Raw genomic sequence first — 72,089 nt, forward strand, 5'->3', positions numbered from 1 at the left:
TTATTTCAGCCCAATCATTTTGGGTGCTCTTGGCTTTTGTTCCCCTTTACTATAAATATAGCTCAAAACACACACACCAAACAACAGCAGGAAATACCAAGGCCATAAAATGCAAACTACTTTTCCCCTTCACGTGCACACCTGTGGAATGATAAATATGAGAACAGCCTGGGTTTCTGCTTTCTCTGCTTCCTAAAACATGCTTTGTATTAAAATCAAAGGTCAATCTTGGCTTTTTTTCTGAAAGTGAGAGTGCTGCAAACCTTAAAGCACTCCTCAGTTCCTTAAGTAACATGATTCACATATGAAGGGCTAATTCACACATTACAATTTCAGTGGATAGACCTAAAAATAGAAAGTGACAATGTGACAAGTGGGTGCTTTGAAAATAAGTATCCATACCAGAGGGAACCAGGATTTGGTTACGATTCACTGTTAAGGCAACCCCATGTCTGCTTCTATGTAATACGTGAAATGGTACTAAGATCTGAGCAGTAATGGCCGTTCTGGAACTATCAGAGGTTCCTCTGCTTCAAGGACAAGCAAATTTCTGACTTACTATGCCTGCTTTGCCTTTTGTTTTTTACTAGGACACGAAGATCCAGGCACCAAACATCAAATTAAAAAACAGGTTGCTAGGAGCACATATGGAACAAATTTGTTTATGGTTCCAATACTGAATAGGCAGTTCCTCCACATAAAAATGTGCTCCTGGTTACCATTTTTAACCTTTGGCACTTTAATTTATGGGGTGGGGGGAATCATTTTGTTGTTGCTATTGATAAAAAAAAATGAGACTCAGAAACCCTTTCTGGTGTACTGCACCCATCCAGAGATCAACCAGTATAGCAGATCTTAATCTGCCTTCAGCCCATCGGAGAGACCCTGTGATTTATACTACTGCCCCCTGGCGGTCACTGCAAACAACTGCTGTCCATCTGCTACCCTCCAACCAATGCCATCTGACCAAACATGCAAGGCCAACGTAACAGATGTTCAGGGGTTATAGCCAGATGGAACAGTCCTTAATATTAGGGGAGTGGTGGTGAGTGTTGGGCCTGTGGGATCTGGGTTCTAGTCCTTACTAGGCCATGAAGCTGACTGGGTGACTTTGGGCCAATCGCAGACTTAGTCCAAACTACCTCACAGGATTGCTATTGTGAGGATAAAATGCAGCTATGTAAGCCACTTTGGGTTCCTCAAAAGAGGGGAAAAGGTGGGCTATAAATGCAGAGGAAGAGAAGCAGGAGAAATTTCTAGAAGACCGGGAAGAGAGGGAACTTTCCCTCCTCTTCTTATCGATGAAGAGATTCAAATTCTACGCCACAAAGCTGTTCTGTAGTTGCAGTGCGTTTTGCATTCCAGTATGTAAAATTGATGATATCCCATCACAATAGGAGGCAGCAAGTGAAGACAATTGGAGAAGGCAGAGCTCACCAACGCATTAGCATAATATATGCACTGTGTAACTTCAACAGAGGCACAGAATGTGGCAGCCAGTTCTGAATCCAGGGTCCTGAGAACCTCAGCTTTCATGCAAACAGCAATGAGAACTATATCCTACTGCTCCTGGCTGCAAAGATAGGCATCTCTGTATGTGAGCGATGAGTCTGCTGGGTCTCAGAAGCTGGGGGTGGAACTTCAGTGTTTTTGCCTTCATATTTTTGCCAGACCTAGTAGGTATCCAAGGTCATTCTGAATTGGAGAATTATGCCCAAAGAAGTTAAATATGTTTATATAATGAATTATTTCTCTTAGTAGAGATTTGAATTTTCTGAGCAAAGAATTTTATTTCTAGATCTACAGCTTATTCCTTTGTGCCACAACCGCAAGGTGGAAGCCCAATACTGTTGTTGTGGTTTGTGCTGTCATCTCCAACTAATGGCAACCCTATCAGTGAAAGCCCTCCCAAATGGCCAGTCTGTGACACCTCTGTCCAGTTCTTCCATGTTCAAGACTGTGGCTTCCTTTATGGATTCAATCCATCTCATATTTGGTCCTCCATTCCATCTTCTGCCTTTCACTTTCCCTAACATGATTATCTTCTCCAGTGAGTCTTGCCTTCTTATAATGCGCCCGAAGTATGAAGCCTCAGTGTCATCATTTTTGCTTCCAGGGAAAGCTCTGGCTGATCTGATGTAGGACCACTTGTTTGTCTTTCTGTCCATCCAGGGTAATGACAAAGTTTTCCTCCAGCATCATGTTTTGAACACATCAATTTTCTGTCACTTTTCACACCCATATACTGTGATTAGGAATACAAGTGTCTGTGATCCTGACCTTGATCTCTAGTGAAATGTCCTTAACACAAAAGAAACATCCTCTTTTCTAGTTCCTTCATTGCTGCCCTTCCAAGTCCCAGTTGTCTTCATATTTCTTGGCTGTAGTCTCCCTTTGAATTGATGACTGAGCCAAGATATGTGAAATCTTTCACAATTTTAATTTCTTCGTTATTAACAGTAAAGTTCAGTAATTCTTCTATGGGCAAAATTCTTGTTTTCTTAATATTCAACTGCAGTCCTACTTTTGTACTTTCTTTCACTTTTATCACCAGTTATGTGATCTTCAGCTACTGGATAATGTAAAAAAGTGGGACGTTTCATTGTCTAGCAATCAGGCTTAAATGGAGCAGGCCATTCAGACTAGGGGCAGTGCCATCACTTTATCCCACAATGGTGTTGGTACGTTTCCTGTTTATGGTCTCTTACTCTGAAAATCTGCAGAACATTTTCCTTAATCACATGCATTTCCTTATATGCTCACCCTACCCTCTTGCAAAATACACGACAGGATACACCATCTGCTTTTCCCAATTCTGAGAAATGCAAATCTGTATTAGTACACTCTGCACTGTTCTCCCATTCAGGCTGTTTGGCTTGCCGAGCAAATGCTTCAAACAGTGGCTAGTTTCTCTCATATCCACCACTGTAGCCTTCATTTACCTACTTAGGTGTTGCCACACTGGCTGGTTTCAAACAACACAATAACCTTCATTCAAGGATTGAGTATGGAATCTTGCTGAACCATGAGTTGTTGTGAAAATGTGGGTTCTCAAGTTGTCTGAATCCAGCTGTGCTAATAAGCCATTGTTTGTTAACCATTAAAAACCATGAAGGGAATTTGACTTGCTGCTGAATCATGAACTGTGGGTTGTTCTCCATGGTTTATTAACCTGCCTGGGTTTAAGCAACACAATAACCCATGTTTCTAACAACAGCCCGCACTCAATCTTTTAGAGTCTGTCTGCACTGCAGCAGGGTAATTCCTCTGGACAAGAATTCAGTGTGAGGCATCAAAGGGCATAAAGCAGTCTGCTCTTCCTATAGCAGTGGTGGCAAACCTATGGCACATGTGCCACAGCAGGCACGCAGAGCCCTTTCTGTTGGCACGTGAGCCAAATCGCCCCAGCATTACCCCAGCAGCAGAGCATCAGATAACAGTGCACATAGGGGCTATGTGCATGCTTGGAAAGGAGTGGTGGTGCCAAGCAATGACATCACAAACCACGACACATTCGCTGTGACTCATCCGAGCTTTTGCATGGCTGGTCAGTCAGTTGCTTGGACTGGCTGTTTTCAGGTTTTATTGCAGTGTTGGCACTTTGTGATAAATAAGTGGGTTTTGGGTTGCAGTTTGACCACTCGGTCTCTAAAAGGTTCGCCATCACTGTCCTATAGGTTTCAGTGCATGGCTGCTCTTAGCTGAAACTAGGCGACTTGTGGCTGTTGAATACCTTAAGACATAAGTAGGCCAAGGAATGCCGTAAAGCAGGACTTAACTAAGAGGGATGAACCAGTTTAAAGGGTCGGGTTCGGGTTAGCACAGCCTGCCAGTCTGATCCAGCACAGTCTGCCAGGATTAAGTGTTAAGAGTGTCTTCTAGTGGTGGGAGGGCAGCTACTTTGGTTTTTTGTGGAAGTATATTCTACACTTTGCATTGCCATTGGGAAGCAGTACAGCTGGTCTACAATACCGCTAGGAGCTACAGACAGATCTAAGCAGAACACTCTTACCCCATTAATAATAGCTCGGTGCTGAACTAATTTTTACATAATCTCTGCACAATTATCATCTGTGATTTTTCTGCAAGAAAAATTTTGTTGCCATCTTTGCTTGCCTCCAAGAACTCTGTCACTGAGTGTTTACATATTGTATCTTTAGCTGACATGCACTGATGATTTAAAATCCAAATACTTTTAAACCCATTTCCCTGCCCTAGCTGTGTTATTTCTTTAGATTCTTGCCAAATGTCAACTGACCATTCCTTAAATTATAACCTTCCTTCCATTTGTTATTTATAACTAACTTGTTCTTATGGAGCTGTATCTTTTCACTCCAAATCTCCAATAGTCCATCAATCAGTTACCACCAACATTATTAGAAAATATCAAAATATTATTTTGGAAAATGAAATGGAAACCTTAGGCTCATAGGGAAAGAACCATAGCAGGCTACATTACTTTGCAGAAGAATATAAATTATATTATTTAGAATTTCACTTCTGTGCTGGAATCTGGGGACTCCTGGAGCACCAGCCTTTCTCCCATTCAACATACTGGAATAAATTATTGCTTGCTTCCAATCACCAAGCAACATTTAAACACTTTTTTCCTATTATCTTGTCAGATGAGTGATTGGCTCCGGTTAATTCAGCAGCAGCAATTTCATGATTATTTCAATTTTCACAACTTTTCTGGAAAGAGGAAACAGCCACAACAGTTCTCTCACCATGATGCTCTGTAGCTGTCAGCCTCTAGGATGACATTCAGTGGGTGCAAAAATATCTGGTCAAAATCACACTGTGCAAGGAAAACTTTGGTTTGTGTCTAATGTTTTGCCTACTGTCTCTGGTTTTTTTCTGCACAGCACATATGGCCGCTCAGACAGGAACATCCTTCTATAAGAGGTGCTTTCAAGCAACAAGCATAACTCTGTGTTCAAACTGAGCTAGCCACTTCAGCAAGGAGCTGTGAAGCTTAGGTCTCCTCTCCCAGAACAGAGTCCAAATCCCTCTGAGTGCCCCCACGACACATGCACCTAGGTAAAGACCTTGTTTATCTCTGGGAGAGAAGCAGTCACATGAGCTGCCAGAGGACCCAAGGGAAAGGAACAGGTGGGAGAAGCTATGTCATTTCCAATTTCACCTGGGATTTTTCAGGTACCCACAGCTGCCTCAGGTTATAGCCTGGCATTGTTCAATGTGAACGCAAAGGGTCTCGGTGCTACTGCTCCAGGGGGCACACATGAAATCCTCAACATCTCCCCGTGAAGTATCCAGAGGTATGGGGCACATCAATCCATTTCATACATGCTTGTGTTTGGGAACCCATTCCCACTCGGGAGGGATAGATGTTGCTTCCAAGAATCTGCACCTGTGAGGAGTGTGAGGAGCTGTTAAGAGAGGCAAACCAGGACTACTGGTACCACAGGCAACCTGATCAACACCACAGGCTCACGCAGGACAAGTACTTGTGACTGCTATTTGCACTCATTCATTTTAGGGGAGAGAAAAAAAAAACAGACGGCAAATGCAGCATTTTTTTATCAAATAGGTTCTACTTTTGATTCGGTTCCAACTGGGGGCAGGAGGGGCACAAAGGGCTTTCCTTCATTGTGGATCTCCACGTCTGCCTTGCTGGGCTCTCTCAAATTCCCCAGTTAATGCACGTGACAGGAAATGATCTGGCCCCAAACCAAGGACAAAGATGTCCAGCCAGGAGCAGGGTCAAGAACACAAGACTGGACTCAGTAATAAAAAGTATCAGTTGTTTTTCCTTGAGGCTAGTGCAATCCCACCAATCTTTTGACTTCAAGATACACAGGTGCTGCGAGTTCTTTGGCTTTTTCTGCTCCAGTCTGTAGCACCTTCTCCAGGTAAGATCTGTCTTCTTTTAGTCTCTTGAATTCACTCCTGATTGGTGCAAGTTTTTCGATTACTGCCTCCGCTACCACCGCTTTGTAATGAGCAGTATCAAGGCCAATACTCTGGTGAACCACTTCCTCTTTGCTGAGCCCTGCTATGGCAGAGTGAATGGCCACGAGATTGGAGACACCAGGGCGGTGGTCTGGCTCATAGGTCACCTCAGAGGTAAAGTCAGTGACTGCCTTGCGAAATTTCAGCTTTATCTCATCAGGGCTGTCTGTTATGGCCACTGTGGCTAATCTCTGAGGATCTGATTTTGACATCTTGGATGAAGGATCTCTGAGGGACTTCACCTTCTTCGCTGGAGCTAAAATCAAGACAGAAGGGTCCACAGGTGAGCTGTGCAATGCAGTGGCTGGCTAGCAGGAAGGCTGTGCTTCATATCTTATCTCTACCTTGAATTCATTAGGTGGCCTTAGGCAAGCCACTCTCTCAGCCTCAAGTTCAGCCACACCCTGCAATCCAGGGACAGTACTGATTAGTACTGACCCTCTTTACAGGGTTGCTCTAAGGATTATAAGGAACTGTGTAAAATTTATGTTAACATAATTTTGATATAAATAACGCATACAATAAAAGCAATACTGTATTACCTAAAACAAAGAGTAAGGTATCCCTTCTCTGCATGTCTAGAGTAAAGTATATATGTTTTTGTTACGCATATATGTATTATGTGTTTCACATGCAAAACCCAAAACATACTTAATAATTCTTCCACATATTCTGTCTGTCTGTGTGTGTGTGTGAGAGAGGGAGAGAAAGCGAGTATAATAACTAAATCAGGTTACTGAAAAACAAAATGGCATATTTTATACATTGTTTTACTTCTGCAAATAATTTTTAATAAAGCATGCCAATTTTTTCCCAACTGAATCCCCTTTTTGCTTTTTTCTTGCTTTTTAGTATGTGTTAATTTTGCCATAACAACAAAATCCCATTATTTTATTCAGCTATTAATCTCTCAAAAGTTTTATTTGCACTCTCCACTTCTTTTTGTATTAAGCATTCTTGCTCCAGCCATCATATAACATGCCAATTCCTTATTTTTCTTGAATAACAAATCCATTTCTAAAATTAAGATGAAGAAAGGCATCTAACAGGATTTCACAGCCTTGTATTTTCTCCTTGGTTATACTAATCATCCTCCTATGCACACACACTGCTAAAGAACTTTCCCACCAATAAAAAGTCATTTAATTGCTGAAAATGCCAGAAATAATAAATTTTATTATTTTACCTAACATTGTATTACCACTGTGTCTTCTACTCAGTCCAGACTTTCTCTGACTGGGGTGTTTAATGAAAAGTGGTGACTTCTTTAAGGGTCTCTTTTTTCATTTCATTTCATTTCATTTCATTTCATTTCATTTCAATATCACCCCAGAGCTGAAGCTCTCTAGGTGGTTAGTCTTTCAAAGTATTCTTTAGCAAGACATTATTCCTTCAATAGCTGAAAAGTATAAAAGCCACAAATACTCATTGTACTATTAGAATTGTTCACCTAAGGTACCACAAGACTATTCAATGTTTTTGAAAATTTTCTCTACTACTTTAGGTCAGATTTTTAAGCAACAGATTTTACAAGGACGTATGTTCTGAGCCTACTTTTGGACATTAAGAAAATGAACAATAACATTGTTTTCCCACCAGTAAAAAGTATACAGTATTTTTACTGGTAGGGGAGTTTTTATATAAGTATCAAGGATCTTATATGGCCTTCTACAACTGGCCCAGTGGGATGCACAGTATTCTTGAGAGTGGTGAGGGCTGCTGAAATGTCTCAAAGACAGCAGAAGAACAAGGGGCCTGCCTTTAATACTAGAACTGTAGGCACCAGAAATGTGGAATGGTTAACCCCACTCCCAAACTCAATTTCTCAACATCAACCTCCCCTTTTATTTGTGTACATTTTTATTCTGCTCTTTCTTATATAGATGCTCTCCAAGCAGAACCACCTTCCCCAACTTTCAGCCATTTGTGGCAGGTTTTACTTTTCTTACTCACTCAAAATGGCTTTGGGAACCGGAAAGAATTCCCCGTATTTCTTGTTGAAGCGCCGGGCAGTATCTTGGGTCAGCTCCAAGTGAAGGACTTGGTCCTCTCCCACAGGTACATGCGTTGACCTTCCAATAAAGAACACACATGGGTGTGTATTGTTTTCGCTCAAGCTATTTCATTAGGACTGATGAACTAAATGTTAAAGTGACAATTATATCATCACTAAGCAGGCTTCCATTCCCAGTTACTTGGCTATTCATTCCCTTTTTATGTATCAAAGCAACTTTATCTGCAAGCAAATGACATATGTATTCTTACTTGTAAAGAAGAATATCAGCAGCCTGAAGGACAGGATAGGTGAACAGGCCAACTGTTCCTTCATTCATTTGGTTGGCATTCTTTATCTATTTGCATAGGAAAAGAAAACATAATATCTTTATGACAATAATTTTGCACACACTAAACTGTTCTTTCATAAACTTAAGATGTAAAATATTGCTTAGTAAGTTAAGCGTAGTCCAGGAAAGTAGTTAAAACATTATTTGCAGCACCTTCCTTTTAAAAAAGATACAGCATCCAACTAAGGCTCAGTTCTGAGTATATATCTCCTTGGAAGCTGAGGTCATCTTCAGGGGTCTGTCTGTGGAAGACCCTTCCAAGGAAGCAAGGTAGGTGGCTACTAGGGGGAGGGCTTTTTCATTTGTGGCACCCCGAGTTTGAAATGAGCTTCCCAAAGGGAGCTCATGTGCTTGGTGCCTACTTATTTATTTTATTTATTTATTTAGGGGACTTCTATGCCGCCCCATTCGCCGAAGCCTATTTCAGCTTCATACTGGTGTTACATCAACAGTCAGAGTGGTAAATAAGGGGCCACTCATTAGGACACACCCTACTATGACGGGGAAACTGGAAACTTAGTTGGGTTGCATTTCTGCTTCCTCATTTTTACAGAAGCACCTTTTCAGCCTCCTGGGTTGAAGTGGGGGAGGTGGAGGTCAGAGATTTCAGAGTGTGCCATGGCCCTGTTATCACAGAAGCAGCAAACTGCCTGTAGTCCTCTGAAAGTATCAGGAAACGGTGATTTGGAATTTTTTTTGCTGTGAGAAAAGATGAGGTGCAATCTAGTCCTGCAGGTGGAACAGTTCATGATTCAGTGAAGTCCTGTTCTTCCATGTATCTATCTGTGCACATAAAGGCCTCCCAAGAAGTACAACAGGCCACTGGGGGCAAGGGGACATGTAGTTCCATCTAGCCCCCTTTGCCCTCTGCTTGATGGAAGTCACTCATGTTCCTGTCATTGTAACTTGTCCAGAACAGAGAGGAATGGCTAGACGGGAATATGAGAGAGACTTCCCTGGCCAGTTTAGCCTTACCTTCCACTGGGGAAAGTGCTGCAGACGTGGAATGCTGGTGAAACACCCCAGAATCCAGCTGAGCTCTGCATGTTCAGGCACCTGAAATAAATATGAAATCATGTACAGTGTGTTTTCGCACAAGCACAGTATTAGTAGAGAGCCCCACCTCCAGACAAGGCAAACAAGTGTATAAACACACCAAGTTACCTTACTGACCTAGTCTGACAGTTAGGCACATGCCAAGAGCTCCACTTCCTGGTTTGTAGTCATCGTAATTTGCCTGACTCACCCATTTATTTATTTATTTATTTAAAAAATTTCTATGCCGCCCCCATCACAACAAAGCCTCAGGGCGGTTCACAGCATAATTAAAACATATAAATAACAATTTATACAATTAAAGATTAAAAAGCCCGGTAACATCTCGGTTTAAAAATTTAAAATCCTATAAATACATAAGTTAACAATTAAAATAAGTTTTAAATAAAAAGGTCTTAGCCTGGCGCCGAAAAACAAATAACGATGGTGCCAGGCGGGCCTCTCTGGGGAGCACATTCCATAGGTGGGGTGCCACTGCAGAGAAGGCCCTTCTCCGGGTACTCATCCTCCTAATATCATTCACGGAGGGTTCCCGGAGAAGGGCATCTGTTGCCGATCTCAAGGGGTGGGAGGGCATATATGGACACAAGCGTTCCTTTAGATAACCAGGTCCCAAGCTGTTGAGGACTTTATAGGTCATAACCAACACCTTGAATTGGGTCCAGACTTCAATCGGGAGCCAGTGAAGCTGACGGAGAACTGGGGTTATATGAGAACAACGCCCAGTCCCCGTCAGCAGCCTGGCAGCTCTATTTACTTAATTCAGGCAGCACTTTCAACCAAGGTATCAATTGCTGAAGCACAAACCCAGTGTCAACAAAGCAAGTTTCAGATATGACAGAAGCCAAGACAAGCAGATAAAAGAGCCAAGCAGTTCTACAAAAAGACAAGAGCAAAACTAACGTGTTCACAAGAAGGGCCAAAACAAAAGCAAGGATCACACACCCCCTTTTCCTCTTGACATTCTGTACAGGCCCAGGACTGTTTGTTTAATTTCTATACCTTCTAACAGCTGAAGCTCTCTGGGAAGTTCACAAAGCAGCACTGTTGAAATAATCCATTCATGACTAGATGGTCTTTCAATGAGATGCATCATTAAAGACCAGTGTAGCACTCTTTTATACCTAAAGATCCTCCAAGCAGTGGAAAGTGAGATACAAGACAATGACTTGCACATTCCAGTACTATAAAGTCAGCCTTTCATTTGTTTTTCTCTAATCATTGCCTGCCTCAGTACTGCAGAAGTGCTTTGTCCCTTTCCCTTAGGAAAGGCAAAGGACACGTTTGCAGCCTTAAAAGCATCTGTGAAATTGCACTCTAGTCTACCAGACTAGATGAGTTCAAATGCACCAGATTCAAATCTGAGTGGAACAACGGCATCGTTCTCTCTTCCAGAACAAACACACCTCCAATATTTCATCAGACTATCCAGCACCACTCCTCAACACATAATCTCCACCCAAAAGACTTCTAGCATCGTCCTTTGTTAGAAGCACTGAATGCCACTTGCTGATAGCTGGCCCATGTGAAAGGTACAACTGAAACGGCAGCAATTTACCAAGCCAGTGAAAGAGGCCAATTGAACAGATGCTTCACCTTTATTAAGGGCCTGCATTAGTGCTGGAGACTGCCTATTCCAGACAGTTGAAGACAGTGGAGTGAATGTGCATTGCCCTCTGCAGTGCGTGATCATTCAATTCTTGTATCTGTTCAGACATTTCTCAGGTTCTTTGTTTCAGGTTCTTCAGAGCTTTAAATACGTGTAAATTCTGTTTGACCAGAACAGCCATGGAACAAAGTGAAAATGTTTTATTATACCATGTTTAAATTAAAAGATTAAATGGATTAAAACCATTATCAGTCTCCAACATGTGATGCCAAGAAACAGCTGGATGCATCTATGTTTTGGTTGCTGCAGGAAATCTAACTAAGCTAAAGAAGAGGGGATTGTAGATGAGCTACTTGAATGCACCAATGACCTGTCAAAAAACAACAGCTATAGATAAACTTTCTGTCCTCATGGTTCTGTGTATCACACATAAGGGCAGCTAGCAAGTGTTGGGTAGGTTCCTCAAACATGGATCAAAGAAAAAATGCCTCACCAAAGGAAATGTCAGTTCATGTTCTGATGCCTAATATTTGATGAGGGAAAGCGGTGGGTTGCAGCCACATAGTAGTATGGTATAGGTCCAGAGTCAGCATGCCTCTCAAGGAAGTTACTGATGCTGACAACATTTGAGCAGAATGTGCTGTAACAGGTCCAGTAATAAAGCATCTATGGGTCAAGTAACTTCCATCACCCATGCAGAGAAGGGTTGAGAAGAAACTGGAAATCATTATGCTATCTTTCTTATGGTAAGTGCGATCTCCAGGATTTCAAAAATCCCCCATCACAGGTCATGTGAAACACAAATGTTCATCTAACTTTGAGGCAGTGGAAAGCCAATTCCAAGAGAGTTGTTCGATCTGGAGAAAGGGCTAGCAAAGGTCCTGACTGGGGTTGAACACAAATACCATCTTGGACAGGAAGAGTATGTCCAGTCATAGTGCAACCCTGTCTAAAGGAAAGATACGGTGGTCCATGCGATGAACACAGAGCTCGCTAATTAATAAGCCAAGGTAATGGCTACTAAAAATGTCATCTTCAGGTCAGAAAGTGAAGATCACTGAAAACTCAAAAGTTCTAGGCATTAATGCCTTCAGCACCATGGAGAGGTTATATGCTGGGTGTTGGATAAGCTGAAAAGTCTCTTGAAAAACTGCTTGATCAAAGACATTGAGAACAACAGGACCTCTGCAACTACTGTAGGGCTTGCTGAAATCACAGTCAAATAAAATTGAAGGAAAAAACTAACTTTTCAAATGGAAGGAAAAAAGACACTGTAACACATGGTGCAACGGGCATAAAAATGGATTGATGCCCTGGTTACAGGCATAACCAGAAGAAAAAAAACATTGTAGGATTTGTGGAATGCAGGTTTTCAGGATGCTTACAGAGTTCAATTTACTTCTGGTGGCATGGTAGCCACATGTAATTACCTGAGTAATCAGAGAGAAAGGTGGAAAGATGTAAAGGAGTATCGCATCCCATTACTAAACAAATCTATTTCCCCGCAATTCCACATATGATCCAGCCTTGCCACAAATCTTGTGACATTAGCTGTACAGCACCATAGCAAATACATTCAACTGTGGGTGCCTGCAGGACAGGCAGCGGAGAAAAGGGAGTGGCAAGTGGAAGTGGCAGCCACAGCAGTGGCTACCATCTATGCAGGTATCTTCTGGACACTGGCAGTGGGGCCTCCTTTTGCTGTGACATGTGCTTGGCCAATGCAAGCAAGCGATCGGATGCTAAGCACGCCAATCAGTGTTCCAATCCCAAATGACCACAATGAACTGGATCCGTCAGGCTGGTATCAAGTGCAGCTTGTCTAGTCTGACCAACAGAGCTAGCGTATCAAGAAGTTGCAGTGCCAGAGCAAGGGACTGGGTGAGCATGCCAAGAGCGGTATCATTGGGGCCTAGCTGTCAATGTATGAGGCTGACAACATTCATTGGGATGAACAAGGAGCTGAGATAAACAGTATGCATTCGATGAATTCTTGGGGTACAGTAGTGAGGAATTCAGAATTGTGGTTAATATTTATGTTGACTCATGTCACCAAGTAAGATTTCTTTGTAATGCCAAGTAATTTCATGATGTTCTTTCCCTGAAGGCATAAGTGTCTCCCTTCTTCAACAATGTCTGAATCTCATCCTGCAAAGGAGTTGAGGGAAATATTTAAATAATGCCTACGCAGGAGTGGAGAGGAACCCTGTAGATAATAATAGGCAAAACCCAAATGTCCAATCTTACTTGCAAAGATATGAGACAATGGAACAATTAGGGCCCAAATTGAAGGTGGCCAGTCTGGGATTCAGAAGACATGAAAACAGTTTTTTAAAAATGCTACTTAGAGAGCTCACCCAACTTCTTGCAGCTGGTGAGATGGCTGCTGGAAGTATTCAGCCCCAGAAGACCAAAGGTGTGAGGATATGCAGTGTTTGCTTTTACTAACTCAGCATGTTAGTAAATATACTGGAGTCCTCTTTTGAAAGTGGTCCATGTTCTCTTCCATCTTTAGCGTTGACAAGATCTTCACCATCAAAAGGAAGGTTCCCCCCCCTACTTTTTTTTTTTTTTTTTTTGCACAATCTGGTTTTCTGCAGGATTACAGAGAGGATCTTTACACAGAGGGTTTTTTTTTAAGTTCTGTGTTAATGGGCTTTCAGCAAGAAAATCCAAAGCACTCCCCCTGTTCTTCCGGGGCTGGGCAGCTGAACACACTAGGGTACATCAGAAGACTCATCTTGATTGGTGGAAGCTTATCAATTATTCTTCTTTGAAAGGAACCCTTGTAAAGAAATGGTCTACCACAAGAAAAACACATCCCCCTTCCAGGTCCATAACAGAGTCACAGTTCACCATATAAGGGGAGTATTGATTTGCTTCTTGAGGAGTGTAGTGGCTTTCACCTGAAACATGCTGGCCAGCTCAGTATTATATTTGGCAAGGTGTTTCAAATAATGTGCCATTTTTTCCAACAGAAAAAGCTTGTACCAGGCCCTATACAGCTAGTAATTGGAAACCCTTAACTTGAGTGCTGCTGAGAACACAGTTTACAAAGTGTTTGGTTTCCTGCCCTCCTCTACTGTAGCTTTATGGGCCTTTTACAACTTTTCTTCGGAAAGCTGGAGACAGGATGCAGGAACAGAAAACCATACTCTTCCTCCTTTTGCACTTGGCAGAACTGAATGAAAATTGCAGGACTAGTTGCCTCATATGTAGGGATCAAGACTGCCAAATTTCAGAGTGATAGCTGCGGGAATTTTACTGCAAAAACTTAACATATAATGCCTCCAAAAGAGGATGTATTTATCCCTTGCGGGCCATTGTTCTGAAAACAGACAGACTGGAGGTATACATCTGTAAGAAACCTGTAAAGTTTCAGAAAGAAAGGTGCAATGGTTCACATGACAAGGCAGCACTCAACTTTTGGAAGGGTTAGTATTTGATTAACCTTCTGTGTGCATTTTTGGGGACAATTTGTATGAAAGTAGCATATGTTACATAGGAGTGGCCAGGCAAGATATCTACCAACTTTCAGAAGGAGAGGTGCATAAGCTAGGGAGTTGGGATGTCTGATCAACCATTTAAAACCATTTTATATAGTGACACTGAAAAGATGGACATCTCATAATCCCATCCCCAAAAGGACAGCAATTAGACCTCTTAGGTACCCTGTAAAATGGATAGAAGGTGGATCTACCAGTCACTCAATTGCCTACCCTCTCCCCACACAGCATTTTAGATAAATTAAAGAAACTATGTTTGAAGGAGAATCTTTAAAACACCTCTGCCTCTTGTATCTCATGAGTTACTGTGGCTTCAGTACTGCTGGCTCTGGAGGAAAGCTGCTTCATCTCAGGAAAGAACAGAGGTGCTCTGATTCTGCTTAGGCTTTGGCCTCCTGCCTAAACCAGCACTTATCCCTGTTGGTCAACCTTTCCAACAGAATGGAGACATAGGCACAGCACACAAATCTGCACAGCAACAGTAGCAAAAGAGAAGGATTAACTGTACAAGGCCATTTTTGTACCTTACTACTATTCTGAAGTGACAAATCAGGCTGCATACACGCAGTTCTAACGAGAGCCACTAAACAAGCAATGGATAGTAGACTGGCTTTCCCCACTTGATAAAACATTTGCTTTAATAAGAATTTCTAATGACCTGTGGGGGTTTCCTTTATTGAATAATAAGCCGCCAAGAACAGAAGACAAAACAATCTCAAGTCAGGCTTACAGACCACAGAGCAAAGTATTATTTAAGGCATACTGACCCCAGAGCAAGGTATTATTTAAACTTGAATTCTTTACAAAGGTATCACGCTGCGCTTAAATCAGTATCTTAAATCACTGCCAAGTTCAAAGACAAGACATAAAACTAGGGCAATTCAAACACCGAAAGCAAAATTGTGAAAAATTAATGTTTTAAAAATAGCTGGCACTGACTGATGGCAGAGGGCAATCCCTACAAAAGACTGAAAAGATTGTGCACACAGCATACACGTATGATAAAACCCCTGAAGGAAAACAAGGTGAACAAGAGCTAGGGATCAACAAAGGATGTGAAGAGTCAGCCAGAATCAAGCACGCTTGCCCTTGCTGGACTTCTTTCCTCTGTTCAGTCCCGACCCATAAGTGACCTAAGCCAAGATTACATCTGGGAATGCTAGCAGACCCCTTCTTTGTGCAAAGTGAGTGGAGTACACAGATCTTTGCACAAAAGGTATCTTTGTGTAAAGCATGCGAAGCTTGCAAGTCACATGTCCCAAAGCTGATCTCCACTTGCATGGCAGATACATGGGTGGTGTGTGCATGAGCCAACCTTGCGGACCCACTTGAACTCTCCCCCTGTCAGAGACCCACACAAACGCTTGGCATGAGGTGGACTCTGGGCAGAGACAACACAAACCTGAGTCCAGGGAGCCAAGCCTAGGAAATCCAACAGATTTCCGCCCCTAAGCCAGATTCTTCATACATCACTAGCACGCAATTTATTTTTTTCCTCAAATATTTCAGGTCAGATATTTGTAGTGCATTGATTCATTCAAAAAATAAACATGGAGTGATTTTTGTTTTGCTGTTTTCTAAATACAAACAAAATAAACATGTTAAATTCATTTATTCCATGGGTTCTCAAACTACGACCTGTGGGATGGATCCAGCCCGCCATGCCCATTTATCCAGCCTGCGCTGCTGCCCGCTGCCCACGCTCACTGCCGCCTCGCCACATGGGCGGGAGGTGGTGGCTTGCTTGCTTGGAGATGGTTTTGAACTTGCTGGGAGATCTCTGAGCAAGCAAGCCGCCTCACGGTCCTGCACCAGTCGCAGCTGCCTTTCAACTGGCCCCCTATTGAAGAAGTCGGAGGACCCCTGCTCTAGATGTTTTTTCCCCCAAAACAGGCATGGGAATAGTGATCTGAAGATGACTGACTCTGAATCAGTCTCTTTGTCATGGTCAGCTAGCTGCTGCTGAGATTTAGAATAACAATGCCTTTTCTCCTCTGTAGCAGAAGCTGATGGATCCAGACAGTTTCCAGAGGGTTCTTGTGTTTTTTCCAGCTGATATAGCTGGCATGTTTCTGTCCATATTCTTATATTTAGACTACAATCCTATAGCTGTCTGACAGTAAGCCCCACTGAACTAAGTGTCCTGGTGCATAAGACATGACAATCCATCATGGGCAGTCAACCACCCACAGTACTCCCACCCTGCCTGAACAAGTGATCCTAAGAACCCATGGGCTATTCTAGGGGTTGTGTTATACCTATGGGGGATTGTCATGTAGTCTGAACCTGTATGACTGATCCCACCATGGATCCCCTTTTCTACTCCCCCCCGAATCTGCCCTGGCCACCATAAATGCCAGCTGCCCCAGAAGACAATATGGGAAAAACTTGGTCCCCGTAAAGAATCACCAGAGGGAAATGGAGTGGAAAGTTAACAAATGTTGGGCTCATTATGGACTGTTCTCAGAAGGGCTGTTCTTCTGTATTGCCAGGGTGGTTTGGCATGCCATGCAAGCCTGCCTACTGGAATTTATTTCTGTGTAAGTATGTATAAGATTGCTTTGTTAACCCCAGGCTTTCACTGCTACTGGTCATAAGAATATGCCTTAAAAATATTTTCTATATAGCTGGGGTGGCCAAACTGAGGCTCCTGAACTGCATGCGGCTCTTTGAGTTTATTTTGTGGTTCGCCGCTTGCTGCTACAGGTGCCTGTGGGTGCCCACTTGCTGCTTGCCACCCCCACTGCCACTCCCCTTAAGGGCCCGCTTGCCACTCGCCACCCGCTGCTGCCGCCCATGGGCACCCCCTTGTAGCTCTGACATTTACCAAACATCTGATGTTTACCATATGTGGCTCTTCCACTGAACAAGCTGGGTCACCTCTGCTATATCGGTGTGTGTGTGTGTGTGTGTGTGTGTGTGTGTGTAAAATATATATAGGGCAAAGAAATCTGCATGTAGTAATGAAACAGTATAAACACTACTCTATTTAGCTATAAATTAACATGGTTTAGTGGTCAGCAGGAAATATATCAAAAACTTTCAGTAAGAAACCTGATCTAAATCAGCCTTTTGCCTACTGATTTAAGTTAATCTAGCAGTCTGAGGTAAGCCCCACTGCTGTCCATGGGATGTACTTCTGAGTAGCCATATAAGGTTGCACTGTAAAATATGCTGCTGATAACTAAACAATCTCTTTGCTAAAGCAAACTCTTTGCTAGAAGCCTGACCAGGGCAGTAATCTAATGTGTAGCTGCTCAAAATCTTTCATGTCTCTTGATGGAAGAGCCTGTTTTCTGTACTGATATTATCTTCCTCTGAAAATATTTCCTGCAGCATAGCTAAAAATACTTGGAAGATCACCAGCATTACAAATACCACTATTTATTGTTTCCGATAGGAAGCTAGCTATGTCCATTAGCTGATCACATTTCTCCAAAGATGTAAGCATTCAATATGCTGCATCTCCCTACTGGTTTCCAGAGCTCTTACTGGGCACCAGTTCAATATCTATTGCTCAAATTTAGAAGTTCAATCTAGTTTCTCCTATTCAAGGCAGTCTCTTTTTTATAACCACTTTATTCAGCTATTCAAAAAATTTCCTACTTTTATTTTGCCAAAATATTGGGCTGACCAGACTCCTGACGGAACTACTATTGCATAAAATCACACAGTCAATCAATCTCGTAGCACATGCCCACTCTGTGACTCAACCCCTACTCTTAGGTTCTCATATCATCCAAAACTATTGAAACTGGGCTGTTGCAATGCTTAAAAACACCCTGGATTTGGTGTGGTTTGTTACCAGGTTTGATGACACAAGAACATGTATGCAGCAAGCCATCATGCAAACCTAGCCATCATTTCTTAATGACTGGTGACTTTCTAATAACCAAACATTTCTCCTTTCACACAGGTGTAATGTTTCCCAAATATTATCTCTAATCTTAAGATTCAGAAATTAGGGGCGTTTTGTTCTATTACATGTATTTGTTTCGTTTTTCTTTCTTGTTTATTGTAATCTATCTTGCAATCCATCTATAGAAAAGGAGATACATTTTTTTAAATTAGTAAAATATACTGAAGCCTCAATGAGTTCCACATGTGCGTTCCAACCTCCCTCCAAGGAGTTCAAGAAGATTTGTGACTACAAGTTTGTGAAATCTTTTCAGTAATTTGCAACATGATTCCAACAAGTTTAACTGAATCCTTGTTTGCAATCTGTTGCTCTTGCCAAAGGAAGAGCTTGGTTAAAGTCTGGTAATTCTGATTCAGGAATATTTTCTTCATCATTAAATAATGCTTACATTACAGTGATTCTCAAGCCTGGCAAGAATCATATTATACTATTAACCTATTTTGTTAATTAATGTAGATACTCAATTATTGACTCCAGTTCTGGCCAATAGATTGCAACCAGTTATCACAACACTAGCTTGAACAGTTATCAGGTATTTCTTGTTTGGTTATGGTAATCCATGGGCAGTGGTCCTACAAAAATGGAGATACATTTTTAAAATCTACAATATATAGTATACGGAAACGTGTGTGTCCCAAACTTCTTCCAAGGATCTTAGGAAACGATACATGGACTTCCCCATTTGAACCTAAGAACAAATTTGACCACTAAGCTTCACAGCCCAGTAGGGATCTAAGAGAGGTGGCAGAAAGATTTAAATAGAAGGTTTTGTTAGCAGCTGTAATATTCCAGCTATGATTTTTCTTTATCAAGCCAACTGCTTGCTAATCATCAGAGATATTAGTTGGTATTTTTCAACTGCAGCAAAACAGCAAAAAGTGCCTTACACATTTCTAGATGGCCCTTGCATGATGAAATCCATTAGCCAGAGGGTGAAATGAAATAAGAAATTTGTGCCAGTTTTGCAATTTGTATCTGGACTCAGAGAGATAATTTGGCTGGAGTTAAAGCAGACATACCACTTTTGGGTATGCTGGAAAAGTGTTGCTCTGGAAAACAGATGCAGGACCTGTTGTTGTGCTGCTACTCTATGGTGGAAATGTGGAAACTGAGCAGAAACACTGTAACTGAGTTCAGACTGCAAAACAAGTCAGAAATGCAGAAACTTTACATTATACCACATTACGGAAGCTGGCAGTGAACTACTGGACTGAAGTCAATGTGCTGGCACTAAATGACTCAGGACCGAAGTACCTGAAGGATGATCTTCCCCAGTCCCAAAAATTAATGAACTTGAGCACTGAAAACTGGGTTTGACTTCTAAACTACATATACAGATAAAAGCAAAAAGAGCTACATTTTGCCCCAGTGAGAGATGTGGGCATCAGAAAAGGGCTTAGTAAATCAGAGGCATACTGACCTGAGATTGCTGAAAAAGGAAGCACTGCTGTGGATTTATGCCGCAGGCAAGGAGAGCTGCAGTGATATCTAGGATGTTTGTGCGTAAAACGGTCGGTTCTCTCGGTGTCGTGAGGGAGTGGAGGTCTACAATGCTGTATAGCACGGAGCTGCATTCTTCTTGTAGCTTCACCCAATTTGTGATAGCACCAAGGTAATTTCCCAGATGAGGGATCCCAGTTGGTTGAATACCTGAGAAAATCCTTTTCAGGCCTTTATTCTGTAACCAAAACCATAATTCAATATAATTTGTATAATGATCAAGCTCCAGAGCACACACCCGGGCCCTTCTGAGCACCTGAGTATGTAACAAATACTGTTGACTATAAATCATCATACTGCACTAAAGGCATCTACTCGTTATTAAGGCATTTTACTTTGAATACTCACAGGCTCTTACTCATTTCAACTTGACAACTTCCTACAGGATTGTGCCTTCATAGCTACTCTTCCACAACTCGACTGAGTTCTGATATATTGTTTAAAGGTCTAAGTGAATCCTTAGTGAAGTTCCACACTTTCACATGATGACGTGAGAAAACACCAGTATGATGAGCATCAAGCATGGACAACACAGCTGCTTCCTTAAACAGACATGTATATTCTCCTACGAATATAACTGGATCTTCTTTTAAAATGGGTACCCAAAGATGCAGGTACATTATGCATCATCATCATCATCTATTTGCATCCTACTTTTCCATGATAAAATCATATTCAGATAGTTTACAGCAACAGAGTAATTTAACATAGTAAAATACTTATTAAATTTCCAGTTAATTTTCTTAAAAGTTACAAGGTTCAAATAGCCACATACATGGGCTAATAAAAATATCTCAATTAAGAAATATGCACTGATTAAACCAATAATCAGTTTAAGCAGAAGGGAAGAGAATGGCCCACTACATCAACTCCTAAGCGGGCCAATTCAGTTACACATTAGATGAAAGCAATACCCCATCCACAAAAGCCACATCCCAATACTCATTTCAGAAATACTGCCTATTCCAAAAAATGACCTGAAACTCCATTTTCCAAGAAAACCAAATGTACCAGCCAGATATAACTGTATGGGAGGGATGCCATCAGCCAGAACCCTTCCACAGAAAACATGATTTGCTATTTATTCCAGGCAATGCACGTTTCCAAGTAAGTCATGCCAAGAAATTCACCACAACTGTATGGAAGAGAGAGTGGCATGCTACGTAACTTCCGCATAAACCACATTCTGGTACTTGTCCAGGCAATAAATGGAATCTGAGGAAAAGGTCCAGAACACTAAATGAGTGAGTCAAATCAACCTGGTCGTGTGCATATTTGGTTTAGACTCACCTGGAAGTAGCTATTCTGAGCCACTTTCCAGAATATGGAGAAATGGGACTAGAATGTAACTTCTATGGATGTTTTGTAGTTGACTGTATCCCTTCCATAGAAGTATGTATATGGAGTAGATCTGGTTTGTCTCATTCTGAAGCTGGCATTCCAGACCATTTTCCTTAGATATAGTTTACTGCCTGGAAATGGCACTTACACATAGTTTACATGGATGTATTGTGGCTTGACGACATCATTCCCAGCTAGTCATTTGCATATGGGGGATTTGGTTGGTATGCCTCACCTGGTAGATGGCATTCTGTGTCATTTTCTGGATGGACAAATGCCAGTAATAGGTACTGAAGCATGGCTTTCTATGGCTGTATTGTGACTTATTGCATCATTCCCATCTAATGCATTACTAGCAAATTTAATGCTAGTAATGGATCAGTAGTGAATTTGATGAATTTTGGTTATGGAGGGTTGTATTTGTTTGGGAGAGAGCAGTGCAAGCTAAGACAGTCAGACTAGCAGCCAGCCAGTCATGTCTGGGGTTGGGGGCAAGGAGAGAGATTCTCTGCAGAACTTGACCTGCGGCAGATAGTCACTGGGTGAGAGTTAAACTATACACTACATTAAATGTGTAGTGTGCTATTGATCATAACTTTTTATTTTACTTTTGTATAAGTGCACAGGGTCCCACTCCAGAATGGGACCACCAAGTAAAGTTGGTGGTAGATGACCTTCTGACTCAGCTATAATTTCCTTTAAAATCACATTATCCCTGCTGCAGCAGATTAGGAAATAAAGAAAGGAAAAGTCATTTGATGCCAATGAAGCAGGAGGTATGCTTTCTAATGCTTTCTTCTTTTAATTATCAGATCAGCTAAGACATTGCTCCTTCTTCCCCACTTTTCTCCCTCCTACCCACTTCCCCACCAGGTTCTGCTCTTCCTCCATTTCTTCTTTCCAATTAATTTTCCTGCTCCAAATTTTTGGAATCCCGCCCCACAAGCAGGCAAAGCAAGTTTAGTGAGTGTGAGGGGATGGGGTAGAAGATAGTCAGAGCTATCCTGGGTAACTGTTTAAACTAAGTCCCATTAAATATGGAAGCTGAAGGAAGGAAATAAAAAAGGCAGGAATTGGATTAACAGTATTAATCAGAAAATCCTGATGGCCTTACACTACAGAAGGAAAAAAAGCCCTCAGAGGAAGCCAGCCCACAGTGTGGCAGGAACAACCGGCTTATTAAAGTGAAGCTTATCCAACACGTTTAAGACTTTTTCAGTCTCGAACTATTCTGCAAAATGTTGATGTACCTAATCATTCTCAGGGCTGGCCTACAGGGATGTGCCTTGCATCTTTTAAGAGCCTAGAAACACCCTTGGGGATTTGGATTTTAGTTTAAAGAGACACCGCTTCTTGGCTACTTTCCCCCATTTGCTGTGTTCCACTCTGCCCCCAGCCTTAAGTACTTGCTTAAAGGGCTTACAACAGGGCACTTCAAGTGATACAGCATTTTGAATAGTAACGGACAATAGTGCTGGGGGGGGGGGCGCTTCTTAAGAATGGGTTGCACAGAGGTGCAAAATCACATTTCAGACTTTTATCTCTTCACATACATTATAGGAGACATGCACTTTTAAGACTTAATTGTAGTGCAGGAGTGTATCCATTTTGCCTTTTTGCATTTTTAATGCCATGGGTGGGGTTTCTACTGAAAAATGTAGGCCCAAAAAGAGTACTCTGGTATTGTTGTGTGGATCTCCCCCCTCCCACCCACCCCCGCTTTGCAGAATTAAACCGCATGCCTGAGTTTGTCCTTTCTGCTCAATAGCTTCCTTCTGAGAGCAGATACCTTGCAGCACCCAGTTGGCCCACACGGCCCCAAAGGGCATCAGCTGCCACTGTTGCCTGAAACTCTTTCCCAGAAAATCTGCGCAAGGAAAATCAATGTAATAGTGTCTTCCAGTACTTACAGACAGAGGGACAAATGGGAAAGGAAAAAGAATCATAAATTTTATGATAATGCCACCTCAACCAGTCCCGGTCCCTGACAAAGGCACTGAAACAGGAAGGAGCCAACATACTGCAGAATATATTACTTGTAAAACCTAAGTTCTACAGAAACTTGGGCGTACTCAAGTATTTGATTTGCTCACACATACACATACACACATAATATGAAAGGGGCATAGGAGAGCACAATGAATAAATACCTATTACTACAATACAGATGCACATGTAACAGGCTAAATTTGCTTCTTAATGTCATAATGAAACTGGACAATGTCCATAAGATCCACAAAGGAGCAAAATATTTTCTAAAAGATGTAAAAGATACTGCAGCTGTAGTCTTCAAGAAGCAGCAAGAAGGAAAAGTACAGAAACACTGACACTGGAGGTCCATAGCAGGAGTGACCAAACCAAGGTTCAGGATTGGTATGTTGCTCTTTGAGTTCATTTTGAGGCTCGCTGCTTGCTGCTGCAGGTGCCCACAGGGGCCTGCTCGCTGCTCACCCCCCCTGCTCCCCCCCCCCCCCCCAAGTGCCTGCTTGCCATGTGCACCTGCTTTGTAGCTCTCCAACGTCTGACATTTCCTGTATGTGGCTCTTCCATCTGGCCACCCCGGTCTATAGTAAAACTCAGAGCTAAAGACTCAAGTTTTTGAAAACTGACATTAAAAAATCAAGCTGCTCAAGAAACAATAATAGTTGAGGATGTTTAAGTACCCAGAAAGGTAAGGAACACTGTAGTTGATTATGTCTCATGGGTTCAGCTGCAGAACTCCTGGAGGAGTCTAAAGCTGATTTCAGCAACCACTACATCTGAATCAGACAACACACTTGTATCAGAAATCCCTTACTACATAGTCAAGATAACTGTTTCTGAGAATCTGTGTATGTCCACTCAAACATACAAAAGAAAACAAAAGATTTTGTAAAAATTACAAAACAGAAAGAATTGGGTTGCTATCCAATTCATGCTGCTGTAAATGAGCAGGATCCAAGATTCAAAGGCAAAAATTTAAGTGATGATAGTTCTGCTGCTGCATTTGACTAAATTAAAAAGCAAGCGCAGCACAGTTGGAGCTTGGTGTCAGAAACATACTTTCAAATGTTGCTGATTAGGAAATATCTTCAGGAATTTTAACTCAGGAATGCAGTATGAGATTCTGCAAAACTATCCCTCCTGCAACATGATGGCAAGGCCTTTGCAAAACAAGGCACATGATAGCAAGGCCTCTGACTCCTCTTGCTTCCTACTGGCAGGATCTGCAGAAGAAAGCAGCTCCCTCCCTAGCCAGATGGAGAAGGTAGAAATAGCACCAGATCTGTAGCTACCTGCAGGATTAGGGCAAGTGTAGCTATGCAGTTCAGCTGAGAGCCACTGAGGCTCTATCAAATGTTTCTTAGTACTACACACCCTGGTCACAACAGTGTTACTCTCCATGGTGGGTTCTTCGTGTTCTTAATTTAACTTCTGCCTCCAATCCTACAACATCTTCATTTTCACCAGTTCCTGACTGCCACACTTTACCAGGTACCTGACTCTTGCTTGTTCTGATTTTGCTTTTGTCTCCGGTCCTACTACATCTTGCTAGACTCTCCACCACCCTCACCCTTGGTCACTGTGCTTCATTCACAGACACCTGCCACTGGCCTCCTGGGCTTAATACTCACCTACTGCAGATTCCTTCTTTTTCAACATGAGAAAGAAACTGGTCTATTATTGAAAATTCTCCCATCAAATCAAGAAATAAACTGATATGTAAAAGGGGAGAAGGTTGTTTCAATCCAGGCAAAATCTTACTCTTTAGAAATTCATGATAACTATGATGAAGCCAAGGTAACGAAGTAGCAGTACTAGGAAGGGAAACTGATAGCAATAGCTCAGAAAAAATGAGACTGTCATTGAGTCTTGGGTAAAGCTCCCCTACTCCTTTTTCTCTCTTCAGTTCCTTTTCTGAGAATGAGGCTTTATGTCTGCTTGACACTGTGGAGGAAAGGCCTAGAAGAGACAGTTTTCTTTGTTTGAATATTAATGGTTTCCTGTTTCTATTGGTTTGTGTGTGCTTTTCATAAGCTGAGGTTTTGGCCAAAAAAGTCCTGTAGGACCAGGGATTCCTTACAATTCAGGACACAAGCAGAACAAAACAAGTACAAATTTAATGGAGCAAATTCAATTTGTAATCATATGAATTAACTTTTAATATTTTAATGGAATTATTTTATGCCAACCCAAGTTCTACATAATATATTTTACAGTCCTAAATTAACAAGTGACTTTCAGTTTATAAAGGGTGCTAATATTGCATCCCCCCCCATTTTTCTGAAAATTTTCTTTTCCAAAAATGGAAAAAAATCCCTACAGCTTCAAAATGTTAAAAATGTCACATGTCCAATTATAATACTTAAAAATGTATGGAAAAATGTCCTTAGTCTTCTCTATAAGGTGGCAATTTGTGGATTTCTTTAAAACTACCACCAGCAGAGAATGAGAACATAATCCCAAGGCTTCATTTAAAAAAATGTAGCCATTCATATTTCTGAATGGTACATTTTGGAAGTACCATAATATACTAGATACATACTGCTGTTCAAAGACAGCAAACCAAAACATGGTTACTTGTGTGTAAATACTACTGATGACAGTACAACCTTCTTTTAAGCAAATATGCACAGTTTCAGACTGTTACGTCTCAAAAGTACCTGAAGAGGTTATTTAGACAAAACCTTCAGAGAAAATAAGGTTAAAGATCAAGAGAGAATGTTATAAGGTCTTCAACAAACTATAAATATGGGTAGCATCACTATTTCCACCTCTGGTTATTTCATTTTGTTTTACTAAACCTTTCATTCTCTGGTTGCCAGAATGTTTTTCAGACATTAACCCCCACTCCCCTTATTCCCATGAGACACAAGTATTCCTGTTGATACAAGAAGCAAACCCTGAAGTATGGTTGTCCAAATAGGGCTGGAATATTTTAAAAAACAAAAAGCTCAGATATAACCTGGCATTAGGCATTTTTAAAATATCAGCTTAAATCATCAATCATAAGTGACCTTTGACAGTTTCATCTCTAAAGATACAGGCAACTTTCTGGGTGGCTCCTTTAACTTCACACTCCGCATCAAATTGTTAACCAAATCTCACATTCAAAGGAAACATTTTTTCTGCTAAAAGCATTTCTGAAAAAAAAAATGTTATTAAAATCCAGGAATATCTATTTCTCGCTGTAACTGCTGGAAACCAAGGCCAAATTTACATATTCCCAGAAAACAAAGAGCTGCTGCCAAGAAATTCATCACAGTGTCATATTCAACTACTTGTTAACTGATTCTAAGAAAGTACACCATTGTCCTCTTGTACCTGTGGTTGTCAATTATACAGAATGGGAACAGGGATCTACGCACATTGTGACATTGAGATGCAGGGAAGAACTCAACCTGGAGAGGACCTTTTCAATGTGAGTCCCTACACCATGAAATGATCTGCTGGAAGAAATGCATCAGCTATCCCAGATTGTGAACTTCAACAGAGAGCTAGAGATGTATCTTTTCTGACAGGCCTTCCCAGAATAATGTTATTTAGTATGTTCTTAATCTAAAATTAATCTTAATCTAAATTTGAATTATGGTTGGTTTTAATATCTTATAAACTGTCCAATGCAGAAACGGGGTGGTATAGAAAAATCAGGAATAAGAATTCTGGCATTAGCCCTGGGTTTTTCTGAGCATTTAGGTTCTGCCCTTAAAGTGCACTCTAGGGCTTTCAAAGACTGGATAGAATTTATTTTCCTTTTTAAAAACAGACCACAAAATGCTTTGGCATGCCCCTTAATTTCAAAAGTGGCTTGCTATGTTGCACAGTGAATTCTTGTTAAAAGGACCATGATTCAGTAACAAAGCCCACACTTTGCACCCAGAAAATTCAGTCCCAAGAATTTCCAATTAAAAGGCTCACAAGTATCAGAGCTCGGAAAATCCACTTTATGATTGAGATTCTAGGTTAGCCCCTGCTAGTCAGATGAGATAGCACTAACCTAGATGGATCAACAGGCCTGTCTTAGTTAACACATGAAGGTGCCTTATACTCACAAGTGTATCATTTTTCCTACCAAAAATATTGTTAATCGTATTTATTTGCATATTGCAATTTCACAAAATATTATGCTTAAAGTAATTCTCAAAACAAATACAATAACAATACAACATTAGTTCAAATATCATTCAGGTAAAATTCATCAAAATTTAAGTAAGTGCAAATGTTTTAACAGAAAACTGAGCTCCAGTTTTTAAAAAACGATTACATTAATTATGTACAACAGTTACATTGGAGTAATTTGTTAACTAAAGTGCAGCGTGACATCAAGGTTTTTTTTCATAAGTTCAAGAAGTGAACACATTAAGTGCATTACACTTAAAATATTGTGAGTCATTATGGTACCTCAACAATAAAAATATATTGACTGTTTGAAGAGAGTTCAGAGAGAAACAACTGAAGTGATTAAATGCTTGGGTACAACTAGCTTGTGAGAGGAAAGATTTTTTTTTTTTTTTAAATACATGTGTATAGCTTAGCTAAATTACAACATCTTGGAAAGTTTTCTTTCTTCCCTCCCAGCCTCTCAGGCTAACCAGTCTCTCAGCAACTTAGCCTGTCAGGGTTTGATCTATTACACTTCAAACATTCCCAGAGAGCCTGAAATCAACTGGAAATATTTTTATTTTAAATATTTTCCACGTGCCAAAGTTTAAGGCTGCAAAGAGACAATTCTTTTTTCCTGGTAATCTCCAAATTACAATTATTATCTCAGTCCCATTCATCTGAGAAACAATTTATCCTCCCACTTAAGACTGTGGCAGAAAAGCTTCATGAGTACAAGCAGTTACAGTGTAAGCAAAATTATGAGTAATATTTCCCATACATCTGCGGCAAAGGTGTCCTTTCTCCCCACCCCACTATTATTTGTAAAAATAGTGAGTTCAAACTGGATATGGATGAAGGAAACTTCCTATGTCCCAACACAGCACCACTGAAAGTCTGGCTCCTTAACTATTTAAAGATAAGAGAAAATATGAGGAAGAAATTATTTCTGTCTTAAGCACAAATGAGTAACAAAATATTGTGTCAGTAATGAGGAACCAGCCATCAAATGGGAGGCAAGAGATTGAATGACATAGTCACTGCAACAGTGCAATCCTACAAATGTCCATACCGTATATATAAGTCTGCAACCTAAAAAGTCCAACAGGAATGGAGTTTAATAAAAGTACTAGAATATAAATTTCAAAATAGCAGTTACACATCAAGTCCTAATGGGCATTAGCTAGTGATAACAAATGAATGGAATTGGATGTAAAGCTTATTTACCAAGAGAAAACTATCAAAATAAAAAATGTGGAACCCTCTTTCTGTGTATTAAAGTACTTAAAACTGGCACACACAGTTCCAGGACAGAATAAAGAGCACTTCCAGTACTTCCAAGTAGTAACAAAGGAATAGTAATCTCAGATTAAACAGTTAAGGTGATATGATGATATACTGGATGTCCATGTTTTAAATTATGAATAGTTTTGGTAAACTGATGGGATGACGATTGAAATGAAGTTTCCCCTTGTGTTGGCTGCTTTTAGCTATTTTTCTGAGTGGCTCATCATTATGTTTGTTTATTTTTTGTGTTTTTGATATTGTGTTGATTAAAAAATCAGTAGCAGGAATAATTTTCTTAAATTGACAATCTTAAAATATACATGGGCATTCTGAAATCAAAGTACTGAAAGCCACACATAGAAAGCTGGGCTTCTATGAACATTGCTCACTGTTTATTCATCCTGCAAGAGTCAGAAGGCAGCATAGCAGGGAGTTCAGCCTGATGTCATGAAATCATGGGGCTGGAATGTGCCTCAGTGAAATTTTGAGGTCAGGACATCAGAGCTGAATGCTCAAAAGATCTGGAGTTGGTAAAGAAACAGTGAAGAGCTCCCAATGGGGAGAAATATAAGTCACAAGAGGTGCAACCTCAGACCATTGCTGCACAAGACTTAACAGGTTTTGTCTAGTGAATACGTCTTAGGGATTCTAGAATCCCGTACAATGTTCTTTTTAAAGCTGGGCCCTCCATCTCTGCTACAAATAATACAATAAAAATATGGGCTTACTAGAAAACTGCAACAAATTCCATAAGCTAATTCTGTAGTGAGAATAGAGAATGAGAATAGGCACAATATGGTCATCCTCACACTAAACCTGCTGTGAGGCAGGAGAAGCCAGCACCTTTCCTAAACACACCAAGTAAGCTTCAAGTCTGAGGAAATGCTTGGACATTCATAGCTCTTTCATAAGGCTTCCAACTTAACTGCCCTTGTGCCTCTGCTTTCAAATCTCTAATGTGGAAAACTGGAAGCTTGAAGTCCCCCCCTCCAGTCTTATCTCCATTCCATGAAGGTTTTGCCAATTATATTTGTGCCAGAATACACGTAAACATAAGAACAGGGACATTAAAACTAAACAGGTGTCAATTCCATTCATGTTTTTACCATTCTCCTTTATTCACCTCATCTAGCACACAAAAACTATTGCTGATGGAAAATGTAACTGGAAATCCAAGGGGGGGACTTTAAGAACATTAGTATTACTAAGAAGACATAACAGCATACAACATTATCTGCTTTTCTGTAAACAAATTTGAATATTTTCAAAATTGAATGTGGTGTATGCCATTTTAATCTTGGCTAACTTGGTCAAAATAATGTTTTAAGTACAAATCATGGCATTTTGACAGTTACTCTGTGATTTTGTGGGGGCAAGTTTATCAAAATTCTGTGTACCACTGAATTGGTTGGTGTTTTGGAATAAAAAGCTCCAGCTTGCACATATTTTTCTGGAACAGAGCAGGTGAGGAAATGACAAGGTCAGTAAAGCTAATTCCAAATACAGGTGGTATGTGCATGTGTGCGCGCATATATGTGTACAAGTGAGTGAACACAGGAAGAGAGGAGCGAATCACTGCTGACATGTGTGACAAGGAAGATTGATGGTTTCCCTCTCTAGTTTTCCCTACTGTGAAGGCAGCTAGGGGGTGGGGAAAGGGACGAAGAAGCTGCTGTGCCAGCGACAAAGCAAGCTGCTGCCTATATACCATGTGAACACTGATTAATGAGGCTGCAGCAACTCAGGAAATGGAGACAGATCATGCTTAGACTGCCTCCTTATTTTTACTTAATTATCATTCAATTCATAGAATTCCACATTGTTTCAGTTATTAGCTAGTTATGATTTTTAAACTCATACAACAAAGAGATGCTGCTAAAACAGAAAAGAACAGAAAGAACTATTTACAAGATCTTACTTCAAACTGAAGAATGTGAAGCCTAAACCTGTTACCACATACAGTTCAAATCAATCAAGCACACAACCATTGAAAATTCAATGTCTTTCACATTTGCTACTCTGACAGAGACTGAAGACTCTTAGCATTAAATCAACCAGTTCAATATACAAGTACCCTGCTTTTTCTGTCTTTTTATCAGTTTGTGTACTCTACATCACATACTGGTTTTAATCTCTCCTAAACTACCCAAAGCCTATGGGAATGGGGCCATATATAAACATCAAAATAAATAAAATACTGCATCTTTCAGGAAAATGCCATCAGACCCATAAATTGGAAGAATTTAACCTGACCATTCTGCTAGAATTTGACTGAAGAAACCATTCCACATGAAAAATTCATTCGCTTACCCCCCCCCCCGCATCAACTTAGCACATTTTTCAAATGTTGTGTTTTACATAGATAAGAAATAGTGCCATCGGTACTGATGAATGTATTTTCACATAAGGCCATTTCAAATTTCTACACTGTAAGACTTATGCCCACTTGCCTGGGAGTAAGCCCTGTAATTTAGTGTTCACTGCTTCACTCCTGTGATATGCAGCAGGACGTACAATTATAAATGAATAAATAAATCAGACAAAGACCTGATTCATACAATAAGCCACTGGCGTTAGCTTGCCACAATGGTTTGGTGTGTTGTTCAAACCTAGACTGCTTCCTACAAGGTGGCTTATTTTTCAGGAATAAGTTACCCTGGCAACTCATAGTTTGTTCTAGAGGTTGTCATGTTGCCCAAATCTACAAGAACAATTTCCTCAGGAGTTGAAAAGAAGAGGGTGAACTGCTCAGCCAGAGTGGCAACCCCAGGCCCACTGCTGTTCTTCACACTCTTACACCTTTGCCACTGCTAATGACAGCCCCTCCACTGATGTCCAAGTGGCTCTTTAGAATAACCATCACTGGTTTGCTACAGTTTAAAATATTATTAAAGGGGCAAGGGGTGGCATAGAAATGTTCTAATAATAATAATAGTTCTAATTTAATTATTTTAACTATTTTAATTATCCCAGAAAATTGCAGATAAGTAAAGTCTATTTTTTAAAGTCTATTCTCTTATACACTATTTTACCTTCAATATATATAGTCTTGACTGGTCACTTTCCTTATCTTTCACAAATATTTCGAGACCTGATTTTAACACCTGATTATATGAGCTCACTCTGTTCCAGCAGATTTCTCCCCACCTTCTCTCCCTGTACTTGTAATTGTAAGCTGCCCTGAATAAATAAATAAATAAAATTAATTAATTGTAATTAATGTATTTTCACATTGTTTGCTGGTTATAGAGCACTGTCGAGCTATTCAGTAGCATATAAATTAGAAAATAAATAAAGGCTTATTTTCACACAGTTGCCAGGGGTTGTTAACTGAAAAACTTCAGTAAAGGAGACAAAAAGCAGCACAAGAAAGTGTATGGGAGGGCAATATCTCCCCTTTGATAAGGTGATACTTTCAATTTCATACATTGAACCAACACTTCTCAGTGCTTCCCCTTTTTCAGTGCTCCCCCACGTCTCCATCTAGAGAACAAGGGGGAGAACAACCCACAATAAGCCCACCTGTAAGCAACAATAAGACTGAGAGTAGAGTGGCACTAGACAAATCACTCTGAACATATTCAGGCTTAAGACTCACCCGAATAGGTCTGGACCTACAACATGAGGTTGTGTCAATTTTTTTAAAGCATATGTCCACACACCTCTTTCTTCTTTCCTCTCACAGTACTTCCCACCTTCCTTTCCTATCTGTTTCTTCTTTTTAATTCTTTTTGTCCACCTCTCTTGAACAGTATAACTAAAGAAAGGGAAAAATAGTGATGGTGCTGCAGGTCAACCTCACTATAGGCAGGACTGTTAGAACATTTTGACTCACCAACTAAAAAGAAATGCACTAAACAGAAGTCCTTCACAGAAGATCCCTTAAAACAGAAAAACAGAATGGCATGTGCATTAAAAGTTGCAAACCATTTAAAATTATATAGTAAGAAGAGAACGTAGAGTTCCAGTCACATGTCAACATTTCTACAACAAATGCTAATGTTCTTACTTTTTCTCAGCAGGATTAATGTCTCTGCGCATTCACAAGCTGCACAAGTACATTAAAATTAAAGTAATCCAAATTGCACATGGGCAGACTTATGTGCAAGATTAAATTAGCACAAGCCTAGAAACTGAGAACAGGCAAAATGGCAGAAAATTAATCTGCACATTCCTTTTTAGTGTGAGTCTTGGTCCATACTGTGGTTGGGAAATGCAATTCATTAATTAGGTAGGTAGGTAGGTAGGTATTAAAAGAGTTTCTATCCCGCCACCTACAGAACATCTTAGGATGGCTTATAATATGACCCACAGCAAATCTGGAAATTGCCTCAGCAGCTGATCATGCCAGTGCAATCATGGAAACTGCCACCAGCTGGGTGCATGACTGAGCATGGTTGTGACAGTTCCTGCACAGGAAAGCTTTGGTATGAACCAGATCTTAGAATGATGAACATTTTGGAGATCAAGCTTTTACTTCTCACCTTGAGGAACAGTCTTGTGATCACATTTACATGATTTGTATGCTGGCATTTATTGGTTTATAAAGTTACATTCTGAAATCTTGTTATACTAACAGTGAGATGTATTAAGGCATACAAACAATTCATATAAAGATCAGGTAGTAGTTCAGGTACATAAGAATTATCATTAACTCATGAAAACAATTTGTCACATGACCAAGTATAAAATAGTTGTTCGAAATTTTGGAGCAGCTGTTACCCTACTGATGGTAGAATGAATCTGCATCTTGACTGCCAGTTTACAAGAAGCAAGCAAGCATCTGTCACATTCTAAATTTTATGTTTACATTATGATTAATTACCCAAATGCCCATGCCTGCTCATCAGAATTAAGGTGTCTAGATCCAGCTTACATGCATCAAACTGTTCTACATGAAAGAGTACTGGCTGCTTGTGCAGAAGTCCCAAGTTAAAGCTTTTATTCTTGACCTATTATGGTGAGACAGGAATGAAGTGAGTAAGAGAGACTAGAGAATAAGGACCCTTGTAGCCAAAAAGATGTAGGGGACAGAATGGGAGCTTGGCCAAATCTCAACCCACCTCTGAATGAATCTTACTAAGTTGTGCTGGTTATTCTGCCCAGAATGAGCCTGAATGGGAAGCAAATGCCACATCACTTTTTCCAACATGTTCTACAGATGTGGGGTACAATTCAGGTGTCACACAGCACTCATTTTCCTTAGGAAATGCCCGATAGCTCAGTGAATACTGCTTCCTGGGATCTACTCTCCCCATAAGGGCTTAAGAATGCAACTAAGCTTTCTGGACAAGAGTGATTCTTTCACAGTTTTCACACATTTGTCTGCTGACATGCAGGCATACCAGCATGTCTCCCTCAGAATCAAGTCACCCTTAGGAGGAAATTCAAGTGCTATGTGTACACTTCCTATTTTGAGATGTATACAGCAGGCACATGACATAGTAGTGTGCCCCAGCATGGAATTTGGAATCACTAATCTAACAACTGGGCTGATGGAGGTTTCCAGTAGTTCATGTTCAGGCCAGCTACTTAAATTCAAGAATTTACTAAATTTAACTAAGATAACTAATAAACTCAGAACAAAGATAACTGGGGTTCCATGGCAAACAACTCCAATGAGAAAAGGAGACGAAGATGGGCAGACATTTAAAAAAGGACATTCTAGGGGCACAACTAACAATTCTATCAAGAATAAAAGATAGAAGACAACAGAAGAAGCCAACGTGGCTTCACAAGAAACTAAAACCCTGAAAACAAAAAAGAACACAAACAGGAAGGAGAAGGAAGGCAGACTACAAAGGAAAAATACAGACACATAGCATGGAATTATAAGAACGGTATCGGAAAGGCTAAAGCTAAGAACATGCTGAGGTTAGTAAGGCATGCTAAAGGCAACAATTCTTCAAATATATGCATAGTAAAAGACAGAAAAAACTGTGGTTCAGATATTCAAAGAGGATGACAATATGATAGCAGATGACAAAGAAATGACAGACATGCTCAATTCCTGCTTTGGCTGAGTCTTCTTCTAAAAAGTGGTCTGTCACCTCCCCGGCAAAAGTGACATACAAGCTGAAAGGGCAAGAATGCAGCTTGAGATTCATAGGCAAATGGTCAAGGAACACCTAATTACTTTTATCAAGTTAACCACTAAGGCCCAGTGAGCTGCATCCTAGAGTAATAAACTGACAAGAATTCCCAGAACCACTGTCTAATCTCTGAGAACACATGGAGGATGGGTGAAGTACCTGACAATTGCAGGAGGACTAATTTTGTTCCTAACTTCAAAAAAGGGGAAAAGGAAGAACCTGGAAACTACAAATGAGTTAGTCTGACATCGATCCCAGGGAAAATTCTGGAGCAAATTATGAAGCAGTCAATCTGCAAACACCTTGAAAACAATGCAGTGATTACCAATATGGATTTGTCAAGTATATATCCTGCCAGATTAATCTGATCTCATTTTTCATTGGGTAATCTCAGCTATTTGGTAGTATAAAAATGAAATAAATAAACCTCCCAGGTGGACCATAGGAACGCTGTGGACATAATATATCTTGAATTCAGTAAAGCTTTTGATAAGGTGCCCCATAATCTCCAGATGAGGAAGCTAGTTCAAAGTAGGCTAGATGGAACAACTCCCACATAGATCCACAACTGGCTAGATAATCAGATTCGCAGACTGCTTATCAACAGCACCTTCAACATTTTTGTTAATGATTGAATAAGTTGTGGGGAATGCTGATCAAATTTGCAGATGACACTAAATTGTGTGGAATAGCTAATACCATGAAAGATAAAAATAAAATTCAAAGCAATCTCGATAGGCTGGAGTGATGAATGAGATTTAACAAGCACAAATACCAAGTTCTGCACTTGGGAAAAATAAGCCATAGTTACAAGACGTGAGGTGCTTGGCTCAACAATAGTACAAGTGAGAAGGATCTTGGAATTCTTTTAAATCACAACCTGAATTTGAGTCCACAATGTGATGCAGCTGCAAAAAAGGCAAATGATATTTTGGGCTGCATTAATAGAAGCATCACTGCCAAATAACATGAAGTACTAGTTCTCCTCTACTCAGCACTGATTAGGTCTCCTCTTGAGTTCTGTGTTCAGTTCTAGGTCCCATCATTTAAGAAAGATGACAACAAACTGGAAAAGATTCACTGCTAAGCAACAAAGATGATCAGGGGACTGGAAACAAATCCTGCAAGGAGCAACTGAAAGAACTGGGCATGTTTAACCTGGAGAAGACTGAGAGAAAATATGATACCGGTCTTGAAGTACTTCAGGTTGTCACACGGAAGAGGATTTGGATCTCTTCTCAATTCTCCCAGAGCGCAGGGCACAGAATAACAGGTTCTAGTTCATGGGTCTCAAACTACGGCCCATGGGCCGGATCTGGGCTGCCATGCACATCTATCTGGCCCGCCATAGAGGTTTTGGACGCGCCACGTGCGTGCGCAAGCACGTGGCAAGGCGCCAGCTTGCTCGCAAGGAGATCCTTTTCTCTGAGCGAGTCCAAAACAATTTCCTTGCGATCTCCAATACCACTTTTATTTCATGCCCCTATCGGACAAATCGTGTGAGAAGACGAGGACGTCCACCAGGAAGGCAGGCAGGGCGCCGCCGCGACATCAGCCGCCATCCCCGCGTAAGGTGCCCCCGCTGTGCTTACGCTCCTCCACCCCACCAGGTAAGGGAAAGAAACTGCCAGCCAACACGCCTTTCCCCCTCCTCGAGCGGGACGCATCTCGCTCATCCCCACTTAGAGCCTCCAAGGACGGGGCTACCTTTGTGAGGTGAAGCGTCCGAATGGAAGAGCTGGGCGCAGCCATGTTGGAAAGGACGGGCGAGTGACGCCGCGCCTGCGCACTACCGTCCACAGTGGCGAGCGAGGGCCAGAGGTTCCGTGTAAGCCTTGGCCGGCCATCCTCCCCGCCGTACACTGTAAGCGGACGGGCTAGGAAGCCGGAGCGGAAATGACGCCATCAAGAAGGTTATTTCCGGAGTAGCCCTTACAGTGCTGCGGTGGAGCGCTGGGCTTGCTTAGCTCGAATTGTGCAGTGCTTGTTGTAATTATTATACAGAATAGTAATAATAAATGGCACCTGCAGGAAAATATTGCAGTGTGGAATGCTCTGTTCCACCAGTCACGCTTGTTTGCTAGATACTCCATTCTCTATTCTGCCACTTTTTCAAACGTTTGTCAGCATATATTTAGTGTTTAGTGAACACGCTGTGCCTATATCTGCCTGCTTTTGGTGTCCCCGCCCAGGGTTTTTCACCGAGTATGTGCTTTTCTTTTCCTCTTCTTTTTAATTCTGCAAACTTGAAGCTTTCCTTTAGAGTACTGATAGGCTGCATTGACTGTGCGGTACTGTTCTGGCTACAGTAGGAAATATGCTCAAAAGAAAGTATTAATATATAGGATGTAGTACTAGGTGCTGTACAGTTTTAAAGCAAAGGGTTATTGCAGTTCTTACTGAAATAATGTATACAACGCATTCTGAGTGCCCCAAAAGTTCCATGCATAAAATAATAGCAAGACTAGTAATACTGTTGTTAAAAATATAAATTGAAATGAGATGATAAACCCATATTTCAGATGAGAGGATTTGAGGGTCAGAGACACTTGGTTTTTTAAAAAAATGATAATTCACACTCAAAGGTTGTTGCTGAAAAAATAGGTTATTTTGTTTTCTGAATCCAGCTGTATTAACCACAAACAACCCATGAAAAAAAACTATGTTTTGTTGTTGGTTTGTGAACTGTGGGTTGTTCATGGTTTGTTTTTGTTGTTGGATTGCAATGACAAAATAATACAAAGTTATCATGGTGTTCAACAGCAACTCACAATCAACCCCTGAAATGGATTATGGATTAATTGACACATTAGTGCTATAACCTTTGAGCATTGGCACTTATTTATTGATAAAGCCTTTCCTAATAAAACTTTTTGAGGATTTATGGATATATTTGAGAAGCAGTAGGCTTCTCTGTGACCATCTCACTGCCACCAATAGCTGCAGAAGAGTATTAGATGAACCAAAGGTTAAATCTTGTCTTTGTGTTAATGTGTGTGAGTGAGTGGCATGTCCTGATTTATCCTGTACAAGTAGGACAATAAAGCAGAATTATCTGCATTAAGTTCACCGTGGCCTCTGACTCAATACTAATTGTATTTCCCTCAGTCAGTATTATTTTAATATGTAGACTCAAGAAGTCTTCCACATAATTTGAAAGCTTGCATACAAACTGAACAGTGAACTAAGGTTGTCCCTAATAAACGCATTGATTGTATTTGGACAAATCTAGTCCACACAGATTGAAGCACAGGTGCACCTGCCTTTCCTACTTATAAGGTGACAGCCTGTCTGAAGTTATTCTAAGGACAGAGGTCACCTTGAGTTTCATTTTCTTTGTGGAAAGGCAAAGTACAAATCCAATAAATGAAATTTGTATAGGCTTCAATTGCATTGTGCATTCCCCATAAAATATCTGGAGAATTGCTGCAGCAATGGAAAGAGCTGCATCTTTAGGAATTGCCACTGCTATAGCAAACATGAAGACAACAGGAAGGCCAAGTGCCACACGGAGTTACCAGGAATCTCACTTTCTAGGAGCCTAAGGAACTGCCATCTCTCAATAGCCCAAAGTTCACAAATGAATAGCCACATCCCTGGCCTCATGATCAACATATACTACAATTGCTAAGTCTCTTTGCAAACTTTTATGCTGGAAGAGAATCTGAAATCCTCTACAGGTTCTACAGTCTGCTTCTGGCTGTCTTTTTTCGTTGTAGAATCAGCTGCAGTCTCCTTTTCCTCAGCAGTCTCTGGTGCTCTTTTTCACACAAGTGTAATAGATCCATTTTGATCATCCATCAACCTTCACAACAGAGGAAATAATCAGCAACACTTGCAATGGTTCTACCCACTTCTCCTTCAAGGGTTTCTGTGCCCAGTTCTTCACCAGAATCTCATCTCCAGGCTGAAAGGGGTATATTGGAACATTAAGGCCCACTGGATTCTAAAGGTTGATGTACCTATGGAGAGAATTAGGAGTACCCTGAAAGCTATCATATAATTCTTTAACATTTCCTCTCCCATCAGGAAAACATCATTAGTAAACATGGCATCCTCCCACTTCTACCCTGGGTATGGCCTCCCATGTATGATCTCAAATGGACTCAATTTTGTTTGTTTCTTTGGACTAGCCCTAAGCCTGAGCAATGCTAAGGGAAGAGCTTCTGACCACTTGAGTCTTGTTTCCTGACACAATTTTCCCAAGTGAGCTTTCAACTGCCTATTGGAGATGTCACTGTATATGCAATGCTATCACCACCTGTTGCATCACCTTCTCCATGAAATGGTGTCCTCTGTCCAATTCCAACCACAAAAGCAGGTCATCTTGGAATCACTTCATTTAGCAATTTCTTCACCACTTCATTTGCCTGGCAGATTTTGGTAGCCCAGACTTCAGTCCATCCTGAAAATGGATCAACTAGGACTAAAAGATACTTGTATTCTCTAGTTTTAGGCAATTCAGTGAAATCTCTTTGCCACTCACAAAGAGGTATAGTTTCTCTGGGTCAGGCTCCTTGAGGGATCTGTCGTTGCTTCTTGGGATTATTCTTCTGACAAGTGACACATTGGCGAGCTATTGCTCCTCATACTTAGTATAGGCTAGGACACACCAACCAACACAGCAGTGTGTCTCCCATTGCTGTTTATCTTTGAGGTGCAGACTGGTGCCACTGTTTGGCTACTTCTCGGGCAATATTCTTTGATGCATAAACTCTCTCACCTGGAAAAATCCACCAGCCACCTTTCTTCACACATTTAAGCAGTTCTAAATTGTTCCTCTGATTTGCTATAGAGCGGGGTGATATTTTGAACCATTAGCAACATGGATCCTTGCACTGGTACTTTCAGCACAGCTGCCCACTTGTAGATCTGGTCAGCATGTCTCTTTCCTCGAGCAATTCTAGAATTCCCTTTCCGGTGTTCTCTGCACAACAGCCACTTGTCTTGGCTAACAGATGACCTCCAGCAACTCCAAGATTTGCGGTCTGTTTCTGATTTTCTGGTCATTGGAGGTCAAGAATTCTCCTTCCAAATGTTTCCAAAGGCATGGACCAGTCCAAAAGCATATTTTGAATCAGTGTAAATGGTGACACTTTTCCCTTCTGAGAGTTCGAGTGCTTTGGGGAATGCAATGAGTTCTGCTTGCCAGGCTGAAAAATGTAGATGTTTGCTAGAACAATTTCCAATTCTGTTACCATAGCATATCCCACTCTTCTTTTTCCATCCACAACGTGACCCATTCACAAACAGCTCTTTTTCTGGATTTTCCAGGGGCTCATCCTTTAAATCAGGAAGAGCCTGCATGTTGGAGGTCCAATACTTGTAAGCACTCATGCTCAGGGGAATCATGAGACTCTCTTGGCATCAGAGTAGCTGGATCCAACACTCCACAGGTTGTTAACTTTTGGATTTTTAGCAACAAGGCTTGGTACTGAGCCAGCCTTCTTTGAGTTAGCCACTTATTTCCTGCTTGCTCTAATATTGCCTGAACTGAATGAGGGGCCAGAATTTCAGTAGGTTGCCCCATAGTTCATTTCCTACCATCCTGAAAAGTAGGGCGGCGGCAGCTGTTAGTCTGAGGCAGGTGGGCTGTCCTTGTGCCACTGGATCCAATGCCTTTATAAAATAGGCCACAGGCCCTTATCTGTCTGCTAACCTTTGAGTCAAAATCCCAGAGTACCCCCACCCCCAGGTCTTCTTTAATTCTCAGAAGGCCTGGGCCTGTTCTGGTTCCCAGTTGAACTCTGAATCTTTCAAAGCTCTTACAGTAGTTTTGCAATCAGTCCCTTTGTCTAGCCCATAGAACATAATTTGAAATCTGTCTATTTGCTGCACTGGTATGGCCACTTCAATCTTGTCTTCTGAGCAGGTGATCTGAGCCTGCAGCCTTCATAGCAAATCCCTTCCCGACAATGGCATCGGGCAATCTGGCATGTACAATAATTCATGGCTTTCAATAGCCCCTCCAATAGCCATTCAGGACTCTGGCATGAAATAAGCCTTCTGTGGTTTTCCACTTGCTCCAGCTCCTGTGATGTGCTTTTGGGTTGGGTTTGCCATTCTCTTATTTACTACTGAATGATAGCTCCAGTACCCAATAAAAAACCCCAATTCTTCTTCCCTCACTTTCATTTTAACCAGAGGATTGGCCGGAGGGCGGGGATCACTAACTTCTCCTCAGGTCCCCTTCAATCACTTTCTTCAGCTCATCGGCATCACTTTGGCATTCGCTCCTGCTTGCTCCAGCTTCTCCTCTTGGGAGGGGCATTTCCTTTTCCAGTGTCCCAGTTGCTTGCAATAGGCATATTGATCCTTGGCTAAGGATCCTGGGGGTCTGGGCTTAGGCTCTCACTCCCCCATACTCCTAGGGCGAGGTCCCTCTCCTTTAGGTTGGGTACCCGCCACTGCCGTCTGACCACCATTATCTGTGCCCTCTGTCTCTTTGCTTCCTCCTTCATGGCTGCTCTCTGTCTATTCACAAACACCGTAAATGCCACTTCAAGAAATGCGCTAGGTTCTGCCGTCAATCCACCTTCTAACTTCTGCAACATCTTTCTAATATTGGGGGCACTCTGACCCACAAATGCCATATTCAACCATCTCTGATTCTCAAGCACTCCTGAAGTCAAATCAGTGTACTTTCTCACTGCTCCCATAAGCCTCTCCATGAAGGCTGCTGGGTCCTCAGACTTTTGAAACAACTGATAAGCTTTATTTACATTCTATGACTTAGGTTCTAATAGCTTGAATAATCAAATCCCAGTAATTATGCAAGCTTTTTTGATCAGGAGGATTATTGGGGTGCCAATTAGGTGGGTTGCCCCCACACTGAGCAACCTGCTCCTCTGCCATTTTCCTACCCTTGCTTCTAATCAGCATGCTCTCTTCAGCAGTGAAACAAGCATTAAGAATTTGTTGCATATCTTGTCAGTCTGGCTGGTGAGTCAAACAAGCAGTGTATTTCCTCAGCCAGTTGGTGGGGGTCCTCCCTCCAGTTGGGGAAGTTTGCCTTCCACTTATACAAATCAGATGAAGAAAAGGGCAGATACACATTCTGAAGAACTGCAGCATGATTTAAAACCTGCCTCAAAGGCACCTGGAAATCAGTGGCAGGGGGTGTAGTGGTGAACTCTCAACTAACTTCTCCTCTAGCCGATGAAATCCACAACTGCCCTGACTACTCTCAGAGCTGTATGGAGGGGTCCTGCACTGGATAGGACTCAGCTGGGGTGGCGGTGGTGCCCCAGTGATCATTGACAATTGGACTATGGGCAAGCCTGTTCCTGCCCTCTTGCCCTGGCAAGGGTGGCAGAGGCAGATACAATCTGAGTTGATTCAACACATCATCACACTCATTTTCCAAAGGTGGCAAAACTCACTTGACTCTTTCCCCCTTTTCCCAGCACCATCTGTCTATCACAATCTTCAAGTCCATATGTTCATCTCACAGTTGGGTTGTTATGCAAACTCATAAACAAAGATGCATACTCATGCTCCAGCAACCTCTCAGTTCTCTGACAATACAATAACAACTGTGTAATAATATCAAAATTCATAGTCCCCCTCCAGTGGCCACCTTTCACTGTTTAACTCATAGCAGGGCCAACTATTCTGGTAGAAGAACATCAAATTTTGCTTTGTTGGAAAGCCATCTCCTCCTCCCAAGGTTTCCAGTATGCCAGGACACAATCCAAGGGCACAAGCCTTTTGCAGCTTGGACACTTTGGAGCCAGACAGCTTAGGTTTTCCTCTGTTTACCCGAGTCTGGCCTTATAGAGGGTCACTCTGTGTCTCTGTGTCTAACCCCTTTCCTTTCACCCTTTTCCAGAAGGTAGGAAAGTGACTCACTGAATTGGTTTCCTGGTGTCTTCCCCCTGGCAGTCAGCCCAAGACTCTTACTCTGGTTTGGGCATTGCACTTTGTCTCCATCTGCGTTGGAGATCTGTCAACTGGTTTGATGGCCAGCCAAGGTCACCCTGTTGGGGGGTGGCTCCACCCTTCTCCAAACATCAGGGCAAGTCCACTCTGAACAAAAGCACTCAATAAGCAATAGTCCCATCTGGGTCACCAGGAAACTGTTTGCCATAATAGGGTTCTGCCTTGGCGTGCCAGCCCAATCACACACGACAAGGGAGCAAGAGTAAAAAAAGATTTATTTTGCAAAGTAATGATCCCCTGCACCTCACGGTCACAGAGTGCCCTGTTCAAACTTTCCACATCACTTATATACCTTCCCGCACAAAGAATGTCAGAAGCTCTACTTTGGTTGGCTATAGTTTGTTGTACAAGTCATCTTATTACACTTGCTCACAACTTTTTCTACCAGTTAAAATTTGCTGAAGCTCCTACCTAAAACTAGGCTTGTTACTTGGAGTTTCTCAGTACCTCAGCCTCCCTTATCACTTCATAGGTGTCCTGCATGCCCAAAGGTTATGGCTGGCTAGGCCCATCTGGACGTCAACCTGTGTCTCCTTCACCACCACTTCCCCCTGAGCTCCGACTGCTCCCCCTGCTCCATAACTGTTGCAACTGCTGGATCCCTGCTTGTTTTGAGGCAGAACTGCAATGCTGCCGATGGCTTTTGAAGCCCTGGATGATTTTCCTTCCAAAGGAAGCCCTTCTGGCCACCTCTCTAATGACCTTCTAAAGAAGGAAACCTTCACTGTTGGAAAGGTATTTCGGCTTGAATTACTGCTGTTCTCAATGGTGGCTTTTTAATTGTCTCTGTTTTAATAATTTTATTGCTGTTGTCTGTTGTTTTCTGCTGCTGTTAAACCTTTAATTTTAAGGGCTGTTTTTAATTGTTAATTTACTTTTATTTATTCTTGTTGTTTGTCACTTTGAGCTCTTTATAGGAAAGCTAAAATATATTTTTTAAAAATAAATAATCTCCATTATGGCAACATAACACTTAAATCTGTGGCAAAATACTAGATAAAAAGAAACTCCAGTGCTTATTTTACTTTCTTATGGACTTCCCCACCACAGTCACCAATATATTTTTTAAGTTACTTTGAATTACAAAGTCTTAATTTCCATTTTGAAATAAACCTATCATGAAACAAAGGCCCTTTTGATTACATACATATGCAGGCTTTCACACAGCCACATCTTCAAACCACATTGGGGTAGCAGAGGCCAGTCTCAAATTACAGGCAACCTGCTGTGATGGGTCCCTTCCCTCACCTTTCGATCCTACCTCAAGTTTTCTTTAAAGGATCTATATCTAGAAAAGCAGAACCTCCCCCCACCCCCAATGCCATTTAGAGCATTTAAACTGGCGCACCAAGCTTACTGTTAGCTCCCCTTCTCCATCACTCCTGAAACATCTGCTCTGAGGCTGAAATACAGCTCCACCAATTATTATTTTGCAATAATAATTGTAGGACTACTAGGACAATAATGCAGAACTATCTGCATTCTGTTCACACTCAGTTATGAGTGAATGTGGCCTCTGACTTAATACTGATTAACTTGCCCTCGTTCAATATTATTTATTTTACTATCTACTCGTGTACTCAGGAAGTCTTCCACATAATTTGAAAGCTTGCATACAAAAACTGAGCAGTAAACCGAGGTGGTTCACAATAAATGCATGGTTTTTATGTCCCTGAAATGTCAGAAACTGTTCTCAGGAAACCATCCTCCAGGCACCTGTATGCAATTAATTGACCAACAGGTACCCAAAGCAGTCACCTTCTCTGAATGCCTGGCTGGGATACAGCATGTGTGGAATTAGAGCTGTTGACTATTCCAGTTGGCTGCGTACATAGATGTGGGTACAGTGCAATCCAAAGCACATTCAGGAAATCCTCACCAGGTTTTATTGTCCAGTGATGCTGCTGCCCTGTACTACACTGATGGTGTCTTCTCTCCCTTGTGTACCTTCCTCCAGGTGTTGCATCATCGTTTGAATATCCTGTGCTCCAAATCTGATTCTGCATTAGCAGAAGCTGACCAGCATATGCCTTATGTTCCACAGATGTTTAACCCGCAAAACCTTGTGCCTGAAATTCAAGGAAGGCAAGGACAAAAGAAGGGGGAATGTTAACCATCTACTTGCAGCATTTTCAAATCTGCTGTTCCACCATTTTCCTCTTTTGTTTTCTCTTTTGACCTTTACTTATAAAATGCAAGTGCCATAACTGTATACAGTGAAGGATGGAGACAGATTTTAGGTTTTAAGTGTTGGAAATGGTATACCCACCGATGTAATACATTTCCCTTGTCCTCTCTTGTCACAGATATTGCTGGTTTTTGAAACTCTACAAAAGTCTCAGAAAGTAGCATGTTTACTGAAGGAGAAGGAGAAGGAGGAGAGAGTTACTGTATGCATGATAGGCGATAGCACTCAGAGCTGGGTGTCAGATAATAACCTCTTGGAGAATGCGCAAGATCATATGATAGCCAGTATTACTTCAGATACTCTTGGTCTCCAACCATTTAGAGTACTGTAAGCAGCACCCCCAGTTTAGTCAAGAAACAATCCAGAAGCGAGTGATGATTATTAATCATTGGTGGTAAAATAGGTTATTTCAACAAGTCCAAGTTAGCAGCCTAGCTGCCATATCCTGAGCAAGTCGAAGTTTCTTCAAAGTCACCCAGGGCAATAATGTCCTGTGGGTAAAGGATGAGTAACTGCAGAAGCCTTACTCCTATCAGGATAGAACTGCAGTTGATAGACCAACTGAACCTGCTAAATGGTGCTTTGTCCTTGTGACCATCCTAGTATCTAAACAGAGGGCTGAGTTTAACAGCATTCCAAACTGCTGCTCTTTGTAATGCAAGGCAGATCAACACCTGCATGCAAGATTGGAGGATAAATCGGTTTTGAATCCACCAGCCTGGCATTAAGCAACAGCACCTGGGCTACCATGCCTTGGAGAAGGATGGAAAGATGAAGGCCCTTGTTTTGCCTCTGACAGGCCTCCAGTGCTATATCAACTTCTCTCCAGAGGAATTCCCGAGATAAAAAGATTTTAAAAACAGACCCGTCAAAAGTGCATCGAATTATCAGTATTGTTGATTGTTGCAACAAAGCTCCTTCTGATCAGTTGTGCTCCATGTTAATTGTTGGGTACATAGTGAGGGATTTCAGTGTTTGGATTTCCCAGTTTAGTTAATAAAGTTCTCAGGGCAGGCCCAGAGATGTACATGTGCAGGATGTTCCTTTTGTCCTATACCTGAGCAGGGTGTTTGTCAGGAGCTTATCTGCAGTGGGAAGAACCCCACTGGTTGTTTTCCAGGAACACAAAACTGCCCTCAGAGAATCTTGGAGAAGTTTGTGAGGAGCCAGTTCCTTTGATGAAAAAGTATGACCACCGGATGCACTTATTTCACACTGTGTATAAAGCCAGTGCAGCATAATGGTTAGTGGGATGAATTAGGACTGAGGAAATCTCACTCGGAGCTCTCTGGGTGACTTTGGAACAGTGACTGAATCTGGGCTACATCACAGGGTGGTTGTGATGACAAAACAGAGAGAACAACATGGGATTCCTTGCAAGAGGGAAAAAGGCAGAATATCAATATAATAAATAAAAGCAACACTGAGGTATGAAAAAGTAGCTGCAACAAATCATCTCAAAATGCACAGGGTTATATATCTAAGAGTGAGCCTCTCTTGCTGAGAATGAAGCCTGCCAATGAAACCAGAAATTGTACCCCTTTCCAGCTCAAGGCTAACACTGTTTCCGCAATGCTATTGCATAACATCTTTGGATATTGTGAATCCTAAAAAAACAGAACGTGTATTTGGGTAGAGTATCAATAGCAAAAATAATAGTTATCTAAAGGCAATTACCATCTTTGATGAAATATCTCTGGTGCAATATGGTATATCCTGGTATTTAAAGGTGCACAGACACACAGGACTATAAGACATTCTTTCTGATCAGATATGATCTTAATGTAATAACATATTAATTTAAAGCAGTTGGCTTTATAATTGAATTACAGATGGGGCACTGCATTGATACAGGATATGTGGTGCTTTTCATGCTCTGGATATAATAATACGCACTATTCTTCATGATGTTGGAAAGCGTTTCATAAAGGCAAATGATACGAATTCTAGCCTTTAATTGGTTAACTAATGGTTTATTTTCACAACACAACAACTGGATATTCCTGGGCCCATTATAGGGTTTTGTTTTTTGTTTTTACTCTAATGGAAGCACTGGCTTTTGTAGGTTTTATTTTGCGCGTATTACCTATGACAGAGTAGCTAAGTAGTCAGAAGGGTCTCTAACTGCCATTAATTCTGACTGAAGGTTCATTTTCACTGGTTTCCACTGGCGCAGTTAGTCTGTTTATACAATAACCGAGCTGCCTTTGGCTGAACTGCTCTGACCCTAGAAAGGGCAGACAGAGCAGCCCCCCACCCCAAGTGGCACTCGTGAGCACCATGACACTCATGAAGGGGTCCCCTCTATGGTGTCCATGGAGGCCTGGTTTTTTACTTTTGTCCATTAAAAAAATATACATACGTGAATTTCTACAGAATTCATATGATTTTCTGCTGATTACACATAGGCTTTGTTCAAAAAGGGCCAACTATTCAAATCAGTATGTATTTAAAGGTGAATCTAAATGTCATCCATTCAAATATTGAAAGTGGTGTAAGGTCCTCCTCAGTCCATTGCACCACAGGAAGCGAGTGCCTATCCTGCCAGTGTTGTAATACCAGTCTTTTAGCAGTCAAAAGGGCACAGAGAATCCATTGGCTTTTCCATGTATTTATTTCCATGAAGCGGGCAAAAATTTAAAAGAGTGTGCACATCAGTGAATAGGAAAGGCTGTTCCAGTGCAAAATTTATCTGAGTAATAACCTCCCCCTCAAAGAAGCAACTGCTGGACATGACCTAAACAGATATTTAAGATAAACGCTGCACTGCCAGCCATTGGTCAAACTAGGCCATCCCCTTTTGAAGAGATGTCACAGTGTTCAAAGGATAGGAAGCAAAAGTTTTTGCTGAATAAGATGGATGGCTATGATAGGGTTCTTTCCTGTTTAGCCCCATAGAGTTCTGACTCCCAGTTGTTGTACAACAGCAATAACCAGCCCCCCCCCCCCAAATTAAGCTGCTCTGATAGAATGAAGTGGGCAGGGGAGGAAACGTGGCCGGAGTCTTGCATCACTGGGCTGTGAGCATTGTTTCAGTACTGAACATAAACTCCTTGGCTGAGTCTGTGCTCTGATTTCTAAGGCTGCTCTGCACAAGGTACTATTACGCATTCAGGAGTCCTCACTTACAAAAACTAGTGGGGCCTTTTCATGATGCCGTCATCCTCAAGGACAAATTTTCCAGCCATTTCCACCGCTTTTTTTTTTTTTTTTGAGAGTGAGGACCCTGATATTTTCCTTGATGGTGCCATTATTTACTCCAGAAACCTCCTGCATTTTTGTGGTTCCACTCTATGCCGCAACTCCACCTTGTCTTCTGTTATGGAACAGAACCCCTGGGGGAAATGGCCTCATGTGACGTGCACTCTATTGATCCAGCAAAGAACATGGAAGAAGCAGCCTCAGTAAAGTGCTGGGTTAAATGCCTCACACAGAGCAGCCCTAAGCGTTTTTTTCTGTGCGCACACACACAGCCTAGCTCTGGATGGTTGAACCCGGGCTTCTCATCTAGCAGTTTCTGTATGTTTGGAGTCTGCATTCCCTTGCTATGGAGGTTTGCTTTGCCAGTCCAATGCTGGCTGCTTTATTGCTATGTAAAGACTCTGGAGTGGGAAAGGCAAAATAATCCCCTTTCCATTTGGATCTGCCTGCAGTTTGCCACAGAGCACAGGGAAGAAAGGTTTTAATCTCATGGCATGCTATTTCTGAGCCCTTCCAATTCATTATGAGTTCTTAGGAGGCCAAGCAGGCCAATTTCTCTCTCATGATAGCTGTCCATAACAAATGAAAGAATGCCAAAATACAGGATTTCAACACCTCTGAGACTGAACAGTAGACATTTCTCTTTCCTATAAATCTATGGAAATTTACAGCAAAGACAGTTTCTTTGCTTGACATTCACAATGCACTCAGATTGTTTTCTCCTCAAGTAAAGAGATACATTGCTCTATACTTTCTTATCTCTGTGTCATATCTTGGAAAGAGACAAGGTCTCTGTGTGAAGTTTATATATGTATGACTGTATAGTTTTCATTCCTAAGCCATCTCCCAAGGAAGGAGAAACTGCTTCCTTATTTTTTTAATTCCCCTGTTTACTTCCTGATAGGCACTTGATCTCTGGAGTTCAGTATGAGAGAGTATGCCAATATAGTTGCACTGTAATATTTACGCAGATCAAGGGTAATTATGTAAATGGTGGTCATCCAGATGTTGTTGTTGGATCGCAGCTCCCATCAGCCTCACAGCAGAGTCACAGGTGAGGGATGATGGAAAGTGCAGACCGAACTCATGTGGGCAGTGTTGGGATCGTCCAGATAAAAGTTATATTTTTATGTTTTGAATTAAAGAAATCTTATTCATTCATTCATTCATTTATTCATTCGTGAATAACTTTTTTATACCACCCACCACCAAAGTCTCAGGAATTCCAAGTTCAGCAGTTCATGGCCTTCCAGCACGGGCAGGAGCATAGGCTGGTCAAGTGGATGAGCGCTGCTGACGATTGTTGGCGACTGTCAGTGAATGACGATTGTTAGTTGGGCTCAGCATGGGCTCTCAAGTAACTTTGAGCACAGAATGGCTACATCACTATCCTGGACTTAAAAGTTTTGACCGAAGCCACCCAGTGAGTGGGTGTGAACCCATCAAGCCTTATTTGGGTGGCTTATAAACCTACATTCTGGGTTTATAAGCCACCCTGACAGGCTATGACTCATTGTAGCTTTTAGACTGAGCTGATACAAGTCCAGGGAAATCCCCAAACGGCAGCAGAGCCACTTGGCAAGAACAGCAAGAAGTCCGTGTTGCTCTCGCCAAGCCGCTGCCAGGCAAACATCTCTGACAGCCATCCTCAAAGTGTCCAAGGTGCACCTTGGGGTAGCTTTTCAGAAGCTGGCGCGAGGGCCTGGGGGAGCTGCAAGTGAACCGAGGCTATCGCAGCTGCCTGCACATGGGTGCTGCAGCTGCTTGGCAGAAGCACCAAACAGTGCAGCTTAGCTGCCTGCCTCCAGCAGGGGGCTGCAGTGCCGGCCGGGAGGCACCCCGTGGGACAAGGCTGCTGATCTCTGCAGAGGTGGCTGCAGCTGACAGCCCTCGTGGCAGCTAGGCAGGCTTGCTTGCAAGTGGGGGGGAAACACTGTTAGTACCCCTGGTCCCTTCCTGCTTCACTGAGAATGCCCAGAGGTGGAGTAACGCCTTGGTGTTTCCACTGTATCTTGGGAAATACCTGCAGAAGGACTGGGGGGATGGAAGGGAGAGGAGGCGGCTTAGGACCTCCTGTGCCTGATCCTCACTGGGTACACTGGGGACCCAGTCTGGATAGCCCGCATGGTGGCTTACAAGCCATGGAGGGCTTATTGTGCCCCGTGAACCTGCCCAGTGATTCTGACAGAGCTCACAAATTGACCATAGAACAAGTACAGAGCATTAAATGCACATCTTGAACAAATATTTGCGATCACACAACAACAGTTTTTGGTTGCTGTCAAAGAAACAAAGCCCTATCAGGCCAATGAAGCCAACCAGTTTGCTATTGCTGTTATCTCTGCATTTTCCATCTGTATTTTTTTCCAGCAGGGAGAGTAAAGTAAGGAAAGATATCTTTTCTACATGCTGTTGTTTTATCATCCATTATGCTTTCTCTGTTCTTTCTATTCATTTCAAATCTGTGTTTCCTGTCATATGTCGATTGGAAACAGAGCATTGCTGGGTAAAAGTTCTCTATTGCAAACATCTGTGCCCGAATAAGGATTGTGTTTCCATGTCCTGGAACATCAAGGGAATTTTTCTTTCCCCAGATGCACACCTTAAGTCTAAGGGAACTGAGAATTTAGGAAAAGTAAGTGGTGAGAACAAAATAGATAAAATGCATGTTAGACACATGTGTGTTCATCATCGAAATTGTTGTTTTGTTGTTGTTACTGAACATCAGTGCCAAGCTTTTGTTTTCTCAGCATCATATGCTATAAAGCTGGTGATGTATGTGCACCAAAGGGCCAGTGTTTTCTCAGCCCGTTAGGATAGATTAGATTATTTATGTCCGTATATAGAATATGTCCATCCGTCTTCAAAGACACATCCAAGAACAATGACTGAACAATGACTGTAGACTGTAGACTCTGGCATCCCAATTGTAGCCTTGAGGACAGGCAGAAAAGGCTTAGAGGTGAATGATGGATGGAAAATGGATTCTGGTGTTGTACTCTCAAGGAACTGGGAATGATCCATTGTTAAGCCAGTTGCTTGCTAGCAGTTCAGGATTATCCTTTTTAGCGGCAAGGATGGAAAAACATTTCAGTTCCAGTTTCTCCAACGTTCAGTTTATTTTTTCTCATGTTCTTTCTGTCCTGAATATAAAGACATTTGCCAATTTTAGTCAACTCTTATAGAAATGAACTAAATTAAATCCTCTCATATCTGCACTGACCAAATTCAGTATTCCCAGCATGATGAGGATTGTGTTGTGCTTGCCTGCCTTATATCTGTAAAAGATGAGGAGCTGGTCAGAGAAAGGAGGAGGCAGCTTTAACTAAGTGCCACAAACATTGTTGACTATCCAGGGATTCAAACACACACCTTTAACAGTAACGCACTCAAAGGTTGGTCTGGGTATATGATAATTTTTTCTCCACATTCAATTTTTATTGCAAATTCTTTCTACCCAAAATATGAAGAAAATTGCGTATTTTAGCAAATTATCACAAAATATCTCATCCCTATTCATCAGTGGGAGCTAATTAAATTAAAGCATATTTTCCTTATAACTGGAAATCACTCTCCAGCATTTTCAAATTTAATATTCAGCACTGTGTGACTGGGTTCACATGACATGCCATGGCTCATCATAGGTTATTTCATCCATGACAATCAATAGCACCGGTGGGCCCTACGTTGCCTATCCACTGTCCTCTCTGGATTATCATGTCATGCAAAACTGGCAAGTGAGGATTATGTGAGGGTTAAATAACCCTTGCACAACCCTGAAACAGAGCATTTCTATAAATCTCATATAACACAAACTCACCAGTTTCTAATAACATGACAACTCCTTAGTGGGGTTGCATATTTAAAATGGCTGGGAGCAGGTGGTCCTTCAAGTATCAAAGCCATTTAGGTCTTTATATGTTAAATTGGGCCTGGAGCTCATCTGGTAACCAATGAAGTTGATATAATATTGGCGTAACATGAATGCAAAGACTTGCTCACACCAGCGATCGTGCCACCCTATTTTGCACGAGTTGAAATTTCCAGACCATCTTTAAGGGCAGCCCCCATAAAGCATGTTCCATTGGTCCAGCCAAGAGGTTTCCAAAGCATGGGTAACTGTGGCTAGGCCCTGTCTGACTAGGTAGGGCTGAAGTTGGTAAATTAACTGTAGCTGAAAGAAGGCATTCCTGGCCACTGAGTCCACCTGAGACTCAAATGATAGCTTTGGGTCCAGGAGTACCCCCAAGCTATGGACTCTGTCCTTCAGGGAGCGTGCAACCCTATCCAGGACTAGTTGCAGGCCCTCCTCTGGGCAGACAGACCATCTGCCAACAGGACTTCCATCATATCTGGGCTGAACCTCAATGTATTGACCCTCTTGCAATCCATTATTGAGCTCAGGCAGTGATTCAGGAAAGAAGCTGCCTCACCTGGGTCTGATGAAAATGAGATGTAGAGCTTGGTATAACCAGTGTACTGAGGAGATTTGTAGCAGACAGGATGGCACTGAATTAGGACATGGCATTATCCATGTCCTAATTATGCCTAACATAGAATTTGCATTTTTCACAGGAGCTACAAACTGGGTCAAAATTTTCATGAGTCAGTTGTTCACTGTACCCTCAAGATCTCTTTCTCCCTTTCTCATTGCTAATTCAGATCCCATCGGCATGTTTGTGAATGTGCACCAGTTTACACTTGTTTACGCTGAACCACATTTACTATTTTGATGCCTTTTCTCAGTTTGAAGAAATCCTTTTGGAGCTCTTTGCAGTCTGTTTTGTGTTAACCAGCCTCCATAATTCAGTATCATTGGCATATCTGGGCACCCCAGTGCTCATTCCAAACTCCAGATCTCTTATGAACAAGTTGCAAAGCACCTACTCTAATATAGATCCTTGTGGGTCACTACAGCTTAATCCTCTGCACTGGGAGACTTCAGCATTTATTTATACTTATTTATTTCTTCAAAGTTTTTCTATGCCGTCTGGATGGCTTACAACAAACAACACACAACATACTGCATCTGATAACTGATGATAAAAGCAAGGATAAAACCAATTAACAGTTAAAATATTGGGAAAATAAAAAGGTCTTTGCCTGACGCCAAAAAGAATAAAGCAACGGCGCCAGGCAAACCTCCCTGGGGAGCGTGTTCCACAGTCGGGATGCCACTGCTAAAAAGGCCTTCTCCATCTAGCTACCCTACTCTCCTAATTCCCTTCAAAGAGGGCTCCTGGAGAAGGCTCTCTGCCTCAGTTCTCAAGGGGCAGGCAGGCACATAGGGAAGAAGGTGCTCCTTCAGGTATCCAGGAACCAAGCCTTTTAGGGCCTTATATGTCATTACCAGCACCTTAAATTGGGCCCGGACTTCAATTGGCAGCCAGTGTAGATGATATAGGACTGGAGTGATATGGGAGTATCTGCCGATCTCTGTTAATAACCTGGCAGCTCTATTCTGGACCAATTGAAGTATCCGGACCATCTTCAAGGGCAGCCTCACGTATGGTGCATTGCAATCGTCCAAACGGGAGGTTACCAGAGCATGGGTCACCACTCCGAGGCACTGCTCATCCAGATACTCTGCTTCTTGTTCTGAGCTCCAATTCTGTTCTGATCCATAATAAGATCTTGTCCTTTATTCCATGATGGCTAGGTTTGTTCAAAAGCCTTTGGTGAAGGTATTTGTCAAAAAGCCTTTGAGAAGTCTAAATGACAAATGTTTACCAGATCAGTATGCCCACATATTTACTGACCCTCTCAAAGCATTCTGAAAGGTCCTTGAGGCAGTACTAACCATTGTGAAAGCCATGTGGATTTTTGTTCTTCTGAAAGCTTACTAGTTTTATCTTCAGTCATGGTTCCCATCAATTTACCTGGAACAGATATAATAGGCACATTCCTATGGATGTGCAACATGGGGTAGGAGGTGGGAGGCAACAGAGGGTTCTTTGGAGCCCCAACACTGAAGTCCTCCAACCTCAGAGCTCTGGTACAGAGGCCGTTCAAAGGGACGCATTACCTACTTTCGTTAGAAGTCCACCAGTTTCACCCCTGAGTTTTAAAAAGAACTCTAGGACAGATACACCTGGGCTTGGTGATTAATTAGCATTCAATTTCTTCATAAGATATCTTGATAAGTTGATAACTTCATCTTTTGTCACCATTATGTCACCGTTGTCTCGTTTCCTCAGACATAAGCTCAGGGACAGAGATCTGCTCTGCATCCTCTGCTGTGCAGACAAAGGAAAATAATTCGTTCAGCTACTCAGCAATCACTACATCATTTTTTACTACTCATTTAACACCATTGTCATCCAGTGGTGCAACTACTTCTCAAGATGGTTTCCTGCTTGGGATATATTTAAAAAAAAAATCGGCTTCAATGTTGCTAGCAATATGTTCCTCAAATGCTTTTTTTGCATCTCTTCTACTCTGCTCTCGTTTCCTGTAATTTGGGTGGTCCTAGCAAGACGAAAGGGATACTCTCACTTACATATTGTGCCAGCTAATCTCAGGCTGAATAATGCTTAGTGAGCAGGCTAGTGCAGCATGGCAGCCCACAGTGGTAATTTGCCATCATGGACTGGCCTTTCCTCAAAGCTCCCACGATGAGCCCTGCAGGCTCAGGTTTGCTGCGATGGAATTGGATGAACTGGACGGGGACATGCCTTGGAGTCCAAAGCCTCCCTGTGCAAAAGCAAACAGCCCCGTAGAAAAATAGCGGGCTGGCTGGGTGGCCCTCCAAGGTGCCACTGGGCACTTTGAGAGGAGCAGTTCATGCCTGCCCATTAAGGGCTTCAGGAAGGCTGGCTCCCAGTGAGAAGCCACTGTGAGCCAAAAGGGGCCACTTGGGCATTTTGGAGCAGCTGGCAATGGAAGCCTCCTGGAAACTGCTTGTCAAATGTGACAAGGAAGTCTAGCCACTTTGACCACGTGTCCTGTTGGCAACCGGGGCTGAATCACAGTAGGACACGCCGTTCAGGTCCAAGCAGTATGAGAACCTGCTGTGAAGAGAGCGACTCCTGAAGCAGCCCATGGGGCCACAGGGTGGGTTGTGAAGAAGAAGAAGAGGAAGAGGAAGACGACGATATCATAGTTGCCCTGGGCTAGAGTCACACAAAATGATATCCAATCAATGACAGCAACCAATGGTTGGCTGTCATATTATCCAAACCTTGTCAGTACACGTATAGTGCTTTTGGTAAAACACTTCATACGAATTACCAGAATAATAATTCCATCAGTACTGTCAACTATTTCATCAATATTGTTGCCGAATAGAATGTAGAAAGGGAGAGGCTGTTTGGAATCACACACAAAGTCACAAACTGAATTGAAAACAGAACCACAACTAGACACAATGCACTATGGGATCTTCTTTGGCATCTCTGTGAAGCAATGTCTAAACCTTTGCCTGGGGTGTTAAGCTGGGTAACTATTTCTCTCTTAAAGTGGAAATGCTGATACAGACTGCACTGGTTTGTGACTCTGATTGATTGATTGATTTGCAGACTTTTTATTCTGCCAGACAAAAAAGGATCCCTAGAAAAGCTTACACAGATTAATAAAAACACAGCCCAATCCAAAACAAAAAATGACTGAAAGGGAAAGATGATTGGAAGGAAGTGGGGAAAAAGCACTGGTTCTTTGTTTCAGAGCTCTTAGAGATTTTTAGTGATGCGTGCTTCCTGCAGCTGTTCCTTCTCTGGCCAAGGTATGGAGCCATGTTGGTTCCCCAGCCAGTGGATGAGATCAGAGCTTGCAGTCCCAGGAAACTGTCAGCTGGAGCGGTGTCCTCCTTCTGGCAGGGAGGGTTGAAGCAAGCTCCATGCAGCTGCTCTCTCTCTCTCTCTCTCTCTCTCTCTCTCTCTCTCTCTCTCTCTCTCTCTCTCTCTCTCAGGAGTGGGACCAGGCTGGACTCCTTGTCATGATGGTCTTCTGGGGAGGTGGGAATGCAGCCTCCAAACAGACCTTGACTATGACTGAATGTTTATCTCTCTGCCTTACAGTTCACATTCTTAATACATTACAGGTGGAATCACTAAATTATTGGAACTATGATGATTCAGAAGTTAAATTTAAAGGTGATCTGCCGAATGGACAGCATGTGATGGTGCCAGCCTTAAGAAAATCTATTTGACAAGATAGATTGTGTGCGTGCACATCAAAGGAACAGCATTTTGGAACCGAGTGAGGCAGAAGCAGAGAGAAAGCTGTAACTTAGCTAAGGGCTGTCGACAGGATGGCTCCTTAGCACTCTCTTCCCTTTGCCCAAGCCAGCTGATGCAGCTGAGGGCTCTGAAGTGAAGAGAAACGCAGCTTACGGAACGGAAGCCTTTCATTCCAAATCCTGAATGGAAGAAGACGGATGTGAATTTGACCAAATACAGCTTAGAAGCCATTAGTAAAGCCCACTCTATGGTGGTGATATGGGCAACGAAGGATTTCTTTTTCACCAACATCTGAGGGTCACCCTGCAATGGGTTTTGTAGTCTGTAATGGGCTGATCAGAAAGAAATCCTAAATGCACTCTTAACTCAATGGTTGTGATCAGTTTGCAGTAGACTTTGAGAATAAAATTGCTCAGATCTGCTGGGAATGGGAGAACAAGGATACTCTAGCTCAGAAAAATGCTCTGAATTTCACTTCAATGCTTGATTCAGCTCACCCGATTCTTGTTTGCAACAGGTGAAGTTCATTTGACTGGGAAAAGTGCACATTTCAAACCTGCACAGTCCTCCCATTAACTGAAGTGTAAAGAAATGTGAATTTTAACACTGGGCATTTTAGTGTGTGTTTTATTTTTTTTAAACAAATTTTATTATTTTCTCTATAAATCTAAAAATAAAACAATTATTCAGGACATCAGACATACTGGGCCGACATCTCACTCTTTTTTACACTCCACAACTATATTCAATTCTACGCATAGTCCCATTTCTCTAACCAATAATAGAAAGTGTTCCAAGTTTGATAGAAGTATGTATCTTTCTTCTTCTTCAAAGACAAGGTCAATCTGTTGATCTCCGTGCAATCTAAAAATTTTTTTAAAATCAACTCTTCAGTAGGTGGCTCATCTTTTCTCCAGTGTTGGGCAAATGCAATCCTCGCTGCAATAGTTATATGCAGTGTTTTTTTTGTCATAGAATGCACCGGAACAGAGTCCCGGCACCTTTTTTTGACAGATTTTCCAAGTTTTAAAGTAACTTTTGAAAATTTGATGTTTGGTCCACGTGGATTTGAATCACCCTGTTGAGCGTAGCAGGTCGGTGGCAAAATCATTAAAACGGTGCATGCGGGCTGCTTGTGTGTCGAGTCCGATGCATGCGTACTTCATCTGCACTGGTTGTGATGGTGCTGCTTGGCTTGTGGTGCTGCTCGGCTTGTGATTGGTCGTGTGGTCATGCGCTGAGTGCTTACTGTGGCGGTGACCGTTACGTTTCGTTACACAACTGATGTGTGAAGGTATGTGTACAGTGATTGACTACATGCGAAAGGTAAATAATTTCATGAGCTCCAGCACCTTTTTTCTTACAAAAAAAGCACTGGTTATATGTAAAGTCAAATATATAGCTTGTTTATCAAAGTCATCAGAAATTTTAGTGTGTATTTTAAATGCTCTTTAAAGTGCACCTTTAACTGTGCAAGTTTTAAAGTTTTCATTTCTGGATTCTTGCATGCTAAATGTGTGTACTTTCCCCTATCAGCTAAAACAAGTAAATACATTTTTAAGCAAGTGTGGATTTTTTAAAGCCCTGCTTTTTAATTGTGTGTTTTAAAAGTACATTTTTAAAGTGTACATTTTGCAAATGCAAACCCAAGTTTGGGAATTTGTTAATATTTTTGGAGAAGATGCACTCCCATTCAGGTTCCTGTGCAGAGCTGTAAATGGAGCATTTTCAAATGCTTTGCAAACTCAAACAAAGCACTCATACATCCCTAGGATCTGCCACCCTGAAGCCCATAGACCATGCAAACCAGATGTTTAGAAGTGTCCAGGCACTGTCTTGTCCAGTTTGAAGGGTTGGATTTCAGTTGCTAAGGCCTGGTGAAGTGAGCAGAGCAGTTCATTCCTCCAACTACCTCTGCTCTCAACAGAGCCCTTCTCGGCTCATTATGGCCAGTAGGTCTGGCCTGAAGTTTGGGTTCCAGGAAGTGATGAAAGCTTTCCTGGAAAACTGTTTGCTACCCATCTCTTTAAAAGAGACAGTGCTTTGGCATCTCTTGGAGAATCAAGGTTTAGATCCAGAGGGCCTCTTAGTCCCATTTTAGTCCAATGGCCAACTTCCCATTTCTGTGCAAAGTGATTGGGTACATCACTGCTGTCCACCCTCAGTTGGATTTTAGCCTTTGGGGATTGGGATGGACAGGGAGACTGTTTCAATCATCCTGAGAGATGACCCTGCTGGGAAAAAGATCTAGCTTCTCCTAGACCAGTGATAGTGAACATCTTAGAGATCGAGTGCCCAAACTACAACCCAAAACCCACTGATTTATCGCAAAATGCCAACACTGCAATAAAACTTGAAAACTGAGGTTTTAGTTTAGAAGAAAACAACTCACAGCCAGTCCAGGCAAATATATATATATCCTTGGCAGTGTGTTGACCAGCCATGCAAAAGCTCAGACGAGTCGCGGATAATGAGTTGTGGCTCATGACGTCATCGCCTGGTGCTGCTACTCCTTTCCGAGCATGCGCATGGCCCCTGTGTGCGCTGTTATCCGATGCTCAGCTGCTGGGGTGATGCGGGGGCGACTTGGCTTGTGTGCCAACATGGAGGGCTCTGTGTGCCTGCTGTGGCATGTGTGCCATAGGTTCGCCACCACTGTCCTAGACCATCAACCATGGTATCCTTCTGGGGAAGCTGTCTGAACTGGAAATTGTAGGCACTGTTTTACGGTGGTTCTGGCTGGTTCCAGAAGGTGATGCTGGGAGGTTAAAATTCTGCCTTGTGGAGACTCTATTAACATCTACATAAAACCATAGGGAGAGGTGGTTTGGAAAAATGGGGTGAAATATCATCAATATGTGGATGATGCCCAACTCTGCCTCTCCTTTCCAATAAATTCAGGTAAGGCAGTGTTTATCTTGAACTGGTGTTTGGACTCAGTAATGGGTTGGATGATGACCAATAAACTGAGACTCATGCCAGATACGGCAGAGGTTCCATTTACTAGTGATTCACCTGTTCATTGGCACTCAACCTGTTCTAAAGGGTTGTCCTCCCCTGAAAGCAGTAAGTTCATATTCTGGGGTACTTATAGATCCAGCTCTGCCACTGAAGGTCCAGGTGGCCTCAGTGGTACAAGGACCTTTTACAAACCTCAGCCGATACTCTGTCTACAACCCTGCCTGGACAGAGACAGTCTGGTCACCGTTACCATGCATTGGTAACTTCCTGCCTTGTGTTTCTTGCAAGAGGAAGAGAGGAAGGATCTAAGTGCAGCATAAAGAACAACAATAATAAGTAGAAGTAGTAGTAGTGGGAACCTTTATTGGCACAAGAATGCAATACAATACAAATCTGCACAAATCCACACAATCCCACAGAGATCCCCCAAACCCAGCATTACTAATGGGTGCTAGAGCGACTCTTAACAATCTCCCACCGAAAGGCTGCTATCCTCTGCACTGTGTCAGCCAATGCTGCGGATAGAACAAATCAGACCTTTTCCTGGCCTGACCGAGCTCACATATTGATCAGAACTGAACCTAGAAACTTGGTGTGCGACTCCTCAAAAAGTGAGTGGTCCAAAAGCATGTGTGACATTGTTTCCATGCCTCGTGCACATTGGCAGTGCCTTTCAATATATGGCAGCCCCTTAAATCCACCTGACTTTAGGGTGGACTGCATAGCATTGCATCTTGACAAATAATACGCCCCGAACTCTTGGCCAAAAAGTGGGCATTTGTCCTATTTCTATCGAAACACGTAGGCACAGAGGGGAATGTGTTTTCTTGGCAGCTCTCAACAACTCCTGGAATTCTATATCCAAGATTCTTCTTTAATCACTTGGAAAGCTTGCTTCTGACTTAAGAAAAAACTCCAGTTGATCAGAGTCTATACTCCACAGCTTTAATTTCTTAACAAGGGAAGAGATCCCTATTGGAAGTACAAAGTCTGATACAAGATAATGTGTCAAGCTGTCACAATCTGCTTTATAATACACATGCAGCCAAAACCTTGTGGAGTTCAGCCAGGCCATTGTCTCCCGCCATGATTGTCCAGTCTCCAAGCATATTATTGACTAGGAGACACACCCTGGCAATCCCAAGATTTCCCAGAGGAACAAAGATTGTATTCATCAATTGAACAATTCAACACGTTTGGCCGAACAAGAACACCATATAATACTGGGGGTATTATTTTCACCCTGAAAATTTGAAGTGCAACTGGCACATAGCTATTTCCTCTGTTGAAACAGAAGCTTATAATGGACTGAGCTGAAAGCCAGGCTGCATTAAGTACAGCTTTCCGATGTTAGACCCAGAAGTTCTTATAATGAAATTTGATTCCCAAAAGCAGCAGTATGACTTTATGGAACACAGGTCTAGGACTGTGACCTTCTACACTGGTCAGATGGGATGCTAGATCGTTTATGAAGGCCAGTGCTAGGATACATCCTTGTTTCACTCCCTTATTAGTTGGAAATGGCTGGGTTAGTTCTCTTTCCATGATGAACTGACCCAGCAGAATGTGTCCAAATATAATGTTCTTATAAATAGAAGGAGTCTTTTATCTGTTCCTAGCTTTTGCAGCTTAACGCAAGCCCAAAGGCTATTCCTATTAACCGCATCAAAAGCACCTGTTAAATCAAGAAAGATGGCATACAGTCTAGAAATTGCTTTTCCCACTTGTTTATATATAAGGTGTGATAATTTTACACAATGGTCTATTGTGGATTTGCCTTGTCTAAACCCTGCTTGCTCTGGGCCAGGGATTTTTTGTTCATTAATCCATGAGTGACGATGGTTTAATAGATATTTCCCATAGACTTTCCCCACTACTGGTAACAGACTTATTGACCTGAAGTTAGAAGGCTGGTTATAATTGCCTTTTTATAAATAGGAACTACCATAGCATGATTCCAGGATTTAGGCTCTTTCCCTGTTCCATCTATCATTGTGAACAGGGTGCAAGAATTGAGGCCCACCAATTTGGATCACACTTTAGCTTATCAGGTGGGATAGCATCTGGTCCAGCAGCTTTCTCTAATTTTAGCTGCAGGATTAACTCCCTGATATTCTTCTGTGATCTCTGCAAACATCATCATCAGAAGCAGCAGCAGCTTAATACACACCTGTGAAGATGGTCCAGAAACTTCATTTATCCTGGGACAAGGCTGTTTACTGGGACTGGCTGTTTTGAACATATTCAGTGCTGTGTCAAAGCTGCATGGACCAGTCTGCCTGAAGGAACACCTCAGCCTGTATGTCCCTGCCTGACCCCCTAAGATGCTCTGGAGGCTCCTCTGGGGATGCCCCCCCCCGCACCCATGGAATGCCCTTCCCAGGGACTGTATACATTCACAGACCAGTTCGCTTTTCTAACAGGCATAACACGTTTAATCTATTGCTTTGTCTATTAACTTTATTGTTGGCTCTTCAATATTTTGAATGTTTTGGGTATGTTGACAGTGTTGTTGTATTTAGTTTAATAAATTTAGTTTATTATTTGTTATTTATTGATTGGCTATTTTTATTGGTTGTACTTATGTGTGTCATTTTATAATTTTTTATGACATGGCTGTAATCTATTATTTTTTTCATCTCTTTTATCTGTTTTATCAATTCTATTATATACTGTTTTCAGCAGTTGTAAGCTGCCTGGAGAATCTTCAGGTTCTGCAGTAGCACGGAAACGAAATGAAAGAATAAACATTGTTTTGGTTGTTATATTGTGGGTGTTTATTCTAAATTGCCCCAAGGACATCTGCCAGTTGGGTGGAAAATGGGTGGCTGGGTATATAAGTTAGAGAAATAAATGTGCAATCCTTAGTAAGAAGCCATTGCCATGCTCCAGGATGTAACCTTATTGCATCTGCTTTTGGGGCTAAGCAAGTTCTAGTCCTGCTGATTCCTTTTCCTCTGCTTCTGGCACGGCTGTTGCCAGCCTTGTTCCTGTCCCCATCTGTTAAGGTAAGCCTGGAGCGTCCTGGATTGGTCCATTCAACCAGACCATACCAACTCACCCAGATCTTAAGGGGGAGAAACCTCCCTTTTGCATCTCTCAGCTAAAAACAAAAGAAATGCTGTTTACTCTGTGCTCCATGCTTGCATGATCAGGCAAATGCTCCGACTGAGATCAAAGCCAAGGGCCTCCATTTAGCAAACATATTGACCAGTAAATTGCCCAGGTGCCAAACCATGAAGGATCTTCGAGAACCAAAAGTAAACTAAAGCATGCTGTTCTTTAAGGGCGACTTCTTTTCTTTTCTTTTCTTTTCTTTTCTTTTCTTTTCTTTTCTTTTATAACTTCTTTTATATCGTTTATATTTTTTATTTATTTTATATTATTAATTTTAATTTTATATTGTTATTTTTATATTGTATTGTATTTTATTGTGTTGTAAGCCGCCCCGAGGCTTCGGCAAGGGGCGGCATAGAAATGTTCTAGTGATGATGATGATGATGATGATGATGATGGAAGCTCCACCCAGGGAGCAGCATGCGTAGAGAACCAAAAGTGAAATGCACCGCTTCAGAAGCCAGTTTTGGGCCTTTTTCCTTGTTTTTTCCTTCAGTGCAGGTGCTAGCATGTAGGCCCCCCAGAAAGAGAGGGAACACCTGACTGGCATGCAAGGAATTCCACAGACACACATCTTCAACCTAACCAGGTAATTGGCTTAACCTAGGGCTGTGAATAGCTACACTGTGACTTTTGAGTTGGTCGGTTGGTGTTTTGCCATTTATCACCAAATTGCCACTTTAAACTATTTAATTGCTTTGTGATTTGAAACCAATTAACCTTTTTCTCATTCTCTTGCTTTTTACTCTGCTTTCACCAAAAGCCAGACCTTACGCTTTGGGGATTGAAGGTGGGAAGGGCCCAAAAGGCATGCCACATTCCTGGTCACGTTAATTTAACCACGGGTTGCATGCAACTGGCTGAGCACAGCCTGTGACTTAAGCTGTGCCCCCTTAAGAACAGAAGCGGGCTGCAACGAAGCCCAGTGCAAGAGTCCCCATTGAGATCTGTGGCCATTCATCCTGAGGGACTGAGAGCACTCGGGAACTGAAGAGACTGGGTTCATTTCACTTGCGATGGTGGCAGCTGGTAGCAGTTAGCCCTGCTGCACCAGACGTGTGCCCACTGCCAGCCCGCCTGCAGGTGCCAGGCCACCACACTGTGGCATGTTTCCAAACTGTGCCCCCTCGGCAACACGCGAGTGGGGCTGTTCCAACAGCAGAGCAGCTGTGCCTCGCCCAATGGCTTTCCTTGCTTCCTTTCTTCTGCTGTCCAGCGAAAGGCCCCTACTGCTCTCAGACAGCTTCAGCAGGCCTGGAACATGGAGTGTGGGAAGCCCCCCGTGTTCTCCCTGCAGACCTCCCTCCAAAGATTTATCTGGATGTTCTGCTGTGAGACTTTCATTCCATCCTCTTGGAATGCAGTGCTTTTTTGTCATAGAACGCACCGGAATGGAGTCCCGGCACCCTTTTTTGACAGATTTTCCAAGCTTTAAAAGTAACTTTTGAAAATTTGATGTTTGGTCCACGTGGGTTTGAATCACCCTGTTGAGCGTAGCAGGTCGGCGGCAAAATCATTAAAACGGTGCATGCAGGCTGCTTGTGTGTCGAGTCCGATGCATGCGTACTTCGTCCACACTGGTTGTGATGGCGCTGCTCAGCTTGTGGTGCTGCTTGGCTTGTGTTTGGTCGTGTGGTCGCGTGCTGAGTGCTTACTGCGGGCGGCGACCGTTATGTTTCGTTACACAACTGACATGTGGGTGTGTGTACAGTGATTGACTACGTGCAAAAGGTAAGTAATTTCATGAGTCTGGCACCCTTTTTTTTACAAAAAAAGCACTGTTGGAATGTATACCAAGACAAGAGCCTGATGCTCTCCAAATGTTTTGGACTACAAATTCCATAACCCCCAACCCTTGCCCACGCTGGCTTTGGGTTCTGGAGTTTTAGGCCAAAACGTTTGGAGCACATTAGCTGGCCAGTGGTTGCAGCAAGCAGCCTCTGTGGACGAGTGATGCAGGGCGCTCGCTTCCTCCACAACACGGGCTACATAGCAGCAGGAGCTGGGGTGTCTCTGTCTCTGGAAGAGTCTCTGTGGGGTGGGAAGAAGCGATGACCTGCAGGCATTTTCTCATTGCAAGATATGGGGTGTCCTCAACATACCTGTCTGCTATTGGTGGGAGTCACCAGTTTTGCCATGGTCACTGGGGGTGCGGCTAGTGGGATGGCTCCATCCCCCGTTGCTGGGGGTACATGGGATCCTACAAAGTGTAAGCTGCCCAGAACCACAGGACTGCCTGTCCCATCCCTTACAAGCAGAAAAGTGGGGGGAATCCAATGCAGGGAAATTTTTGTCACTATTCGCTGCTTGACTATATGCTATGTAAACATACAATTTTGCTCATGTTTTTAATGGCCTGAACTGGTAATGTCTGCAGTGGAACTGGAGCAGCATATTTGCAGAGTGGTTCCTGGAGGTCTGAAAGTTTTATTGCATATTTGATTGAAGGGCGGGAGGGAGAAGCCAACAAGGACCCCTTGTCAGTTTCACTGGGGAGCACAAGAGGGAAGGGATGCTGCAAGCCCCTCGCTTCCAATACCAATATTTAAATAATACTATGCAATATTAAAACTGGAGCTACATCTGCACCCAAAATACTCCACCCTCTTTGCAGACACTGGATTGCGGGGAACTTTTCACATAATACTTGCCAAGGAAGACCCTGATATTCTCCCAGAGTTTACAGGGAGCTCCAAAAAGCTTTTTGAAAACTGCAGAAGAAAATAATTACATAACATAGATCTGAGCTGCTGCCATACACGAACAGCACAATTCTTCATTCCTCAAGTGTTAGTTTTGTAAAGATTGGTTCAAAGAATGCAATAATTCTGTGTTTATAGGTGGGAGAGGTTTTATGAGGTTCTAAAAAAAATTGGCATGAGAGTTTAAATTTGTAGGAAATCTTTTTAATAACAGCACAGAAATGATAAAGAATGTGAAAGGAACTCCAGCCACACGGTTCAATGAATAACAGGCACATTCTGAGTCCATGTGTCTGGTCTCGTGGGCAACATCAGTGGCACTAGAAGCGAACGGCCCGGTAATGCAGCCTTCCCCAGCCTGGTGCCATTCCATTGTGTTGGACTGCAGTTCCCATCCATTGGCCGTGATGGCTTGGAATGATGGGAGCTGCTGTCTAATACATTAGGAAGGCACCCAGCTGGGGAAGCTGTAACAGAGCTGTAAACGCTGCTTCTACAGGAAGAGCCTGCCCTCCGTGCCCAGCATCTGCTCCCTGTTGTGTTGTCTTGACTGAGATTTTTAGCAAGAAATCAAGATTCCAAAGCACAGAAACCGCCGACCCTGTTTGCAGCACACTCCATCGCTACGCACATCTGTAGGACATTTAGCGGCCTGCATCTGGTTGTGTTTGTGCAAATACAGTTCCATATTCACCAATAATTCCTGAGGCTAAAGGCCCCTCTCCTGTAACCTTGTTAATATTCTCACCAGGCCTGGTGTGAATGCCTCACCGCATCGGAGTAGAATTCAATCTGGTGAGACTTTTTTTTTCCAACCTCATGTCTCTTACTTTCTCTCTTTTTCGTATTAGGGTGGCCTCTAGTTTCCTGGCCACCCACATGATGAGACATTCTCACTCCCTCTCTATTCTCAGTTTCAAGGAATTTCCTTTTGTCAAAGGCAAACTGTGATTGACACATTTTCCTCCTCTTAAAGTGCAACCTTTTTAATACTTGATTTAACTATATCCTTATGGAGTTCGTAGAATGACTGCCTAGGTGCAGAGTAGTCAGCCTTCTCAGCCAGCACCATCTAGTTCTTGTCTTGAAAGACAACAACAAACGGGGCATTTTCTGCATTTTTAAAAGGCATTTACCAAATGAGTTTAATGCTAGGAAGTAACAAGAGACTGGCAACCATGGGAGCAAATACATTTAGAGAACTTGAAGCAAAATCTAAAAATTTACCTACAAGAATCCTGTCTAAGACTGGGAGCTTGGAGGCGATGTTGCCACATTTTGCTTTTACTATCAACAAGCCTGTTGACCTTGGCCAAGTCCTCCCGTGCCCCTTTGCAAAAGGGAGATGACATCACTGGCCTGCCTTTAATGACTCTTCTAGGGCTGCCAGGTGTGATGTATGCAAAGCGGTTTGGACAACGAGATGCAATACCGGGTGGTGACAAACAGGCCACTTTGTAGACTTTCAACCCTTTGGCAAGCGATGCTCGCTTGAGACAGGATGTGGGGGAATCTGTTTTGATTCAGAGGGAAAAGAATGATGCCCCCTTTGCCCGGTCCTGATTGCATTTTTCACCTTACCTATTTTTTCCCCTTAACAATTCTCACTGTTAGAGGACATTTTAGCTGCAGCATCTTGATGTAATTTCAGCACCTCTTCCAAGTAACCCACCATGAGGACTAAGTGGACTGGTTTTGTAAAATGCTGGACAAATAAACACGGGCTATGATGACATTCAGGTGCTGGGCAGGTGTCTAGATTTGCTTTCTGATTTTGCAGGATGAATACAGCCAGTGGTGCATGACCTGTCAAATACCATACAGTTCATGTCAATAAGCTCCTGCCCATCTCTCAGAGTTCTCATTCAACACTGCAGATTTCATTTAGGAATTGAGGAATGTGTATTTTAGCCCTATATTAGGGTTAGGGTTGAAGCCCATGCTAGGGTTAGGGTCAGAAAAAACATGTTCCTCATGAAGCTTTTGATGCTTAGAACATCTTTACATTGGAAGAATGAACAGTGCTACAAAGATGGCATTTCAAAAATCTGTCTTCAGCCAAAGGTATTTCAACACTACTGGGGTTAGGGTTAAAGTCCAGGCTAGGAGTAGAAAAGTTCCTCATGAAGCTGTTGAGGCTTTGAACATGTTCATAATGGGCAGAAAGAAGGAGCTGTGCAGGAAAAAATCAACAAAGCAGGCATTTTTCAAAATGTCTTGAGCCATGGCTTTTTCAGACCTATATTAGGTTAGGATTAAAGGCCAAGCTAGGGTTGGGTTTAGGAAAGCCAAGTTCTGCATGAACCCCATGAAGCAGTCAAGGCTTGGAACATGTTTTAAATGGGCTGGAAGAATGAGATGCGCACAAGAACATCAACAAACCTGGCATTTCGGAAATTCATCTTAAGTCATGGGTATTTCAGCTCAATATTACAGTTAGGATTAGAGTTAGGGTTGGAGTAGGGTTGGGGAGAGAAAAACCAAGTTTCCCATAAAGCTGTCCAGGTTTTGGACATGTTCAGAATGGAAAGAATGAAAGAGCTGTGCAGAACAACATCAAGAAAAAAGGCATATTTGAAATCCTTGAGTCATGAGTATTTCTGCCCTATAACAGGACTGGGGTTAAAGATAAGGTAAGGTTAGTGTTAGATAAAACAAGTTCACTGTGAAGCTGTTGAGGCTTGGAACTTGTTTAAATTGGGCTAGAAGAATGAGCAGTGAATAAGAACATCAAGTGGATAAGAACATCAAGAAAGCTTGAATTTCAGAAATCCGTCTTGGTATGGGTATTTCGCCCGTACATAGGGTTACAGTCCAGGCTAGGGATAGGATTAGAAAAACCAAATTCCCTTTGAAGCTGTTGAGGTGTGTTCAGAATGGGAAGAAAGAATGAGCTGTGCCGGAAAACATCTGTAAGGAAAGGCATCTCGGAAATCTGTCTTGAGACATGGGTATTTCAGCCCTATATTAGGCTGAGATTAAACTCCACATTAGAATTCAAGTTCACCATAAAGCTGTCCAGGCTTTAAATGTGTTTGGAATGGAGAGGGCGAACAAGCTGTGCAGAGTAACATCAACAAAGATGACATTTTGGAAAACCATCTTGAGCCATGCATTATTCCATCCTATAGTAGGGTTCAGGATAAAGCCCTGACTAGGGCTAGTGGTAGAAAAAAGAAGTTCCCGGTGAAGCTGTGGAGCAATGGGACATGTTGAGAACAGGCAGAAAGGATGAGCAATGCAGAAAAACATCAACGGCACAGTCATCTTCAAAATTTGTCTCGAGGCAAGCTATTGCAGCTGTCTATAAAGTCTTGAGTTAATGACCAGACTAGAGTTAGGGTTAAAAATGTAGGGTTCCCATCATGCTAGCAATGCTTGGAAAGTGTTTAAAATGGCCTGGAAGAATGAAATGTGCAGAATGACATCAACAAAGCTCCCATTTCAGATCTCCGTCTTAAGCCATGGGTAATTCAGCCAGATATTAGGGTTAGGATTTGAGTGAGGTAGATTTAAAAAATAGGTAGAATTTTTAATAAAATTATATAAATACTACTACAAAATATATCATCCCCAGCACAAAAGGTCATGAGAAAAATGGTGTTTCAAATATAGTAACTGTCTTTCTCATACAATCATAAACTAATTAATCTATTTCTAGTAAAAAAATTCTTACTGTTGCTTACATATCACAGAAATTGCCTTACGTATCACACAGTGCTGTTGTTAGTTGGAACGGCCTTTAAAACTCAATCTTTAATCAGTCCATTCAAACCGAAAGAATTTCTGACTTTGAAGTTCTGTATACCTCTGACAACCCAGCACTGTCAACACAAACAAATTAATCAAGTGAATGGTCAACCAGGGAACTTCCCAGTAAGCCGGTAGGGGGGGTAAATTGTTTCCGGTTTCTTTTTTCAGGATTCCTCAGTCCTCATATGCCCCCATCTGGCTCCTTTCCTGACACTGTAGCTTCCCAGGACTGCCTACATAAATCAGGCCAATTTAGCTATTGCGCCAACTGACACCAGGTATTTCTAGCTCTACTGAAGTTCTGAACAAAGTTTTATATGGCTTCTTTTTGAACAACACCTGTTAAAAACCTGTCTTCTTTGCATTTCAACCTGAGACACACCTGATCATTTGGAGTCAGCCGGGGTTTAGTTCCTTGGAGGGCATATACCTGATGGTAGAATCTCCACCTCACTTCCCAGAAACATAAAAAAATTGTTTCTCTTTTAAGTATTCAACTGGGAACACGTCTTTTAAATAACTAGATAATTTCCCTGCTTTTTCTTGTGTCTGGAAATGATTCAGTTCTAAGATTTCCCAATACAATCTCCTTTTAATCATTCTAACAGACCCTGTCCCTTTTTTCAACCACTCTGCTTTGATTTTGAAATGACTGATGAGGCCATAAACATCCCAGAAATAATCTGGCCCTTGCATTTTAGTAAGTTGGGTGACCCTAAGCTGTGACGCATCTTCCTTCTGCCATGTCTGCATCCAACTCTTCCCATCTCAGTGAGTGGCAAAGAAAACTAACCATAATAGGTCATACATTTTATTTCTCCTTCAGCATATGCTCCAAAATTAAATCCCAGGAGCCCTGCTAAGAACTTAAATTTGAATCAGGGAAATCTAGACCCCCGTCATAAATAGGGTGAAAAGCCACCACTTTTGCTAGAGGGAAAGAAGTGGTTCTCCATAAAAACTTAAATGCCAAAGTTTGCTTCCTTCCATACTGTTTTCAGGGGAAGGTAGACCACAGACAAGTTGGCTGCAATTTGCAGTAAATATGTTTGGATATATATTGCCCTGTGGTATATGTTCCGCCTCCATTTCTGCCGCACAGTTAATCTTTCTTTTACTTTCTTCAACCAGTCATACCCGTTGGCCTTCCAACCTCTGTGGCTGATGGTGAACAATTATCTTAGTATTTCGACTTTGTCTACCTTGTCCCCTTCCTTTATCATCTGTATGTCACAGGCCTTAAAAAGAACTGTCTGCGTGGGCACGGTAGCCGGCTTTTCTTGTGCACTACACTGCACTATCAGAAAACCTTTCTGGAAGTTCACTTGTGTTCCTGATACTTCACCATATGATGTAAATGCTGCACTTGTTATTTTTCATCCCTGGTTGCTATCAAAATAGACATATCATCAGCATGTGCCACAAATAGGATCATGGTTGTCATATGAACAATGCCAGGGTTAGGCAGGTGAACTGTTTTTTCTTCTATTTGAGTACTGCACAAGGCTGCATCCAAGGCCGAAACATGGAGGAGGGACTCAAAGGACAACCTTGCCTCACCCCCCAATAGTAAGTTTCCATTCCTTCTCGATGGATCTGAATCGTTGATGTAGCAGATTTTTGCAGAAGTTGGACCTGCCTAACAAAGTTTTCAGGAATTCCTTTCTAATGTAACTTAGGTCACAAAGAAGCATGATGTGTCAGCAACTACACAGCATGATGTGAAAGCAACTACACAATGCTTTCAGGCCAAACTCCTCTATAAGCTAGCTCAAATATTTCCCTAAACAAACACAAGGAATCCAATATCACATTCTTTCGCGATTTCATCACGATTTTCAATGCCACTTAAGCCAATCTGTTATTTAAGGCTTTGGCAAACATTTTGTGGTCCATATTCGTGAGTGCAGTTGGGTGCCAATTCAGGGGCCAACACTGGTCCCCCCTTTTGGGGAAGAATAGCCATATACCCTGATAAAAAGAAGGTAAATGATAGTTTCTCAACAGAAAATGAAAAAAATTAACTGGGGTAGGGGGACAAGCCAATTAGCCAACCTTTTATAGAAATCCCATCCTAGACTATCCAGACCAGCAACTATCCAGTCCCCCCTACACCTGATATGGTGACATATCAGGCTGGTGCTCTTCCCCATAGGACCAATACGACAGCCCCAGTGTCCACATCCTTTGGCACTGGTTATATAACCGCTCATCAACCATATGGGTCTCTTGTACAAAATAAATGTCACGATGTAATTTGTTTAGCAAAACCAAAATTTCCTCCCTCCAGATTTGTTCTCTAATTCCATTGGTGTTCCATGTAGATATTTAAAGATGCTATGGGTGATCAGTGTAGATTTTTGAAGATGTAATCCAAAACAAAAAACCAAAAATGATTGACTGGTATAATATATAAGTTAAAACCCCTAATTTAAAAACATAACCTCAATTAATTAAAATATTAATTGTACAGAATTTAAATATCATTTATTTCCTCCTTCAATGTGATCGACTGCTTAAATATGACTGTCTTGTACCTATTTGGAAATTTCAACTTTGCTCTGTAATTTTCAAACAGTTGTTTCTTAGACAATCAAAGAATCTGCTGTGAAAAATTCAGAGAGTCCCGTGACTGTTGACTGTTTGCTTGTTGTCCTCATCAATGTTCTACATAAACGATTCCCACCACAGTTTTGCTATCCTGCATCTCTAATCCTTCAGGAAGTCAGAATCAAAAGGAATTGGACAAGACAGGGCAGTTTGAAGGATTGGCCAGGGCTGTGAGGACAGGGGATTCCTGAATCAAACCATCTGAATCTGCAATCTGAGACAGAATCGCTGTGGACTGGAGAGATTTTCTCCTCTTTCTTTCGATCCTCCACAGACCTGCCTTCATGTTCAACAGGCCCTAACCTACCATCCTCATCTCTTTTTCCATGACTCCCTGGTCCTCTTGCAGGTTAAGCTTTCCAGGATTGGTCTTCCTCACCTACTTACTTTGTCTAATACTTCGTTCTTTGTCTACATTTTGCATCTCCTGCCCTCCTGATCTGTCTTGTCCAGTCTTCTGTGATTCCTGCGATGCTCTCTGCTTGTACTGGAAAAGTTAGCGGTTCCTCATCTGAAATGTTAACCTCCAAGGCCTGTACTGCCTTATTTGAGCCCTGCTTCCATCCTGCCTCGCTTGTTTCTTTTTTGTTGCTCTCGGTCTTCTCCTCCCCTGATAACTGGAACCTATTCTGCTGCTCCGTGACCTGCCAAGAAGAGTCCTCAGGTGAATCTTGGCTTTCAGAGAACTTTCCCCCTCCCTTTCTTCCACTCACTGCTTCCCATTCCGTGT

General features: G+C 42.0%; 1 protein-coding gene across 1 annotated transcript; it reads right to left on the bottom strand.

The window, feature by feature from the left end:
• Positions 1-5,523: 5,523 nt before the first annotated feature.
• WARS2 (tryptophanyl tRNA synthetase 2, mitochondrial) lies at positions 5,524-36,489 on the bottom strand. Its single transcript, XM_044449730.1, has 6 exons — positions 36,417-36,489; positions 19,829-20,086; positions 9,294-9,374; positions 8,239-8,324; positions 7,927-8,045; positions 5,524-6,229 (listed from the first exon to the last, which is right to left on the bottom strand). Exons 1-6 carry the CDS (start codon positions 36,459-36,461, stop codon positions 5,781-5,783), a joined length of 1,038 nt encoding a protein of 345 aa, XP_044305665.1. The 5' UTR covers positions 36,462-36,489; the 3' UTR covers positions 5,524-5,780.
• Positions 36,490-72,089: the final 35,600 nt, after the last annotated feature.

This window comes from Varanus komodoensis, unplaced genomic scaffold, assembly GCF_004798865.1.
Source record: "Varanus komodoensis strain SLA01 unplaced genomic scaffold, ASM479886v1 scaffold60, whole genome shotgun sequence".
NCBI lineage: Eukaryota > Metazoa > Chordata > Lepidosauria > Squamata > Varanidae > Varanus > Varanus komodoensis.

What these genes read in the sequence shown, in the direction of transcription:
- WARS2 (XM_044449730.1), bottom strand. Translation starts at nt 36,461, where the DNA reads ATGGCTGCGCCCAGCTCTTCCATTCGGACGCTTCACCTCACAAAG. An exon ending in GGACGCTTCACCTCACAAAG is followed by an intron (nt 20,087 to 36,416) that starts GTAGCCCCGTCC and finishes TTTTGGTTACAG; the next exon opens with AATAAAGGCCTGAAAAGGAT. An exon ending in AGCACTTTCCCCAGTGGAAG is followed by an intron (nt 8,325 to 9,293) that starts GTAAGGCTAAAC and finishes CTATGCAAATAG; the next exon opens with ATAAAGAATGCCAACCAAAT.